The 72089-nt window shown below is 35.6% G+C and overlaps 1 protein-coding gene across 1 annotated transcript; it reads right to left on the bottom strand.

The window, feature by feature from the left end:
* Positions 1-24378: 24378 nt before the first annotated feature.
* On the bottom strand, positions 24379-63314 carry LOC143594521 (serine carboxypeptidase-like 18). The gene is made up of 8 exons (XM_077073813.1): positions 63164-63314; positions 49359-49432; positions 49155-49277; positions 44134-44236; positions 44007-44044; positions 43107-43208; positions 42956-43022; positions 24379-24512 (listed from the first exon to the last, which is right to left on the bottom strand). Exons 1-8 carry the CDS (start codon positions 63258-63260, stop codon positions 24379-24381), a joined length of 738 nt encoding a protein of 245 aa, XP_076929928.1. The 5' UTR covers positions 63261-63314.
* Positions 63315-72089: the final 8775 nt, after the last annotated feature.

The following is a 72089-nucleotide window of genomic DNA, read 5'->3' as shown; positions in this document are numbered from 1 at the left end:
GTTCTCGAGGAAGCTTCTACAGTGGTAGAGTGAGTATTCTCGACCTCTCTTTTCGGGGAAGGAGTAAGCTCAGCATCAGAAATAGATAAGGAGTAACCTTAACTTCTCCATCAGCATCACCATAACGATGATTGACTGAAACTTTGGTGGCAGGTACTTCAGTATCAGTCTTTCCATCATCATTCCCTAGATCATTCTCATGGGCAGCCTTCTCCACAACTCTTTTCACCTTAGCTTCAATAACTTGCTGAGCAACTTCCTTCGTGAGACCTTGCGGCTCGATGCTTTGAAAACCGACAAGGGCTAATCATAGCATCGAGCGATAGCATCAAGGTAGGGGAAGGTCATCAGTTCCATTGCATTAGCAGCAGCAATGAAGTCTTCACTTGTATGAAGCTTGTAGGCCGGAAACTCCACAAGAGAGTAACCGGCCCTACCAGCTTTAAATTCAATCGACAAACCAGGGTGTCGACCATGAGCAATTACTTTAGTATAAGCTTCACCAAGAATAAAATTAAACTCACTGTTGTGGAGAATGTAGGAAACAACATGAGGAAAGCATGTTCAAATAACAAACTCTTCTCGGAAAGAAACTCACCACCTTGGCGTTGAAGAGCTGAAATAGTAGCTTTAGAAGCAACCTTCTCATCGGTAAGTGCCAGCTTCTCATCCTCAAGCTTCCTGCAATCATCCATCAACTTCTTCCTACCAACCTCAACAATCCTTCTTTCTTTAGTAAGTGAATTCCTTTCATAACTGACCTTGTGTCGTTGCTCATATAGTTCTTTGTTGTATGCTTCCATCTTGTTTCGTTCATCTTAAACAGAAGCAAGAGCAATAGCAAGCTCATGAACCAAGATTTTCTCATGAGCAGTTAAAATCTAAACCTTCTTGCTAGCCTCACCTAAGGCACCCTCAAGCCTCGCCTTCTCATGATGCAGCTCTTTGATTTTCCCATGAGCTTAACTCCAATGTCCCACACCTTCAAGGACAGGAGCAGTTAAAAAAGCCAAACCTTGAATAATCTTCTTCAAAATCTCATCTTCACCCAAATCTTTAACAATTTCCTTCTTATAAAGAGGTATATAGTGAAGAAGAATGTCCTGACAAATATGAACCTTCTTCAAAGTGTCAAAAATATGAACTTTCCATGGAAGCACAAGATGGAAGTTGCCTCATCTGACGTCCCATCTCCAACATCATCACCTCGAGAAGCATCACCCTTTGCTTTATCTAACGCTCTATCTTTAACAATAGGCTTCTTGGAAGATTCGGTAGGATTAACAGCAATTTCAGCAGAAACATGCTTCCTACCCGCTAGCTTGAACATCTGGTTTCTCAACAAAATTTTCAACAACCTTCATGGGGTTAACCGTAACTTTTTTTAACAATACCTTAACGACACATTTAAAGGTGAAGGACTTGCACTTGTTGAAAGCCCCCCCCCCCCATAGGAGGAGCAAAGACATTAATAGATGCAATAAGTGCAACATCATCGTCATCAACATCCATAAGGTAAGTAGATGAAGTGCTCTGAACAGGAACAAAAGATGTCTTCAACCTCTTTCTCCTTGTAGAGGAAGTAGGAGCAACCTTCCTAACAGTACATTTTACCTTTGGTAGGAGGAGCAACGGGAGTTTAAGCAGAGACATAATCCCCGGATGACGAACATCCTCGGTTGGCTCAATGACATTAAGGCGACCAACAACAACCTGAACATACACAAAGAAAGCGGAGGATAAATCCTCAAGGTCCATGTATTCCAAAGCGCTCGTCTCTTCAAAAATAAAGAAGGTTTAAGGTCAAAGAAAGGTCAAAACAAGAAAATGCCATAAAAAAAAGAATATACCTTTCCCGTCACCATAAAAACTGCATTCAATGTGAGGGTTAGGCAACTTGGTACTACGGACAAAATAAACTAGAAACTCCTTAGGGAAGGTTCTAAGTTTAAAAGACATAACTTGAAGCTTCTTCATGAATACATAATCAAGGTCCTCGACCTTGGGCTCAGGAGGGTTCAAAGCAAGTTCATGTTTATTTCAAATAGGAGGAAAGGTTAAAACTGAGGCTGACACAAAGAGAAACCTATCCTACTAAGAGGAGGTAAGACCAAAAGTGCTCAAAATAAGGCCAGTCTCACAACGTGTCTTCTCAACGGTCAGCCAGTTCCCATTCTTAACAAGTTGAAAAAACCTTCGATATAAGGGTAGGGTAGGTTCATAACCGAGGGTACAACAAACGATCTCAAATGGCAAGATCATAGGAACACAAATGGGAGCCAACGGACCAAGACAGACGCTATGATACTCTAATGCATTGAGAAAGAACTTGGAACGAGGAAATCGAAGAGTGGAATGATCAAAATAACGGTTATAAAGAGCAACCTTACCGGTAGGACAAGTAGAAACAGGGGTCAAAGGTTTTGGTAACTCCGGCTCAAACTCAGGACCTATTGCAAACTCTAGGAAGAAGGGATCAAGCTCTGCCTTAGAAAGTTTGGGGAATTGAACAACCATATCTACTTTTTGAACCCATAATCGAAAATAGAAGAAGAGAAGATTGTACCTCTTTTAAAGGGGAAAAAGGGGGAAATCGCTGGAGAACTATGAAATATCCGTGTAACATCCCGAAATTTCAAATAATAATATTTTATATTGATCTGTTATGACGAGAAAGTTTACTTGAGTTATTAAGGGAATAATAAAATAATAAAGATGGAAAGGTAGTAGGCTAGTTAGATGGAATTAATCATGGATTAAAAAGGAAAGATGGGCCCTAGGTCCACGGGCTTAAGGGAGTATAAATACCCCCCTTAAACCCTAGTTCTTTCCATTTCCATCCATCTTATCCATAATATCCCCTACACACCATAAAACACACACATAAACCTACATTCTATGGTCGTGACCAAGAGAAGTGATTCAAGACCCAAAACCGATCCTAGATCGTGGTAAACCTTAACCATATAAACAAGATACGAGTTAGAGTTATATATTGGGACTAGCCGTGACCTAACAAGCGATTAAAGGTATGTACTTTATCTTAAAGATTACATTTTTATGGACGGTTTGCCCTAAGAATAAGCTCTAGAGTATATCGGGTCTGGACGAATCATAAAGTTGCAAACTTGACACTTAAAATGGACTTAACAAACTTATGGTTATATACGGCTCGTATAAATAAACCCTAGACCTAACCCAAGAATGTTTTAAACCCATAAAGGTCCAAGCTTTAAGGATAAACGGGATAGATTTTGATGAAAGGTTAATAACGGGTGTTAAACGGTTAAAAGGGTAGAAAAGGGTGTTAAAATCTTGTTATGGATCTTCAGTAAACTACCATAGCTGAGAAAGGATCGGAAAAGATAGTAAAATATGATCTGGAAACTTCATACCTGAGTTCTCGGCCACCAAGAGTTCCCATCAGACTTCTCGGTGACCATGTGTTCTCGGTCAAGGACATAGGTTCTCGGTCAAACACATGGGTTCACGGTTAAATATGGAATTTCGGTCAAACATAGGTTCTCGGTCATGAGCTGGGTTCTCTGCCAAGAGTTCTCGGTTGGCCAGTTTCTGTTGGCCGATTTCTGTTGGCTTGGGCCTGAACCTAGTTGGACGTAGGGGTTTCAATAGACAGTTGGGCCTGACTTGACGGGTCTGTAAACTTTAAGCCTATATCCTAAGTGAAAACAAGACTAGCCCATCTTCACGAACTAAACAAACAAGCCCAACTTAGAAAATACGTTGGTTAGCTAATATACCGACTTAATTAATTATACAGTTAATTAAAGAGTATATATATTTAAAATTTAGCTGAGCTCAGTTAAAGAAGGGAATAACGATTAACGGAGAGCCTAACAGGATTCAGGTGAGTTTCTAGCCCCATTTCCTTGTTATGTTTTCGGGGTTGTGTGCATACTCAATGTGAATGTTAATACACTTACCTTAAATGGTAAGTGTATGCCTTAATGATGAATGTGATATGTTTATGTTATATGATGAATGAATGCCTAACAGTACGTGAACGACCTTCGGGTATTGCACGTATTGTTAAGGGAGGTATATGTAGTAAGTAGGGAACGAGTATATGAGATAAAGTGTGCATGGAATATGTACGTATGATACGTATGTATGAGCAAAAATGATGTATGGTTGTATGGTAATGAAGAGGGAACTAGTCCCTAATAATAATCGAGGCAATAGGGAACCGCACCCTAATAATACTCGAAGACAAGAGGGAACCGGGCCCTAATAATACTCAAGGCAAAAGGGAACCGAACCCTAATAATATTCGAGGAAAGGGGGAACCAGGCCCTAGTAATACTCGAGGAAATTAGGGCGTAATGCTCTTTATAACGTAAGTTATGAAGGTAAGTAAGTGTATTATAAAAGTATGATAGTATGTATGAAAGTATGTAATATGAATGTGTTGTATGATTAACTAGAACTCACTCAGCGTAGCTGACTTTTAGTATGCACGCAGGTGAGTAGGATGAGGCAGCTAGCTTGAGCGAGGGCACGTGGCAAATGAATAAGAGGTGGGCATCTGACGACTCATGACATTTTTGATTTGAAAGACAATATGTTTGAGAAGACAAAGTTACGGATTAAAGCGTAATGTTTTATGAAAGTTTTAATATTCCGCAAATGTTTTAATTAACTCTGATAATTGGAACTGTGTTTATAAGTAAATCCAACGTCCAAAGTAGGTCACAGGTAACGGGGCCTTACAATCCGGAGGATTAATCGCGAAAATGATAAGGAGGTTGAAGAATGACGGTTCTCGAGGGTACAAAGGGTTTTTTGAATTTCAAATCCCCAAAAATCAGGGGCATGTGGAAAGATGAGATTGATTCTAGGGCAGACTGTTACATTAGGGTAATAATGAGCTATGCAGTAACCGTCAAATCAGTCATTGAAGGAGCAGAAAAAGGAATAAATTAAGCATAACAATCGAAAAGTCGGTACGAGAAGCTTGTAACTTCCAATCCAAAGATTCAAACACGGCAGCTTCGGACCACAAGCTTCTAGCTTCCAAACCATATGTCAAAGAAAATTTCCAGCTCTTCGGCTTCAAAAACAAGCTTAAAATAGCAAAATGGGTATACACATTGGTTTATAAAGAGGCACGTCGTTGAGCTCAAAAGCATTATACACCCCGGGGTACATCATGAAGAAAAAGAGTTAAGTCACATGCATTTATCATTGCAATCTGAATACTTCTGACTGGGGGCGGGGCTGATGACGTGGGTACCCTTACTCATCCATAAGCGAGGGAAGCTAAGAAGCAGCAAGCATAAGCAGCAGCTCAAAGCTTCTACACCAAGGCTTCAAAGTTGACTAGGAAAGCTGCTCGCTACAGTAAATCTCAGAAAAATCATCTCTAATGTGACATAAAGTTGATCTCTATTATAAAGCACAAATGTCGACATGGCAAAACAAAAGCATATAGCAAGTTACACAAAAATGGTAAGACTTTTCTGAACATGCTGAAAGAGGAGTTGACCCTCTCCCTTTAAGAAGCTTAAGCTTCCGCATCACCTATAAAAGGAGAACTTCACAAACGGTATTATTCATTCACTCATACCCTATTCTCTCTACTCTCTTCATACTTACTTCTTTTCACCTCTTACTCGTATCAAATTATTGATATTCACGCCGGAGGCTGATCGTAGGAGACCCCCTCATTCGGTGAGACTAACCGGTCATGTTATTTTATCTTAACGGGTTAGGAAGCTCTGTTAGTATCATACTCTTGGACTGTCATACATTCAAGGGCGAAGGATAGTTGGGGCAGGGGTGGCCCCGGCCCCCTCCGTTTTTTTGCGCAGTAGTGTAAATTATCCGCTTTCGTCCGGCATTATTTGTACGTAGTGTAAATTTACCTGTTTTCAACCGAAAATTTGATCCCGGCCCCCTTCATTTACGGTTTTTTCAATGCGTATTTTTGTCCAGCCCCCACGACATCTTCGTCCAAGCTTCGCCACTGCATACATTTATTGTCGCTATACCCGTTATAGCAACATGTTTTTATACCCATTATAGCAACATGTTTATAGTGCCAAATCGAATAAAGATGCCATTAAGAATGCATTCCGGAAGAAAAGTAAACAGTTAAGGTAAAATACTAAAATTCATAATGAGTAACGTCATGAATTTTTAATTTATATTCTAAGTGATAAGAGTGATCAAGTTATCGATTTATTAAACATAAGATTTAACTTTTGGTGTACAGTGAGGCATTGCTTCATGTTAAAGACATCCTATATTCCTAGGTTTTGAAAGTTGTTCTTTATTTGTTGCACACAAGGGTACAACAATATCTTGCTACTGTAACTCACTAACTTCCAGATAGGCTAAAAATGATTTAATTGGCAACTCAATATATAGAAACAAGCATAACCTCTCATCTTCTTGCTATGACTGCGACCCCAATTCCGGGGACTCTTGCCTTAGCTTTATATGGAGATACGTCTCGCGGTTGTCAATAGGTTAGTGTTCAGTTCCCTTTTTCATGATTCATGCGGATAGACCGGCACTTTCATTTAATGGGATAACTGAACTTTTCCCCTTCAACTGACCTGCGTGAAGGTTTGTCGTTTTTTGGGTTTATGCGGGTTTTGCCGCCTTCCCCACGCAACGTCTTTACGTAATTATGCGGTGAAAACCGGCATATCCGTGTTGAATAAATTAACCGTTCGATGCGCGGTTGTTAATAGGTTAGTGTTCAGTTTCCTCTATCATGATTCATGCGGATAGACCGGCACTTTCATTTAGTGGGATGACTGAACTTTTCCCCTTCAACTGACCTGCGTGAAGGTTTGTCGTTTTTTGGGTTTATGCGGGTTTTGCCGCCTTCCCCACGCAACGACTTTCACACTTATGTATGCGGTGAAAACCGGCATTAGTGTTCATAGTTAAAAGTATAAATGTAAAATCATCAGCGTCGATGTTTTAAGGAGAATCATTTCCATTAGAAGTGGCTCTTGGCCTTTTCTTTTACAAATTTGGAATTGATTTACATGCAAACTGTGTAATTGAGCTCCATTCCATGTTGTTGGGATGGGAGTGCCATCGAGCCGATACGCACCTGGTTCGGGATCTCGTTCTTTACGCAGCATGTAGTCTCCACATTGAAGCTGGAATTTTTATTCGTGTTTTCCCCAGCTGGGGTTCTACACGCATCAGCCTGCTCAGCGTTCATTGCGCCACGAGGTGCGTGAGCGTCCCATCTCTGACGAATGCTTCGACCATGTCCTTTACGTCTATGCATTCCTCGGTGTTGTGGCCTTTTGTCCTGTGAAAGTCACAGTATTTACTCCGATCAGCGTTGTGACGATGTCGGATTATTTGAGGCTTTGGCCATGGGAGCTCCTCAGTAGCGAATATCTCGGTGACGCTTTTGGTGAGCGGCGTCCATCTGGAGTTCTTGTTTGACTGTACGTTATCCCTTCCGCCTAACCGATGCTGCAAGCCGGATGAGGTGTCAAAGTTTACCCTTGACTGCCAAATGCCTAGCTTCCGCTTTTTATTTAATCGGGCGGTAAGGACGTTGTCTTCTCTTGTTTTCTGGGTGTAGAGGTTTGTGCTCTGTGGGAGATCTCTACCCAGTTGCTTCTCCGTTTCCGCAAAGCGTTTAGCTGCTGTCATGATGGCATCCCATGTGGATGGCATGCCATCTTTACCCGTTAAGGTGCGGATGAGCTCTGGGTCGTTCGCGCCCTGAATAAAAGCAGCGCGAACAAGATCTTCGCTAATGTTACCCAGACTTAGCTTCTTCGAGTTGAAGCGAGTGATGAAGTCTAGCAAAGATTCATCTTTTTCTCGAATGCACTTGAGGATTGTCCATTGCTCCTCGGTATACTTTCTTTGCTGGCTGAAGTGTTGGCTAAACTTCTGTTGGAAGTCAGCCCAGTCGTAGATGTGGTTGACCGGTAGACGATCGAATCACGCTCTAGCAGCCCCGACAAGCGTCATTTGGAACATGTAACACCACGTGGGTTCCGTCCAACTACTGAGGGTTGCCCCCGCTATGAATCTGTTCAAATGGTCATCTGGGTCGGATATACCATCATATGTGCCTATGCTGGACATTTGTTTGGCACTTTTTAGGGCAATTGCTTCCGCAATGTCCCTTGTAAATTTGGACGTTCCTGCATTTGCAACATTTGGTCTGAATGTTTTGGAGAAGTCACGTGGACTTCCACCTGTGTTTTTTGGTTTGAAGGCTTCTCCAAAATGCCTTCTCGGTTGGGAGTCCGTTTCCTTACGCTTCCCTTTTGCCCTATGGCGAGGGTTCGCGTCGGAGTCGGACTCCGAGTCATCCAAGTAATCTTCGAATTCGTCAGCCTGTTGGACGGAACGCAAGCGTTCGTCCAACTCAGCTTGGAATTCCCTCTGACGTGCCTCCGCCCATGCCTTAACTTCATCGAGTGTTTGGCGCGGGAGTCTTGTTTGTTTTTCTAACTGGGTATCGGTGAATCCCAGTGAGCGATTATTTACTGCACTTGCCCCAGCTTGGGTAACTGGGGTAGTGTTCGTAAAATTTACTTCACTTGCCCCGGCTTGGGTAGCCGGGGTAGTGTTTGTAAAAACTGTGTTGCCGGTATTCCCCCCAGTAGCTGGGGTTGTGGTTACCGGAGTTTCTTTAACCATCTTAGAAGTTTGAAAAAACTGGAGAAAAATGTTATAGCTTTATGCACGGATGGCGCCAATGAAGAAACACTAACCGGACCCCTGGCAGATTACTGGTAACCTGGGGGTTAGATAGAAGTTTCCCACGAGGGGTGAGACCCTGAGAAGATGGTTCTTCTGATAACCTGTAAAACAGACACCGTGAGCTTGTCACTGAGAAGGGGGGGTTCCTCCTTGTGACCACCCTCCGGCGTGAGAATCAGACTAGATTGCTCTTTAAATATAAGTGTATAATAAGAGATTGCTAGAGCAGATATCAGGTATATTATGATGATACAAGATAAGATGAGATGGTCATACCATTTGTGGTATTTATAGCCGAAGGTAGGTTTCCAAGGAGGTGTGGCCGGCTGCAACAGTTTTCCTGTTCCACCAACAGTGGCCTACGCACGTGCCCTGCTGGTAGTTGGTGGGTAGGCAGCGGCTGATAGTGACCAGGCCTACTGTGTACTATTACTTTTCCACCAACTGCCGGCTATGCATGTGGTATGGCAGTAGTTGGTGAGTAGGCAGCGGCTAATAGTGACATACAGTACAGGAGCATGCCGCTCGCCATACTGTTGTCAATAAGCTGTCGTATCTTTAGTCAGATCTTTTTCCCATACCTCGTCAGGTACAGTACAGAAGATCTTCCCGTATCGTACGGACTGGCTTATTTGGGCGGGAGTATTCCCCCTCCCGCCCTTGTGCGGGATCGTTCCCGGCTTTGCTCATTCCTTCAGGTGACACTGAATGATTTGAGAGCTAAGTGCCTTGTGAGTGTAGCCTTGCTGCGCGGGTGGCCTTCCCTGATGGCTTGTATCCGAAGCTGCGGGAACAGGCGGAGTCCTTCACCATCGGGAGGCATTTCCTGCGGGAACAGCTTGCGTACTGCGCGTAAGGACGTCACGTCTCTGAGCATGGTTGGTCCTGCGGATCCAGTTGGTTTCTGCGCAGACGTCCCTCTTTAAGGTGAGTCTTGCGGGTCCAACTGGGCTCTGCTGGGACCTACCTCTTCAGTTGCACATAAGGGTACAACAATATCTTGCTACTGTAACTCACTAACTTCCAGATAGGCTAAAAATGATTTAACTGGCAACTCAATATATAGAAACAAGCATAACCTCTCATCTTCTTGCTATGACTGCGACCCCAATTCCGGGGACTCTTGCCTTAGCTTTATATGGAGATACGTCTCCACACAACTATCTTATCCTGCTTATCTATTTGTTTTCATCATCATTGTTATTATTAGTTATCACTACTACTGCTACTTCTGTCATTATTTAATTTTGAATCTATTTTATATTCAGATAAATATTTGCCTTCTAAGAGAAAACCGTTTAATTCATTTGCAGTTGAAGAAAACGAGACGGGTATTGAGAAAACTTTATCAGTATGTAATATATTACTTGGTGGTTATTAACAGAAAAGATTAGTCTTTTATGCCAATAACAAAACATAATTGTTAGAGCATTCTTAACAAATCCCTCAAATTTATATGAGAGGAATTTGTAAATTATAAGATGGAGTTTTGAGTGGTTGTGAGTGTAAATCATATGGTGGAAATAGAAAATGTAGCGATTTTTTGTAAATTTGGGGAAACTTTGGTTGCCCATGTTTATTTTTTAATATTTGTTGAATTGATTGTGAGTAGAGGAGAAAGAAAACAGTAATTATAAAAGTACAAAAAAATATTATTTATTTGAACAGAAAAAAGGAAATGTAGTGTTTTTTAGTATAATTATAGAGATATAGATAGAGGACAGTTGAGATTGCTCTTATGCAGTGAAAACGATTTTCTTTATATCTTTGAGTTATACTATTGGCGGTGTTCTTTAGGTAAAACTATGATAAATGATAAATATGTGATATATTCATCAAAGTTCTTGATTTGAATTCTTCCGGGTGTGTTATATGGGTATAACGGAATACTTGTGGACTAGGTCAAACACGAGCTTGAATTTTATTCACTTTTGCTACATTATTTGTAGTAGTATTAATAAACTGGATCACTATGGAGCGTTTGGTATGCAGTAATCACTGGAGGATTGAAATGATTCAGTGTTTGAGAATGAAAAAAGTGGTGTTTGGTTCTTCAATTGAATGGAATCATCCATTACACATGGAATCTCATTTCATCAAAATTATTCATTCCCACACCCCCCCCCCATCTTTTTTTTATTTCATTCCTCCTTCAACCTACTCTCTCAATAACTACAACCACCACCACTACCATAGTCCCCACCACCACCTAAACGCCACCGCCAACGTCGTCGTCTCCACCACCTCCACCTCCGCCGCCGCCACCATCACCTTACCACCAATGCTACCACCGTCGCCGCCACCATTGTCACCGTAATCACCACAACCATTGTCATCGCAACCATTGTCACCGTCGCTGCGACCCTACGATCGCCATCACTACCAATGTTACTATCGCTTGACCACCGCCACCCTTACCACCACCACTACCACCGCCCTTGCCGCCTGACTGCCACTACCACCACTGTCGCCATTGCAGTTTTTTTTATGGTAAAAAAATTATTTTGAGATAAGAGTGTTTTTATTATTTCTATTTAAATCCTACAAGTTTTTTGGATACCAAACAAAATTAACTAATAATTCATTTCATTCTTATAGATTAATCAAACAAGACAAAAAAATGGCAATGATCAATTTTATTTCCTTATTCATTCCATTCATTCTCTCATTCTATTCCTCCTTCATTCTGTTATCTCCAACCAAACATATCCTAGATGTTTTATGTATAACCCCATTTTATTTAGCATAGCATAATATGAATTAACCTAACTTATATAATGGATTATTTTCTTAATTTATATGTTATCTACAAAATTGTAATTTTTTTACATATTTTTAGCCTTTTCTTTTTCATTTGAATTTATATTTTATGTATCATCCCATGTATTCTAAAGATTGTTAGTACATAAATGTAAATATTGTATCGTCTAATCCATGCATGGAATGTTGGGAAGGATCAATTTGTAAGGCCTCGTTACCGGTGTCTTACTTTAACGTTTGATTTACTCATAAACACAGTTCTAAATATCAGAGTTAATTAAAACTTTACGCGGAATATACAACTTTCAAACCATTATATAACATAACCATCCATTCTTGTCTTAACGAGCATTCAAAACATTTAAACATGAAACATTGTCTTTAAAATAACATAACATTTCTTGAGATGCCAGCTTCTTCAAGTTCATGTCATGTGCTTCCCCTCATGCAACCTGCCTCATTCTACTCACCTGCGTGCATACTAAAAATCAGCTATACTGAGTGAGTTCTAGTTAATCATACGACATACCACATGTTCACATACTTGCACACGTGCCCGAAGGGGTGTACATTATTCATACTTTACTTTACTTGCATAAGTATCCAAACTATATAAAGAGCCTTCCGCCCTATAACCTCACAGATATTATAAGGGTCTGGTCCCCAACATCACAGATATTATTAGGGTCTGGTCCCTACCATCACAGATATTATAAAGGGTCTGGTCCATATCCTCAAAGATATTATTAGGGTCTGGTCCCTATCCTTACGGATATTATTAAGGTTTGGTCCCTATCCTCACAGATATTATTAAGGTCTGGTTCCTTTGTATCGTGCTACTGTAACATACATGTCCTTTACGTACTTACCTTAATAACACGTGCAATATCCGAAGATCGTTCACGTACTATTAACATATCATACATACATCATTCATACATCATACATACTTCATGCATACATCATTCATACATTATATATATCATTCATATCTTTAGCTACCACCTGACGGTCCATGCAATATCCGAAGATCGTTCATGCACCGTCAAGCAATCATCATACATAATTCATACGAGGCATACACTTACCACTTAAGGTAAGTGTATTAACTATCACATCGAGTATGCACACATCCCCCCAAACATAACACGGAAGTGGGGCTAGAAACTCACCTGAACGCGGTTACGTTCACCGTTAATAGTTATTCCCTTCTTTAGTTGTGCACGACTAACTGTATAACAATTACAAGTATCAATTAACTATCACTACCCATATCACGTTTCTAGTCTAATTATATCCCGTAACGAACGGGGGTCCGAGGACAGTGCCCCTAGCAACGGGGTTCTAGGGGCGGCAGCCCCTAGCGGGGTCCAAGGGGCAGAGCCCCTGGCCGGGGTCGAGCTAACAGGTCAGCTTGGAAAAATTTTATTTTCATTAACAGTCTTAACACATTTTCCATTAGGATTTTAAATTATTTTCTAATTCGCTAACTCATTTCCTATGACGAATTAAGCATAATTCGTTAACCAATTCGTTATCTTTTGTGATCTGGTTCGTTAACTGATTTGTCATTCCAATTCGTCATCTGAACCTGACTTAATTCATTATCTGGTTCGCTATCCTAGTTCGTTAGCCTAATTCGTTATCTTGATGTAACGAACTGGATGAGCTAATTCGTTATCTTCTTCCTTAACGAATCACTGGGCGAATTGCTTCTAATTCGTTAACTTCCTGTTAAAGAATTACCTCTAATTCGTTAACTTCCCGTTAACGAATTAGGGTTAGGTTAGAGAATGTTAGAAACATTCTCTGACATTCCCTTTCTCGTACCCGCCGCCGTTGCCGGGAAACCGCGGGTTCGCCGGAAAAACGTATTTTTGCATCATTTTCACCGTTTTTCGTTCCGTTTGATCTAGATCTGAGCTAGGGTGACCCCTAAGCTCATCTTAGGTTCGGTTTATACCCGATTCCACCCGGATCTCGTGACTTTAACGATTTAAAGGTGTCGGCTCGTCGTTTCGCAACTAGGCCTAACGGGTTTGAGCTCATACAATATCATACTATCATTACCTTGGATCAGGATCGGTTTTCCTTGGTGATTTCAGCTAGAGAGAGAGAGAGAGCAAGATGAGAGAGAGCTAAGTTTGTGTTTTGGAAGGTGTATGGAATGTGTGTAAATGAGAATTACTTGGTAATTAATGCTTATATAATTAAGGATCATGGGCTTAAGCCCATGGTCTTTTCATCTTTTCTTCATAACCCAAGTCCATAACCCATATTCATTCAATCCAACACTAGTCAGACTCATAATAACTCATACTTTCATTTATTAACCGAAACTAGAAAAACGGGATGTTACACAATTCTAACATAATGTTTTGGTAATTTGACTTGGATGTAACATCAACTCTAGCTTAACACAAAATTATTTAAAAAATTTAATATGGTTAGGCTAAACGTACCGTCCTCTTCTACTTGTCATACCCCTTCCCTCGTGAACTTTCATTTTCTTTAAGAATTTTATTTGACACATTACTCCTCTGTAACATTATTGCATCTTATGGTGTCCATTGAAAATATTAAATTAAAAACTATAAAGTTTTTTTTTTGAGTAAAGTGTCATTTTTTGCATATGGACCCTCCACTTTGACAAGTTCTTGCCAATTACATCCAAATCACTAAACCCATTAAATTTAATCGTTAAGTCAAGGTGGGCATGTATTTTCGCTCTTTCTTTATTATAATACTTATTTCAGTGCATTGTGGTTTTTGTCTCTCTGGTTTGTCCAAATCTACAGTTTTAGTCCAGTAATTTCAAATTTGCAATTTTCTTTCATATGATTTCATTTCACTTGTAATTAAACCTGAATTCCCTAATCTCGTCTAGTCGTTAAACCCATCAATGTGCCCTTCACGTGAGAGACAATTGTGTTCCTTCTTTTTTCATTTTTCCCCAAATACAACCCAGCCCCTCACGAGACGGAGCTTGCGAATTAGGATTGAGGTTTATTTGGGGAGAAAAACAACAAAACTGGTCATCACGTGAGAGGCATGCAAATGGGTTAACGACCAGACTTAACGATGTTAATAAATTCGGGTTTTATTGCAAGTGAAATTAAACTACAATGATAAAAATTACAAACTTGAAATATTGGACTAAAACCGCAGATTTGGACAAACCACAAGAACGAAAACCGCAGTTCACTTAAATAAGTATTATAATAGAGAAATAGTGAAAAGACATGTCTACCCCAAACTTAATGATTAAATTTAACGGGTTTAGTGATTTGGATGCAATTGGCAAGAACTGAGAAACGTGGAGGGTTCATATGCAAAAAATAAATTTTTTGGATTAAATTCGTATTATCTGCCAAACCACAAGGACGAAAATGGCACTTTACTCAGTTTTTTTATTTATTTATTTTTTGTCTTCTCTTAACTTTCATTTCCTTTTAAGAATTTTATTTTACATATTACTTTCATGAAACATTTTTTTGTATTTTAGGTCTCTCTTTAAGATATTAAATCAAAAATTGTAAAGTTCTTTTTCTCTCATTTTTTTGTGTTTATTTTCCTTGATCATAATAATAATATTTATTATTATCATTATCGATGTATTATTATATTTATAAAACAACATATATATATATATATATATATATATATATATATAGAGAGAGAGAGAGAGAGAGAGAGAGAGAATTACAGTAATTGTCATTTATGTTTGTGCCAAATTTCATTCAAGTCATTTATCTTCAAAATTGAATGTTTTATTATCCTATACGTTTCCAAAACCTACGATGTCTATCATTTAACCCTAACCTAGTTAGTTTTTTTCGTTAAATCAAGTCATGTGCAATGCACATGAGGGTAAACTGGTACTTTTACCCATTTAATTAAAAATAATTTTAATAACTAAATTATATATGCACACACCCTTTCTTCTCTCTCTTCCTCACCCTAAAACACAGTCACCACCACCCACCACCATCCCCGCAGTACCATCACCACCGTTGTCGGTCCGCAAAATAAATGCAATAAAAAACATACGCACCAACGAAGTAAACGATCGTGCCGCCCGTTATGATGGTCGGAGCCACACATTCTCCGACGGCTTCACTCCGGTAAGAATATGCTGTTAATTTACAATTGTTTACCTAAATATCATTAAAAAAACTTAATTGGCTAGCTAAAAAATAGTTTACGCACTTAAGTTAATCAATCACAATTCACAAACCGAAAACCATTACCACAATATAACACAACCAAATCAAAATCCCCAAAATTAAAACCATAATTAAGGTGCTTGTTCATCTCGACACAAGTAGCACGCTTAATGACGTTCCAGACTTGAGAAATGCATCTGTGGTAGAACTTGTGGGGCATACCCTTGTGAACGGTGTCATTAACCTTGATGTCGACGTAATCACCGACGTGGTAGGTACGGAGGTAGGTGGAGAGATGAATAGTACCCTTCTTCCTGAACCCTCGAGCAAACATATCTCTGGTTCTTGACCATAATCCATGTCCCACCGACATGTTGAAAGAGGTTGGTGGAAGTAACCCTAGGCTGTGTAACAACTCGGGTTCTTTTAAAATCAATATTTTTATTAAATACCCGACTCGGTTCAATGTTCGGGTTATTTTTTTTATTAAAAATATTTCTTTATAGAATTAGTTTGATTACTTTATTAATATTTAATTATTTATAATTAATCTTTATTGTTCTTACACTTTTAACCCAAAGTATAGGTTTTAAATCCTTTTGTATCCAACTTCAAACTTCAAGGTCCAATATGTAAATATATTATAACCCATATGATAATCTGGATATCCTAATACCCAAACCCGATTCATATTAGTTTTCTTGAACCCGAATTAAATTTCCACTAACTTGGACCTCAATTCTCGTTTAATTGATGGATTTCATTTTGGAAATCGTTTACATTTATCAATTTCGGCCTAAACCGACATCCTATACAAGTAAATATATAAAACTATTATCTGTTTTCCATTTTTAATAAACCGTTCGAAACCCTAATCCCTAATTCTATATAAACGATGATGATATCCCAATTAAATTCGCACCTAGCATCCCTCAGCCGTCGCCATTCATAGCTCCATAATTAATTATAACCTAGTCTTGATCTTGATAGCTTTCTGAGGTGTTCTTTGGCCAGCGATAACCACGTTCCGTTCACCCTTCATAACATATTAAGGTAATAGTTTTATATGGTTTTGATCGGCGTTTTGAGGGGATTAAAAGCCTAACCTTAATCGGTCATACATGAACCCTATTTCCCTATTGCAAATTAGGGTTCATGATCAACTTTGTTCAATCTCTTTTAGTTTATAGCGTTTTAGTAATGGGTTATATCGCACGTCGCTGAGCTAGCCCATCTGGTTAAGTCTTTGAATCACAGGGGGCAGGTTGCAGGTTCGACCCCTTGTCACCCCGTATTTTTAGCATTTTTTTTGTTTATTTTCTTTTAAATCAATTAATGAACATGTTATTAATAATAATAATTTATTAAAACTATTTTATTGAAAACCGACAATATAACACTTGTTTTCTCACATCTTTTGTCCGTGTATATACGTATATGTAAACATATATGTGTATACATACATACATATATATAAAAGGGTTTAAATAAGAATATATAGCTTTATAAGAATAATAAGAACCAATAAGTATTTGACATGTGGCATTACACTAAATTTACAATCAAGGGTAGTAAGGTAATTTTGTAGTTTCTTTTAATTATATGTAAAAATACAAATAACTAGTGATTTCCTACAATCAAGGAAATACGTGACTTTTGTAATTGAGTATGCTCATCAATTCATAACTACATCGTCAAAGTAGGATTTTTTCAAATACTAATAATAATAATAACATGAATTCATAAATCACAGATTTATTTTGTTTGTTATAAATAAATGCTAGCTTCACAAAGGTTGTCATTTTTTTTTTGTTATTATTATTTTTAGTTTGCTAGTTCATAAACTTGTAGTGTTTGTCCATCTTATAGTTTCTTTTGTCTATATATATGGTTTTGGTTTATAAATGTTGTTGTTTTTTCATAAAATATATGTTTGATTGTTGGTTTAATAATATTATTATAGTTAATATTATCATAGTTTCATAATATGCACATTTATAATCTGTATAAATGCCGTTCAAAATAATAATTTGTATAAATGTTATATTTATTCAAATATAGATGGTTTTCTAATACTATCTTCACTCAAAGTAATAGATCGTGTGCAAAATAGACATAACGGTTATTCTTACCTATTGTGATTTGACTAACTAATGGCAGTTACTTGTTTTTAAAACACACTATGGACGATTTTGTCCCTCAAAACACTATAATGGAACACCAAATCTAAAACACTATATGGTTTTTTGGTTAGTTTTAATCTCAACCCTTGGATGCCTTGATCTAATGGTCCATAATTATTCCTAGTCTTTTTAGAAAACATTGTGTTTTTACAATAACCCATCCCTATATATATATATATATATATATATATATATATATATATATATATATAAAATAACATATAAACTAATATTTATGTTTTAATGTATATATTATAAGTAAACTTTATATATATAAATATTTATAAAACTAACAATGTTTTAAGATGAATTTTACTTTTATATATATGATAAGATATTATAATATACTTTCTATATGTAATTTAATAAACTATTAATTTTACATATAATATCTTTATTAAATTAATTATGATTAAAAGGGTATAATATTAACTTAATTATCGAGCTTTCATGAATCTATCTAGTTCATATACTTAGCATATCCGTACTTCTCTTTGTTCCTTTTAGGCTTTATTGTCAACGTGTGATTTCCCGCATTCTTATTATCTCAACCACCTTTGTTCGTCTATCGAGGTGAGTATCACACTCCCCTATTTTACTTGTTTTCTCACGTTTTGGGGACATATACATAAATATATTTCTTATATATACTTATACACAAAACTGCAACTTTGTCTTATGTGTTAACAACTTATACTTTACTTGTTTATGTGCTTATATGCTTTCGCATTCGGAGAGGTCCAACATAATCTCAGTCTAGTATGATCATACGCCAGTCATTATAGCTTTGTGTTTCTCAACATCTCAGTTATACTTGCTCATTTGGTTAATTTGTTATTCTCATATGGCTTGTTGCAAATACTTATTTTTTATATGAACATTTAAACTGGTGTGTTGCTCACTCAACCTTGTGTTAGCAAAACCAGTCTATTTTCAATGCATATGCAGGTTATCGGTTAATGTGAAGTAACTAAATTACATGATCACTTAAGGAGTTATGTTAGAAGAAAACTTAATGAGATATATTGCTATTGATTGATTTTGTATGGATGATTGTTTTATTTGAAATTAATTTAGTAGGTATTGAAACTTTTAATAATGCATGATAGTAACATTTGAAAAGTTGTGAGCAATCAGTTCACGCCCCGACATTTCCGCCAAAGGTTGGGGTATGACAGGCTGGTTAGAGGTGAATGAATTGCAGGGTCAGTGTGGCTGTGAGGCAATATATGCGATGGGTGGTGTTAGGGTTTTGAATTATGGCTTGGTGGGCTTGGTGGATTTAGATATGCACATGATTTGATTTAACGAGAAAAAACTAACTGTGTTAGGGCTAAAGGACATATATTGTTGGATTTGGAAACGTAAAGAATAAAACACATCAATTTTGAAGATAAAGGACAATTAGTGAAATTTGGTGCAAACATAAAGGACAACTTCTGTAATTCTGTCTATATTTTTAAAACAACATATATATATTGATCCTATTAAAATTTTACAAAACATATTATAAATACTTTCAATATTAGTACTAAAAAATAAATCAATAGTAATAGCTTAATAGTTTTTAATGTGATATGGGTAGTGAAGACTATTAAGTGAAAAACTATTGTTAGGATTAATATGTATATAAATAATATTAAGAGCTAATAGTAATTGATTTAATAAGTTTAGTGGGTGTATATTCAGGCAAAATGGTATAGATAAGGGTACATTTACAACACCCATTTTAATAGCATGACAAAATCATTTACAAATTTAAGTACGTAGCAGTATCTACTCATTTTAATGTCCATGTGTTTGCTAGAAAAAAAGTGTTTATAAGTTATTATTTTAATTGAAATGTATAAGGCTTATGGCATAAATAGACCACTTTGATATAACTAATTACTTGAAAACTTTTAACAAAAATAAATTAGTATGTATTATAAACTAATATAGGATTAAGAAAACAAGCATAAGTATTATATAAAGCATCACAAGAGTATTATATGTATTACATACTTGATGCGTGAGTAATCATTCCATTTATTTCATCAAATTTGTATAAGTTTGTGAGGAAAACCACTCTTGAGTTAATACCATGGACTCTTTAGGCTTGTCATATTGAATTGAATGTCCTGCGCCCTGTTAACCGCTATGTACATGAGACATGCTTTATATTCCTTATTTATATATTCATCACACACTCCTTATAAATATTCTTATAACGTTTTAAAATATGAAATAATAGGTGAATTCATTAGCGAAAATGCAATGCTGGTTGATTCTAACCTTAACCGTAGCAAATGTCAATGAATAATCATTTTGTGCATATCTCGTTTCATATCTGCAAAAGGAAAACAAAAGTTTATGTACACACATATATATATATATACGGACATGTTCAGGGATGAACTCAAAAAAAGTGGAGAACTCTTCAGTTTACATGTAAAAAAATATTAATAAAATTCATTTTTCATGTAAAAAACACATTTTTACATATAAACACATGTAGAAATCGTTTCATATATATATATATATATATATATATATATATAGTTAAAAAAGCGTAAAAAAATTTTGTTACAAAATCATTTTTTTTATTGTAATGTCTTCTACATGTATTTATAAGCAAAAAGTCCAATGAGAGTTTATGTTAAAACTAATTTTTTACATATGAAATCGAGCTTTATATTATTTTTTTACATTTAAAAAGAAGAGTTTCTCACTTTTTTTGAGTTCACTCTTAAACCTGCCCGTATATATATATATATATATATATATATATATATATATATATATATATATATATATATATATTGAATGTTGTACTATCGATCTCACCAGGGCCGGCCCTTGCAACTTCACAAGGCCCAAAATTTATTGGGGCCCAAAGTTAAAGAATCCAGGATATGCAGTAGATAAATTAGATACAAACAAATATTAACTAAAAGTATCTTGTAGCTCACGTGGTATGCTCTATTGTTTACAACTTTAAATAAATGATTGATGTTAAACTCAGGTTCAATACCGGTAACTACACTCTTTTTTCCAAATTTTTTTTTATTGTTTGGGTCAATTTCTTTGTCTGTATTAAGATTTTTTATCTTACTTATATATCTAATATATAGTTTTTTAAAGCAAAATCCCATAACTAAATTTATAAAATTTCAATTTCTTGTAATTCAAAGAACAAAAGGTGTTAGTCTTTTTTTTCCAATAGACTAATCCGAGCATTTTTTGGTTTCTCTTCAAAAATAATTTCAATATATAAGGGCCAATATTTTTTTCTTGCACGGGGTCCTTGAGGTGCCCCGCATCCTCAGAGACGACACTAGATCTCAACCTCCAACTTGACCATCAATGTAGAACGGTTGCCATGGCACATAAACTTTGATATAGAGGGACGCTATCCATTGCTCAACGCCAACATATGGAAATGTGAAATCATGATCACCACTGTATTTATCAACCAATAAAACTTTATATTCATGCATTCAGTTGTCTTGAAGAGTTTGGATAGGAAGTGTAAGCGATGTTATATTACCTTACTATCAAAGCTCTGCATGTTTTAGTAGAAAGCTTCTTATGATAGGAAAAACTACTAAAAATATCATAGGAATAACAAATTGTGTCATTTTTTCCTTGATGGTAATGCAAGGTAGTATTGAGCACCACCCATTTTCCAACCTTTCCCTAATAAATAAAAAAATTATGGAATGAGATTTAATGATATATCGTTCAAGTTATTTGCAAAAAATAGCGTTGGAACATACTTGACGAATCTTGAGAGCTTGTTGTACGATCTCGGTGTTCCCCCAATTATTTATGGCCTTGAGTATATCGCTCTAAATTGATCAATAAGGTTTACGATTCACAAATACAAAGTGAGATGTATGTTTCGTATATCCCTAGATTGCTTTATGGATCATGTATATTATCACTATCAAATTATAATATTTCGAGTGGATTAAATCCATAATCAGATAAGCCAAAAGCTTATTTGAAGAACGATCTCCTTTTTACATGTAGGAACCATTACAACATTTAAGTTGAAATGAATGATGAAAAAATAAATATTTTATAAGCTATTGATGCATCCTTTAGGCTTTAGTCTTATAAAATCAATACTAAATAGAACACTTCATTGAAATATTTGTGACAAATTGCAAAAGTTGTCGATTATCAAAGAAAACCATAGTAGATACTTTATTAGAAGTTACTTCATATCTCTAGATTACAACCGTCCATAGTTGCTACTAAGCAATGATTTCTCATCCCATGGACCTCATCAGTGCCCCCTCAACCCTATGGTCTAGGGGCTCTCTGGAACTTAGAGTTTATTAGGTGCTAAGATATATAGTTGTCTCAAAGTAAATACAATGTTTATTCTAACTAGTTTCAATGTTTATTCTAGTTTTATCATTGATCCTAAGTAAATACAATTATCTTAAAATGACATTAGTGAAATTAAACTATAAGAGAAAGAGAAAGAGATATTACTTCACAATCTTGTAATGGATCATTCTCATCACAGTATGGCTCCAAAATGTCTTCCAAATTAGTACGGCTTGTGCACTATAAGTTGAAATTTGTAGCATTATATTATTTTCACCATGCTTATATATATTTGATTATAGTTTGTATCAAATACAAATTAAATTAATGTGCTAATTTTATGAATAAAGTAGTATAGTTATATACAAGATAGTGTAATCAAGTTCAAAAACCCACTTTTAAACAAGAATTATTTTCTTTTTTATTACTTTTATATTTTATTAATCTTAGACAAAGGAAAATGACTATATATACTTAGCATATATATATATATATATATATATATATATATATATATATCCTAAGAGAATTTTTGAAATTAAGAACTTTGAAAATCATTTGGAACACAAAAAAAATCTTTAAGAAAAATATTATAAAAAATAGGAAACAAAAAATAAACGAAAATTTTAAAAAAGTAAAGAAAAAATAAAATTTTTATTTTTCATCTCGGTTTCATAAAAAAAAAACTAATTATACACATATGTATATTTTTATTTAATCTCCATTTACATATCATTTATTTTAGTTGTACATATTTGTATAAAGAATAACATGTATTAAACTAAAAAATATGTATTATACATATATGTATAATTTTTGCTTAACCGATATTTTTTTTATTTTTCTTATGAAACCGGAATGAAAGATAATTTTTTTTTGTTTTTTACTCTTTATTTTCGCATTTTTTTTGTTTTATAATTTTTTTATTTTTCTTAATAAGAATATTTTGTGTTGATCTAAAATGGTTTTCAACGTTCTTGATTTCAAAATGGTTGTCACACGATCTCAATCATATATATATATATATACACACAGAAAGGGTTCAAATAAAAAGAAGTTGTTTCCTTATAATGATAAGAACCAATATAATTTTGACATTTAGCATTAAAACCTATGGTGAAAGAACAATTATAGGAAGCTATGTCGGTTATAATGGTGAAAGAGTAATTGTAGGAAACTATGACGGTTTTTTGTAATTTTAAATCTCAACCATTGATTGATATGATCCAATGGCTATGATTTATTCTTATTCTTCCTAGACATGTTCTTTTGAGAACCAATCCAGTTGTGAGAATTTTGAAAACCACACGTCAAAACATGTAAAAACACGGTTTTCTTTACTTTTTTAATTTTTAGAACTTTTATATATATGGAAAATGATAAACGGATTTCAAATTCAACATGAGAACCTTTAAAACCCAGTTATGTGGCTAGGAGATAGCCATATTATCCGGTTGACCAAACTTAATAGTTTGCTTAAAAGGTATTTTTGTATTTTATCATTTTGTATCTCTCTCTACATTATATATCCCTCTCTCCCCTCTCTATATCATAAATATAGGGGATATTGGTTTTTAATACTCCTAACTTTCTCTCATTGGTATATAACACTCCCAACTTTCTATTTGTCACCCACCACTCCCAACTTTCACCCTATTTTCTTATACCACTCCACGTCTAAATGAACACTAACCTCGTTAATGTTTTGGACTAAAAATGTCATTCAAATTAATTGAGGGGGTAAAACAGAAATTTTATTTTTTACACACTGCCTCCATTTCCGGCGACCTCGTTTTTTCCGACGAATTTAAGTTTTCCGGCTATCTCGTCTTTCCAACCACCACCACCACTAACATCCACCAACCACCACTGCCACTTACAGTCATTAATCACCCCTCTTCTTTAGTGTTTGCAATCGAGTCGGTAAAAAACCATATAGGAAACATTACGAATCGATCCCACGATTCCGTTTCATCAACATCAACCCACCTACAACATCCCCCCCCCCTTTCCTTGAAAACCACCTACACCCCATCTCATATTAACAAATAAACAACATCAAATTACGAATCACTGTAACTCAAATCAGAATAGGGGAGTAACAATTTGCAGACAGGCCGGTTAATTACATATTACAGAGGTTAGAGTTTCAGGCGGGGTTGGGTAATAGACCGTTGTCGGTCGTTGCTTCCACAGTCACCGGAGGTGTTTTTGTATATTTCTAATATGTTTCAAGGTCCTCCCCTAGTGTTTGAACGGAACCTGTGACCTTCATTTTCGTCTAATGCATTGCCGGGGTATGACGGTGGTGGAACCCTAGTAGCCGCCGCCGCCTTCTTCGCATACATCCACCCTTGTTGTTGTACTTGTACAAATCACCACAGTCCTAACCTTGTGTTTTTACAGGATTTGGCGAGGAACAAGGATGCAATATCAGACTTTCGTCGGAAAATATTACGGACCGTCGACGGAAAAAATGGTAGACCATCTCTTTCACTCTCATCAGCTTTCTCTCTTTATTATTGAAATCTCTCTATCTTTCCCTCTGGTTATATGTTATCAGATTTAAGTTTTGAAGGTTCCTGAACGCGGATCGTACACGGGAAATCTCTAACAACGCAGGTGCGGAATCCCTGCGTATATAGGTACGAGTGTAGATATTGTAGAGATTGAATACACGAACAATGAACACGAGCTATAAGGTAAACACGTTATATTGAATAACCAAACACGTGACAGTAGGTCACTGTTACAGAGAACAAAACGAAACAAAACGTAAAACCAAAACCCTAACTCACGTTCTCTGCTGAAACGTTCTATTTAAACACGACAACTTCGCCACTGGCGAAGTTGTCAGTAACCTCGCTAGATCAGCAAGTTCGCCATAGCGAACTTGCTGATAACTTCGCTAGTTTACAAAACAAACCATAAACAAACCATTAACTATATTACAGACTCGATAACAAATACTAGACTATGAACTACTGACAAACATGTACCAACAGACTCCCCCTTGGCAGTAGCTTCATATCTTGATCTCTGAGTCTTGTAATCTTGCACTTTCACGCGTGCGCCCCTTCTCTCACACAAACCGACACAACTCCTTGATATTTCCTCGCTTGATCCTTCCAAGCAGGAATGTAGAAGATCTTCTTGTTGTTCAGCACTTCCAGATCAGCCTGCGATAGATTAACAAGATGCATCGGGTCATAAACCCGAAGTACTTCTTGTTCGTCCTCATCTTCCATAACCGCCTCAGCTGTCTCGCAATCCACATACCACCATTTCAGATCTTTCAGTACATTTTGAGGCATAGTTTTCATGGGTACCTCCTTGATACATCGGACTGGTTTGTACTTCATCACCATCCACGGTTTACCATCTGCTCTCATACCTCTTTCTGTATCCTTCACTAATTTTCCCTTTTGTGGCTTTAGCAACTCGAACTTCTTTTCTTTTACTCCTTCTTTCCACATTATCTTCTCAATCATTCTAGCCATATTGTCGTTGCTTCTGTTTATCAGGCCCAACCTGGCCAAGTCCTTTACTTCGCATTCAGGCAATGTGTTGAACGATCTCAACATTCTCTTGAAATATTGAACGCCATCATAACGCTTCACCACAAACAACTTGAGCTGTTCATCATAAATCCAACAAATAATCCCCTTTTTCGCCTCTGCATACCCTTTAATGTTGTAGCTCTTTCTGAACATGGTTGGAATAGCAGGCTTCTTGGTCTTGACAAACCAATGAGCATATTCTTCCTTCCATCTAGGCTGCTCTTCCCACACCATCTCATCTACCACATTCTTATCCCCAAAATCTGCTCTTTCAACAGCTGGAATCTCATGTTCCACTGCATCATCCACGATCTCTCCTTCTTCCAACACATTTACCACATCAATCTTTTCTCCAATCCTTTCTATCTCCTCCACGGGCAACACGTCATCATCATTCACACAGTCATCATCCTCCTCCTCATCTAAGTCCTTCAAAGCATCGATGACATCTTCAACATCAGCATCGTCATCAACATCCACAACATCATCACCCGCTGCATCAGTTGACTCCCCCTCAGTTGTGGAAGCCCCAAGAGCCTGAGAGGTTCTTGGCAGCTCACCACCTGCACCCGAAGGTGCATTGGGATCATCGTCATGATCTTGTCGTCTCTTTGTTCTCAACTCATCGCCCCTGCAAGTCGTCTCCCCCTGAGATGCCAAGAATTCCTTGAAGGCATCGATAACTCGTCCGTGTTCTACCAGGAGGGCGGCTTGGATTTGATTGGCTTCCACTAGGCGTTCAATGGTCTTCGATTGTTCAGTAACAATACGCTCCAGCGAAGCAATCCGTTCAGAGTCTGAAGCAGGCGATGGAGTTGGTGGAACCTCAGTAGCAGAAGTGACCGCAGGTGGTACCCTAGGTAACCCTGCAGTTGTTGTAATTGTTGATTCGACGAAGCGTGCAACTACCACCGGGGGATCAACCAGTTGGGGTGGTAGCGACACAACTACTGGTGCCGACGCCTCGACCGCAGTAACCTGTGCAGTAGTAGGCAATAGAGACATACCTGACAAGGCAGGCGGAGCAAATCGTACGTACCTTGAAGTCTCCCCCGCTCCAGTGGCCATACCTTGTCGTTCTCGACGTGAGCGTCTCAGCACAACTTGGACTGCCTCTTCCTCATCTTCATCATTTTCATCCTCATCCACAGCCCTCGGCCGCTTACCCGTTGTCCTCTCCCGAGTCACCAACAACCGTCTGGCCTCAGCAAATGTTTCATCCAGCTCGGTTTCAGCTACCGAAGTAGCCGCTGAGGTAGTACCCAAATACTGATTACCCGAGAGATCCATATCGAACAGACCGTGTCCACTGAAAGCAGCATCCAGATCAATGTTTTCAGCAGTAGACACAGCCTGCGATGAAGTAGCTGGCACAGCAGCAGAAGTGACAACAGGCGCAGCAGATACAGCATGAGGTGCTGCCGCCTGATGTTGTTGTGGATCCCTGAACTCATCCCCGCCTGCATGGACATACTCTGGGTTAATTAGATACCCGAAAAGAGGAGTATGCCTGGGACGACGCTCAGGGTTGCTCCGAGCGCTTGACGTCCTGCACTGAGCGAAGATACGCTTAGTGACACACTCAACGAATCGTATCGGGCGCCTTTGCGGTAGAGACGGAGCAATGTGATTGATAATCATCTGCAAGAAGCGCGGATACATAGTGAATCGCTCGCGCGCCGCAGCCCGTATTTGGCGATCAATCTCATAGAATATCATCTGACTAAATGAGTATCTGCGATTATAAGTCAGCGCAAGCATAGCCGATTGCATCGTCGCCCCCATTCCGTCTGTCCCCGCCTTCCTGCCGGACATGCAAACAATCAACACATGCATCAAGAACCGCCATTGGTCCAGCAGAAAGCCTTTCCTCCTTGTGAGTCCCCCAGTGGACCCGAATAGCCCATTCTCAAATATGCTCCATCACGGAAAGGAGCTGTGAATTCCGTAGGGTCATCTCTGGTTTCTGCGCCGAATTGCAGAGCCAACCGTATATCCTCAGAAGAGAATTGTATGTTTTGGCCATTTACGGTTGCTCTAATCACCGAAGGCTCAGCCCTGCAATCAAGGTAAGCTGTCTCCCAGAAGTCCTCAATGTTTGGTAGGGAGATGGGCAATGTTGTCGTTAAAGCATGAAATATCCTTGATCGCTGGAGAAATGTGATAATCTCCCTGAAATCATCTAAGCCTCGTGCATCCGGATCTAAGGTGATATATTGGTTGTGGGATGGAAAGAATTGTCGTCGTTGGTCATCACCGTCATTACCACCAGTTCCTCCAACAGCAGCCATATCTGCACAAAACAAATCAAGTTAGAACCGTTTAAAACCGAAATCACAAGCTCGCGGTTTACCAAGTGCGAAGTTGTGAGGTAACCAGTACAGCGATGTTAAGGATGAGGCGAAGTTGGAGACAACTTCGCTTCGTCCTTAAGTTCGTCTGAAAACTGATAAGGCATTGGAAATAGGCGAAGTTAAATTCTTGGCGAAGTTACGGTTAACATCGCCACTGGCGAACTTAAGCCGAGGCGAAGTTGGGGACAACTTCGCCATTGGCGAACTTCAGCCACTGGCGAAGTTGATGATAACTTCGCCAAAACCTAAACTTCGCCAGAACCAGAACCAGCGACTGTTGAGATTCAATCGATTTTGTCCGATGGTTTTCGGACAAAATCGATGATTTATAAGTGAAGAACAACATATTTCAAAGGATTTGAGACGTAAGGCTCGTCCATGAGCACGTAACAAAGGGTCGGAAAAACTTGGTTTGAAAAACCGACGATCCGAGGTCTCGAACCGGGTAAACTATTACGAACGAGAGAGGTAAGACGCAAGAGATAACACATACCACAAGAATAATAGTAACAAGAAACACAAGATCGAAAAGTCGATTGAGTATAAAGATCGCCGAAGGATTTGAGGTTATATGTTCGCCGGAAGATTTATGAAAGAGCTACAGTGTTTCAGAACATATATAGGGCGGAGTTGTGTCTGGCGAAGTTACGATTAACTTCGCCATGGCGAAGTTAAGCACAACTTCGCCAAATTCAACAACTTCGCCAAATTCAACAACTTCGCCAGTACCTTCAAAATCAGCCCTTTAAGTTGAAAAATCTGTCATTTAACCTTGAAAACTTCCAAAAAGAGTTATAACTAAAATGATTATGTCCAAGTAACCAATAATAATAATAAAATAATAAAAATAAAATAAAACTACGTAACAGAAAATACTTATATAATTTTAACGAAATAAGGGATCAAATTCAGTCTAGTCAGGGACCACTACGTTTTTGAAAAGATCCGAACAGGAATCATACTAGCTATGTGACTGTCACTTGGATCCGTGTTTGGCTGTATTATGACATAGAGAGACAGGTTGTAAGCATGTAATAACTTAAATGGTTATCATTGTTTCTGTGATACGGATTAAGGTTCGGTTAAGCTCAAAAATTTAAGATGGCAACAACTCAGAGGTAATGATGACTTCTATCTATTCTCAAAGCGTATTTGGCTATACCCACGTCACCCCGAATTGACTTCGACCCATAGTGTCTGATTAACTTGTAGATACTTGTTGTCTGCTTCCCGTTTTCTTCTTACTCCAAACTTGAGAAATCTTGAGAAGTCTCGGTTCTCGTCTTGATTGTCACTATTTCTCATAAGTACAAAAATGATACATGAATAAAATTTATTTATTTATTTTTTTTTTTTTTTTTTTTTTTTTTTTTTTTTTTTTTTTTTTTTTTTTTTGAATCAACATCAGTATTTACATCGGAGTACTAAACTACTGCAAGTCCCGAATCTGGATCACTGCAGTGTCTTGAGATGCTTTCTTTACGGGAATCAGAACACTCACGGGCTCGTGTATGACTGGGTAGTCGCCTTTCTGCCTATCATTCGAAAAGATATGTATGAAGCCATGCAAAACTCTTAAGGAGTTTCCACATAAATTCGAGTAAATTTAAGTTAGTATCACATACACTTTTACGCACCATTAAAATCACCATGACATACAATGACTGTTCTAAAGCCTTTTAAGCCTAATAACTTCACTAGCTAAGCACACACAATCAGTATATCTATCATTTTCCAAGGTTGGATCAATTTTCTGTTAAACATAGCAAAGAACTTCTTACGAAGTAATAGACTTGAAAAGTAATTTCATTTCCCAAAAAAAAATTTTGACTTCAATTGCCCCAATCATGTCAAAGTCATCAGGTAAACGGCTATCCTGAAGATCCTTGGATCAACTGGACCGACCACATACAAGTATGTGTCCTTCTTACTAAGAATGACCGACTAATTTTCAGCAACTGAAAGAAAACATGTCAAGACTGCCCCAGTTACTTTCAGTCTTCCGGTTAATGGCTATCCTCATCTCCTAAATCGAAAACAAGGACCAAAACATATCCGAGGAGATGTCCATCAAACTGAGATAACCGACTAATTTTAAGCAATAAAGACATTTTTTTTTTTTTTTTTTTTTTTTTTTTTTTTTTTTTTTTTTTTTTTTTTTTAAGGTAAACAAGGTTACTCGGGATTGACCATCCCGTTAAGCTCAATCAGGTTAAGAAATCTTGATTTATCAAAAGCTTTTGTGAACAAGTCAGCAAGATTTTCAAGAGTATCAACTTTTTCGATCTTAATGAGTCTCTTCTCAGCACAATCCCGTAGAAGTGATGACGAATGTCAATATGCTTTGTTTTTACTATGCTTCACAGGATTGTTAATGACTGAGATTGCGGCAGTGTTATCAATTAAAATGGGAGAGAGTAGAAAATTCAAACCGTAGTCGCGCAATTGTTGCTGAATCCATAAAACCTGGGAGCAGCAGTTGGATGCTGCCATGTATTCAGCTTCACATGTTGAAATTGCAACCGATGTTTGTTTCTTGCACTGCCATGAAACTAATCTTCCTCCAAGAAATTGGCAGCCTCCCGTTGTTGACTTCCGACTCTGATTACAACCACCATAGTCAGAATCCGAGTATGCTATCAGTTCAAAGTCTCCACCTTTCGGGTACCACAACCCTAGTTTCGGCTTGCCTTTGAGGTACCGCAAGATCCTCTTCACACCTTCATGTGAGATTCCTTTGGGTTTGCCTGGAAACGAGCGCAAAGACAAACAGCAAACATAATATCAGGTCTAGAAGCAGTTAATACATCAAAGAACCTATTATCGCCCGATATTGAGTAGGGTCCACATCCGCGTCACCGTCTGATTCAGTTCCCAGTTTGTGATTGACGCAGATTGGTGTGTCAAATGGAGAACTGTCCCCCATCTTGAATCTTTCCAGCACATCATGAACATATTTCGTTGATGAATGAACATACCATCCTTCCTTTGATCCACCTGCTAACCTAAAAAGAAAGTTAGTTCACCCATTGCACTCATCTCGAATCGTTTCTTCATGACGTCCTCAAAATCCTGACACATGGATACTCTTGTGGCTGCAAAAATTATGTCATCCACGTAGACTTGAACCAGCAGGAAGTCACATCATCTCTCTTTACAAAAAGCGTGCTGTCTATCAACCCCCTCTCGAAACCATTTTCCAGCAAGTAATCAGATAAAGTTGAATACCAGGCCCGAGGAGCCTGATGTAACCCATATAATGCCTTGCTCAACCTGTATACGTGATCAGGAAAGTCCGGGTCTGGAAAACCCGGAGGTTGCTCAACATACACAACCCTCATCAACTTTCCCGTTAAGAACGCACTCTTAACATCCAACTGAAAAACCTTCATCTTCTTAAAAGCAGCAAATGCCAAAAACAGTCGAATTGCTTCTAACCGGGCAACAGGAGCGAAAACTTCATTGTAATCAATACCCTCTTGTTGATTGAAACCTTTAACCACCAGCCTCGCCTTATTACGCACGACTATTCCCTTATCATCTCTCTTGCATTTGAACACCCATTTTGTGCCTATAGCATGCACATGCTTTGGTTTTTCAACCAAAGTCCACACTTCCATCTTCTTGAACTGAGCCAACTCTTCCTGCATGGCATCGACCCACGAGCTGTCCTTTAAAGCCATTTGAATAATTTTTTGGTTCAATTTGGCTTATAAAGCAGGAGTACAAACATTCATTCAGTATACCTGTGTCTCTTATGCTGGTATAGGACACAGGTGTTCTCGGTCAAACTACTTCTGGTTTGTACACCGGAGGACACATCACCTATAACATTCTCCAGTGGGTGATTCTTGTGAATTCTCGTGGTCGGTACAGCACCGACATGCAGATTGTCTTCTAAGTTTGAAGAGAGCTCATCTATGGTTGTTTCAGCTGAGAGTGAAACGGATTAATGAATTCGTCTTCAGTTGAGGCCGCAGGGGTATTGAAAGGGTTTGATGTGGAAGGTTGAGATGTTTCAGTCATCTGATGGTGCAGTAAATTCTCTTCGTCATCAAAAATCATCTTCGTCGCAGTAGTTTCTTCCACTTCAGAAATCTCCAGATCAGGCACGTTAAACGACTTAAAAAGTTTAACATAATCAAAGAGCTCCGCCGGTCCATTGCTTGGTTTTGGCGGTTGGTAACTAGTAATGTCAGTGTTACAGACCACCTCCACCTTGCAAGTGGAAGTATTGAAGATCCGTCTGTTGGGGGTCCCAACAACGTAACCAACGAGGATTCCCTCATCAGCTACTTCCCCAAATTTCGAGTTAGGCTTCAAAATCGAACAAGGAGACCCAAATGGCTCAAGACCGCACAAGTTGGGCTTCCTTCCTTGCATAAGCTCATAACACGTTTTTCCAAGCTTCTTAACCGTTAACACCCGATTCAGAACATAGCAGGCAGTAGCCACCGCTTCAGCCCAGAACATCACAGGAAGTTTTGAGTCAGCCAGCATAGTTCTGGCTCCTTCTATCAACGTTCGGTTCTTCCTTTCAGCTACTCCATTCTGTTGTGGAGTATACGGAGCGCTGAATTGATGCTCAATGCCCTTCTGAAGACAGAAGATTTCCATTTCAAAATTTTTGAACTCCGTCCCATTGTCACTTCTGATGTACTTAACTGATTTGCTCATGATATTCTCAACTTTTGTAATTAGATTCTTTACCATCTGAGCAGTCTCATCTTTAGTTTTCAGAAAGTATACCCACGAGTATCGCGAGTAATCATCAGTTATCACCAAGCAGTAGGAAGTACCGCCAAGACTTTGTACATTCACTGGACCGAAGAGATCCATATGAAGTAACTCTAGAGTACCACCTATTGAATTAATCTTCTTGGTGAGATGGCTTTTCTTATGTTGTTTTCCTTTCTTGCATGCAATACATTTATCTTCAAAGTTGAAATTTTTTAAAGGAACACCAATCACAAGCCCATTTCTGACAAGGTAGTTCATCTTCCGAAGATGAATATGTCCCATCCTCCTGTGCCACAGCTCCGATTCAGATTCGCTAGCTTTTGTCAGTAAACATGATTCTCCAGTTAACATTACAGTTGACCTCATATCCATCACATAAGTGTTTGTCTCACGTGGAGCTTTCATCACAATCCATTCTTCGGGTATTTGAAAACCAGGCTTTAACACAATCGCTTCATCTTTCGTGAAATGGACAGTATAATCTTTATCACAAATCTGCGACACGCTTAGCAGATTGTGCTTTAACTCCTCCACAAAATTCACATTCTCTAGTGTCATCCTCCCATTTGACACTGTTCCTCTTCCAGTTATTCGTCCTCCACTTTCACCAGCAAAACTAACTCTAGCTCCCTGAACAGGTTTTAAATCTTGCAACAAGTGTTTGTTGCCAGTCATGTGCCGGGAACAGCCGCTATCTACAATCCAAAGATTGTTGGCAGCCCTGTTCAACTGTTCCTGCACAATAAAACAATGAGTTAGAATCTTGGGACCCAAGACCAGTTGGTCTTGGATCGATACATCCCGTACCCTGGCTTTCTTAAGTTAGCGTCAGGATAATTTCTGTACGTCCTGTTAGGGAATCTCCCTGCAGATTGAGTGTAATGCCTTCCAAACCTTTGAGAATAGAAAGTGTTATTTCTTGTGGTTTGGTTGTAAAAATGAGGTTGGTTTTTATGAAAACTTGAATTCGTTACATTTTGGCAATTTTTAAAGTTTTCATTTTTAGCTGGAATAAAATGACGCTTATTCTCATTTTTATTTGGCTTCACATCTCTAAATCTCGGTTTCAAAGGACAATCTGCAACAAGATGTCCTAACCTGTTACATCTAAAGCAACATCTATTCTCCATTTTCTTGTCAAATGTTGGTTTGGATGTAGAGGTAGTATTACCAGCCGTTCGTCTCACATAAGGTGGGACGTACGGATTGAGTGGAGAACTCTTTTTAGAAACTTTATCATTATCTCCACTGGTGGGTAATTCTACCTTTTCTTTTGTCTGACCAGATTCGGACAACATATCCGAATCTGATGAGACTGGACTTGATACAGAAATATTCACACTAGAAACAGGCGAACTTGTTTCGCCACAGCTAACACTTGGTTTGACACTAGTAATTCTAATTGGGGTTGACTGAGCAATCTCAAAATCAACAGATTTCTGAACACTTGGATTATAAGTGTAATTATGGTTAAAGGGTGGTGGAACCTCGTGGTATCCGATTCCTGCCCTCTTTGCAGAGGTACTTGGATCACTCACAAGGTGATCAAGGATAGCCGAGGAGTTTCTGAACTGCTCAAGTTTGCGGTTCAGTTCCACCACCTTTACCTGGTGGTCAGCAATCTGTTTATCTCTATCAGCAATCAATTTTGTCTTTTCTTCCAAAACCTCATAACTAAGATCAATAATTTCTATTTTCTCAGCAAGTTTAGTTTTAAGACTTTTAATGTCTTTTTCACAAGCCTTTATCTTAACTTTATAACTGTTTTCTCTTGCTTTAATGAAATGGTGATCTTCTTTAACAGTTTTAAACTCAGCATCTAATTTGACATACTGATCAGTTATATTGGTTAGTTGCTCAGTCAAATTTTCACAATTAGCACAAATAATTTTGGGACATACCTTGGATCTACCATCCTGATCGTTCGCCATGAAAGCAGTTTCTTCTTCATTTGCTTTCTTCTCTCCATCAACCTTCTCAACTTCTACAGCTTCAGTCTCAGCCATGTGTGCTTGTTCACCCAAACCACTTGAGTGTTGGTTCCAGTTGTATTCTCCTGCCTCTCTAGTTAACATGGCATTGATCTCGCGGTTAATTCCAGAGTGTTGGTTAGGCCTAACTTGTCCCCGTTCAACTCTCTCATTCCTACATTCCCTAGCAAAGTGCCCGAACTGTTGACAATTGTAGCACCTTACTTTTGATTTGTCAAATCCAGGCCTACCACCAACAAACTTTCTTCCTGTTTTGTTCATAAAACGTTTTACCCGTCTCACGATCATTGCCATTTGCCATTGCAAATCCATTTCTTCCAAATCGTCAGCATCAATCTGGTCATAATCCTCATCAAGAACGGCAGGGTCCATAATCTTCCCTTGGATGTAGTTTTCATAGGAAGCAATAAATGATGCATAGACTGCAAACTGCTCTTCAGCAGATTTGACACTCATAGGCATCTTGGAATAATTATTGCTTGAGGAATTTTCAGAGAAACCACTCGTGGATGCTTGAGGCTTTGAAGTACTTGATCCTCCAGCAACAAAGCAAACATCACCGTTCATGTTTACTGACACATTTCCTGACTCTCCTTTGGAGTAGTAAGCAGCAGATTCAGACTTCGAACTTGAGCCTGAGTTAACTTTGGCACCATACATACCAGGGTCTTGAACCTGATCCGTTGGTGTCTCTTTTCGAACCATATTAAGCTCATACGTTCTGAGCTTGTTCACTGCAGTTTCTAAGTCACAGTTAGGAAAGTCTTTGTCTTCCCTCATTAACACGGTATACATTTCCCACTTCGGTGGGAGAGCATCGAGAAGCTTTTCAACGATCTCTTCTTCTCGGTAAGCAATCGAATAATTGTTCAGCTCTGTCATTAGATGATAGTATCGGGTGATAATATCATCGAGCGATTCGTTCTTCAAATGCTTGAAGACAGAGAACTGGGTCTTTAACAGCTTAATCTTCGAGGCACGAATACCCGCGTTCCCTTCGAATCTATTCTCAAGAGCATCCCAAAGCTCTCGTGCAGAAGTGTACTTCCTGAATGTATGGAGAATCTCTTGAGGAAGAGCCATAGTAATCGCAGCATGGGCCTTGCTCTCGGCCTCATACATTTTTTTCTCTTGTTCCTCCATCTGGCTGTACTTCTTTACCACATCCCGACCTTCGTGTTCCATTGACGGTGGAATATATCCATCCTGGATGCACACCCACATCTTTGCATCCTGGTATTTAATATACTGAATGAACCTATCCTTCCACGCCACAAAATCGGTTACTTTCAGCAATCTTGGGGCCTTAGTAGCAGATCCCGCTTCGACTTCCATTTTGACTAAGTCTGAGATGTTGATTGATGACATCCTTCTTGAAGACTATTTTTTTTTTTTTTTTTTTTTTTTTTTTTTTTTTTTTTTTTTTTTTTTTTAACTTCGCCGAGAAGTCAACTTCGCCCAAAGTCAACTTCGCCTGTTCGTAACTTCGCTAAGGCGAACTTATGAGGTAAGCGAAGTTGTGGTTAACTTCGCTAATCCTTATATCTTCGCCGAAACCCTAATCTCCAGTGACGGCAACTTCGCCTGAATTCAGCAACTTCGCCCGATGAACGGTAACTTCGCCCGATGAACACGAAGAACAGTTCAGATCTGAAACTCGGATTTTAACGAGAATTTTGAAGGTTTAAAGGCTTAAACACACTGGTAGGTAGCTTGAATGATTAAACACACCAAAAACTCGTCCCGGTAACACCCGAAATGAGACGAAATCTACACCCGCGTGAAATCCCGAACCTCACAATCGAGCCGATCGCTCTGATACCAATTGAAGGTTCCTGAACGCGGATCGTACACGGGAAATCTCTAACAACGCAGGTGCGGAATCCCTGCGTATATAGGTACGAGTGTAGATATTGTAGAGATTGAATACACGAACAATGAACACGAGCTATAAGGTAAACACGTTATATTGAATAACCAAACACGTGACAGTAGGTCACTGTTACAGAGAACAAAACGAAACAAAACGTAAAACCAAAACCCTAACTCACGTTCTCTGCTGAAACGTTCTATTTAAACACGACAACTTCGCCACTGGCGAAGTTGTCAGTAACCTCGCTAGATCAGCAAGTTCGCCATAGCGAACTTGCTGATAACTTCGCTAGTTTACAAAACAAACCATAAACAAACCATTAACTATATTACAGACTCGATAACAAATACTAGACAGTGTTCATTTAGACGGAGAGTGGTACAAGAAAATAGGGTGAAAGTTGGGAGTGGCGGGTGACAAATTGAAAGTTGGGAGTGTTATCTACCAATGAGAGAAAGTTGGGAGTATTAAAAAACAATATTCCTAAATCTAGATATGATATCTATGTCTCTCTCTTTATATCATCATTAACTAGCTTTTTAACCTATGTATTACACGGAATTTATCATATAATAAAAATAAAAAGATCTATTATCTAAAAGAAATTAATGAACAGAATTAAAGGTAAAAAGAAGATAAAATATATAAACAAACAATAAGAAGTCTAAAATCTCAAATTTACAAATTTTATTTTTTTATATACAACATTTGCAAAAATTATTTTGACCAATTACCCGTGGATAACTATGATAAATGAGATGAGAGATTAGAGAATTAAAAGAAATATTATAACCCATTTTTCAAATCTGTTTTGTCCCATGACCCATGGATATGTAGAATAAATAAGATTAGAAATTAGAGAAGTGAAAATAAAATTATAACCTAATTGCAAAAAAATTTTGACCCATGACCAATGAATAGTTAGGATGAAGAGATGATAGATTAGAGAATTAGAAAGGAAATTATAACCATTTGTCAATATGGTTTTGCTCCATAACCCATGAATAGGTAGGATGAATGAGAAGAGAGATTAGGCCTAGAATGAATGTGGGATTGTCACATCATCCTCATTATTTTCTTTTATAAGTATAGTTAGATAGTTTCAAACTAAAAACCCATAAATAGTTGTTGATGTGTTGGCGGATCTGTATGGATCTAGTGGCTATCTCTGGAAGTTCAAGACCTGCAAGGCTGCAAGTACTCTGGCGAAAGATAGATTGAGTGTTTGTCAACGACCGTTCAAGATTTGCAAAACCTTCGATCATCAAAGACCAACAAGCTACTCGACCATGGATTGTATGCGTCCATCGGAACGCTCAATGCCCACTAGAACCCTAAAGGCTGATCTCGTTGCGACACCCCATCGGAATTTAGTTATGAAAACCCGCTAACCTTTCTGGTACATATCAACGGCGTGGCTGTAGTTTGTTTGAGTTAGAACACTGGATCACTATTTCAATTTAAAAGCATGTTTGGGATTGAGTTTGAAAACAACTTATTTTCTTATTGGGTTTTTCGAAAAGTTATTTTGAAAAACAAGGATTTTGGGCTTTTTGAAAACTGTTCTTTGACTCTTTCAAAAAGCTAAAATAAAAAGGATTTTTGTAATGGTCAAACACCTTTTAACTTATTGGATTTTTGAAAACAATTATAAGCCAATAAGATGTTTTCAAACTCAATCCCGAACATGCTCTAAGAAGTCGGACGGTTTCTTGTAAATTCATATGCTGCTAAAATTCCCCTATTAGTCGGTTCTTTAATTTATTTTTAAAACATTTTTGTAAAAATAATCAGTAAGTGAACTTTTGTTTTGATTATTTTCTTTATGGTAAGAGCATTCTCATCCGTTCTACTATTTTCAAATCCAAAATTACATTGAAATGACTATATTTTATCCTCATTTTTAATTAAATAGTTTCATGATTATTTTTTCCTCTTCTTCACTTACAACTACTTTCAACAAATATTACAAAATTAAAGGGAGTGTATAGTAACTTTTCAAGCATATCGAAAAATCAATGCATTTCCTTTTTCCTCACTCATAATAGCCACTAACAAAATATGATGGGCAAGATGTGAATGCTCTTATATGGTAAAAAAGAAATTCAAAAACCGGACTAAGAATTTAGAATTTTTTTAGGTAGATAAAGCTTAAAAACTACCTACAAAACTTTGAGAAGATTGTTTTTAAATAATATAATTTAAAAATTCTCTAAATAGAAAAATGACCCACTAATGTTCAATGTTCTTAACATGGACCAAGAAATTTGAACTGGGGCGATGAGATTCGAAAAGATTTGAATCTCGTCTACTCCGTCTAAATTTAAAGTGAATCTCGTCTTTCTCGTCCAAATTTTAAGTGAATTCCGTCTTTCCCGTCCAAATGTTAAGAAATTTTTTTGTCCACTTCTCTAACATTCTTTTTCTCTCCTTGAACCATTCTCTTCTTTTTTTCTTCTTCCTCATCTTCATTTTCTTCGTATTCATCATCATCATCGCCATCTTAATCTTCACCTCATTCGAACTAGAATACCTCCGACCACGAGTAGGCGCATTAGGAGCATTACCCAACTCCACCGATTTACCGGTTGTCACCGGTGGCTCAACATATTTTGCAACAAAACATCCAATGATAACCCCACCATGTTTTCACCCAAAATTTGCCCAGGTTCGATGGAGATGATGAAGATGAAAATAAAATAGAAGAGAGAGAAAATGTGTTAAAGAAGATGACAAAAAACTTTTTTCTCAAAATTTGGATCGGAAAGACGAAATTCACTTAAATTTGAACGAGATTCACTTTAAATTTGCACGGAGCAGATGAGATTCAAATCATTTTGATTCCCGTCTTCCCTATCCAAATTTTGTTAGTCCATTATGATATTACGAGAATATTGAAGATTAGTGGGTCATTTTACATTTTTTCTGTATTCAAGTGTCCACTCAAGGAATTTATCCTAATTTAATTCTTTAAGATTGATTGATTATCTTGTTTTCAAATTGTTATTGAGATATGGATATGGGAGTTCAAAACGTATCCGAATCCGTATCCGAATCCGTATCCGAACTATCCAAAATTTCTGATATCTGAATCCTGGATATCCGAAAATTCGGATTTGGATATAATTTTTGGATTATTTGGATAATTCGGATATCCGAAATATCAAATTTAATATTTCTAAATTTTAATATATAAACTAATATTAGATCTCAACATTGAACCCTAGTTTCCTCCTAAACATAAACAACCGCTCCTCTACTCCATACTCGCATCTGTTTCATCTCTATTCCATACCTCCTCCGGTCAGTGGCCTCCGACCACCTCCGTCCTTCGGTAACCACCTCCTCACTCCTCACTCGTTAGTCATCGCTGGCCACCACTCCAGCCCAGCCATCGTCGCTCGTCACTCGAGCCCTCTGTTCTCTGTCTACCAGCGGTTCGCCACCACCACTCCAGTACAACCCTCGTCACTTGGCATGGATCTATGGAATGATGATTTGGAAGATGGCTTTTAAATCTCAATATGTTTGTTCAAGAACCTTGTTTATTTTGAAAGAATGAGTTGTGTTATTTTTGAACAATGGATTGTGTTGCTTGTTTGTTTATTTGTATTTTGAACAATTTGTCTTTTAGATTGTTGGATTGGAAAATTTGGATTCATGAGATGTAGTAAGTTTAATTTTAAAATACTTTTTTGTTTTTTCAGATTTTTCGATATCCGATTCACTATCTGATCGGATATCCGAAATTTTGGATAGTGATATCCGCTATCCGAAAGGACCAGGTATCTGAAGTTCGGATATCGAAATTTCGGATATCCGGTTTTGAATACCCCTAGATATGAGTATATGATGATAATCGTTTGTGTGTGGGGTGGGGGTGGGGGTGGGGGTGGGGGGTTGTTTGTGAAGGGTTTAAACTAAAGTTGCTGAATTTCATAAGTCTTAATTATTTTCTTGTTTTTTTTAGACTGGTGGTGTAAGTTTTTATGTAAACTTACTTTAATAATCTTACTTACGTCTTGTATTTTTTATATGCAAGATTCAGGTGCATTTTGAACCATGCGAGTTACATGTATTTTACAACAATTGTATAGTCACGTGTATTTTTTACAATAGTTATATAGTTATGTGTATTTATAATATTTATGTATGTTACAGTTTCTTACAAACATGTCTCAACATAAGTCTCGGTTTATATTTAACAACTAAAAATATGTAAAACTAGTAGAGAGAATGTTGGTATGTGTAAAAAGAATTCACTTAGTTACATACGTAAAATACGTAAAAATAATGTAGGTAGATGTAAGTGTTGGTATATGTAAAATTGAAAAATATGTAAATAAATGTAAAACATGTAAAATGAATTCACTAGTTACATATGAAATATCCACTTATTGCTAGATGTAAAAATATGTAAGTTGTGTAAAATACGTCTGTTTATATAAAGGTGGAGAGGGAGACGACGCACGCATTCCAGTGGCCGTCTTTTGCGGGTTTTTGTCTTCTTTCATCAGATTACATTACTATTATATCTTTTTTAGAATAAAGTAACAAAAGAGTAGTGGGACCAATTTCAACAACGGATTTCAACCATTCAATCTTAAGTATGACTAGAAAGTGAGTTTCACGAATTTTATGTTAATATTGGATTTCAAATTAACCCTTTCCTATGTGTGTGTATATACATATATATATATTATATATATATATGATGTAATTTCATAATTAACATGTTAATTTTATTTATATTTTATTCAAACTATATATATATATATATATGTATGTATATGTATATATAAACAGAATCAAGAGAGAACTAAAAGAATAATAAAGAAATACTTTTAATCTTTTTAAATATTTATAAATTTTCTTTTTTCTTTCATTCTTTTTACATGCTGTTACTCTTCACCCAAAAATAATCATAAAAATAAAAGCCTATGTAGTTCATACATTGTTGCATTGCATATACGCAATACAACACTATTGCATATATGCATCACATCATTTTTTTTAATTTATTATTTGTTTTTATTTTTTTAGAAACAATATTAACATATAAGAAAGATTAAAAAAAAAAGTTTATAAACTATTCTTTGATAAAAAAAGGTTAAAATATTTTTTTATTAGTTCTGTAAGTCTCTCTTTAAGAGAATTTATCTCTTAAATCTATATATATATATATATATGATTAGGATCAGGAGAGAACCTTTTTGAAATTGAGAACTATGAGAACCATTTTAGATAAAAAAAACTCAAAAATAAAAAAAATCATAAAATAAAAAAACACAAAAATAAAAAAAGTAAAAAAACCAAAATTCTTATTTTATTATTTCGGTTTCATAAAAAAAACTCGGTTTAGCTAAATTATATACACATATGTATAATATATACATATATGTACATTTACATGTTTTTTTATACATATGTGTATAATTTAAGATAAATGATACTGTACATATGTGTATATTACGTAACTAAATATTATATAAAATTATACATATGTGTATAATACGACGTTTTTTTTGTTTTTTTTAATTTTTTTTATTTTTTTTAATGAAACCAGAATGAAATATAAGAATTTTGGTTTTTTTTTTTACTTTTTTTAAATTTTTATTATTTTTTGTTATATGATTTTTTAAATATTTTTTTAAAGGTGTTTTTAGTGGTTTAAAATGATTCTCAAATTTCTTAATTTGCAAAGGGTTCTCTTAGTATATATATATATATATATATATATATAGGATCAGGATCATGAGAGAACTTTTTTAAAATTGAGAACCCTGAGAACCATTTTAGACCACAAAAAACCCAATTATAAAAAAAATCATACAATAAAAAAAACACAAAAATGAAAAAAGTAAAAAAAACTAAAATTCTTATTTTAACATCCCGGTTTCATAAAAAAAACCCCTCGGTTTTGCCAAATTATATACACATATGTATAATATATACATATATGTACATTTACATGATTTTTTTATACACATGTGTATAAATTAAGATAAATGACACTGTACATATGTGTATATTACGTAGCTAAAGACTAAATAAAATTATACATATGTATATAATACGACGTTTTTTTTTGTTTTTTTAATGAAACCGGAATGAAATATAAGAATTATGGTTTTTTTACTTTTTAAAAATTTTTGTTATTTTTTGTTTTATGATTTTTTTTAAATATTTTATTCAAATGTGTTTTTAGTGGTCCAAAATGGTTCTCAATTTGTAAAGGATTCTCTTAGGATCCTTACCCTATATATATATATATATATATATATAAAGACTCTTTGAGCATGCTGTGTTGGAGGAATTAACGTTCACATAATTGCCATGGCAATTGTGTGTAGCTGACTGCAAGTTAAATTGTTATACACCAGACTTAGACTAGTAATCAAAATTTAGATTTTTTTAATATTACAAAAGTATGAAGACTACCTGGTAAATATTGTCTGATATGAATGCCAAACGATGAGCATATTCAAGTCTTGAATTGAAATCCATGAACTTATCGGTGAGAGGACTAGTAAGAATGTAGCCCTACACATTTTGGAGTAAGATAAAAAATAATAGTTATACCCTCACATTAGAGGCGACCTAATTATTTTGGAGGCCTAAAACGAAGAAAAATTTGAGGCCTTTACTGAATGTTAGAGAGACGAAATGAAAAAAATTACAATTTCTAATTTTCAAATTACCAAGCTTTTCGTGTTTTGGTATGAAATTACAAATTTTCGGTTTTATTTTAATAAAAAAGTTTGATTCATGTATAATATAATCAAAAGGAAGTTATATATATATATTAATTTAAAAGTATCCAACTTTCTCGTGTGAACTAATAAACAACTGTTCAAAATTAATAGAAATAAGAAACACCTAGAATAACCAAAAAAAAAAAAAGGCAACTTAAAAGAATCGAACGTGAGTAATGAAAAAGTTTTTTTTGAAGTAAAATACATGCATTTAACCACCAAACCAACATCCACTATTGTTATATAGATCAACTGTATGCTTTTAATATGCAGTTCTGTATATATACAAGTATCTAAACGTTATATAGGTCAACTGTATGCTTTTAATATGCAGTTCTGTATATATACAAGTATCTAAACGTTTTAAATGGAGGTCTTATTTTTTTGAGGGCCTCAAGCCCTAGCTTTAGCCGATAATGTTGTAGGGTCGGCCCTGCCTCACATTATCAGAAATAAAAGTTATGCCTATGTCGTGATATATATTTTCAAAAATTAAAACATTTAAGGACTTTCGTCATCTCAAATTATCCAAATTTATACAAGTTATCTATAATTTGAAAATGTATCAGAGGGTTCAATGATGTACTTGGATGTTGACTGTTGGTTGATCTTCACGCTCATTTCCTGCAAATCAATCTTATAATGATCAAAATAGTTCAAATTCATCCACCACATTAAATAAACTTAGAAATGAAAAAGAAATTATCAATTACCTTCATATAATTCGAGAGTGATTATTGGAACGACAATGCCAATGTATGAAATTCCTGATATATATAATGGATTCCTTAAAAATGTGGGATGGTCCTTCAGAAACTGTATGCTAGATTATTATGTAAATGACGTTAGGTATCAAGTGGTGCAGCCAAACCGACACATGTTTACGCAAACGAATTAGCATGCAGAAATAAGAAGAAAAAACAAAAGCAATAACACAACAGTATTGTGTGGTTTGGATTAAGTGTGAATCCTACATTTATGAGTTGCAACTATGTATTATATTTAGCTCGGTACAAAATTACAATTACATAAAGTGGGTATAAATAAATTACTATACCAAGAAACTTGCATAACACGAAACAAAACAGACCAAAATAAACCCATATGGCCGACCTCTTTTTGCTTTCCTTATTAAAATCAATTAATAAGCAAAGGTCTTCAAACCCAACAATGTCGCAAGAAATAGCTAGAGATGCATGTATCAAAACACATGTCTGAATTTCAAACACGATGCTATCTAACGCTAGTTGTTACAAACATTTATGTCGGCATGCCACGTCAAATTTCAAACCTCCATAAAACACCTCAATTTATCCCACAATACCAAACCTTTACAAACCTCATTAAATATATATTAAAATTGTATGTAAACTATATATAATGCTCAAATAAGGAACCTCTTAAATTCGAAGTAATGAAAGTTGTATTACATATCTTTCAACACATAATGCGTTTTAGAATGGTAAAGAGGGCATTATTTCTTCTAGTCACTAGCCCCACGTAATATTTTGATTCTTTAAATGAATAAGATTGGATTTTGTTAATCCCACCTTTTTTAATTACCCGATAATAGTCTCACATCAGAAAGTTGCTACCACCAGTCTCACCATTCTATGGATGACCAAAACGGGTACTGGTAATTGGTACCAAATTGGTACCGTTAGTACCGAATCGGTACCAAGTTTTGAGTTTTCGGAATTCGTACAGTACCTGAATTTTTCCTTCAATATCGGTAACGAACCGAACATTTGGGTACCTGACCAAAGCGGTTTTGTTTAGATTAACTGAAATTCCTATAGGAATTTCGGTGGGCTTTTAGGTTTAGGCTTTATATGGGCTTGACCGACTTTTGCTTGTGAGCTAAGACATAAATACAACCAACCTACATATATGTAGGTAACATCATAAGAAAGGGAGTGAAATTAAGGATTAATGGAGTTACACCTTCACTTCTCGCACTTCTCGCTGTAAAAACACTTCTGAAATGATCCAATACCTCTATATATATATATATATATATATATATTTCCTTCAATATCGGTAACGAACCGAACATTTGGGTACCTGACCAAAGCGGTTTTGTTTAGATTAACTGAAATTCCTATAGGAATTTCGGTGGGCTTTTGGGTTTAGGCTTTATATGGGCTTGACCGACTTTTGCTTGTGAGCTAAGACATAAATACAACCAACCTACATACATGTAGGTAACATCATAAGAAAGGGAGTGAAATTAAGGATTAATGGAGTTACACCTTCACTTCTCGCACTTCTCGTTGTAAAAACACTTCTGAAATGATCCAATACCTCTATATATATATATATATAATTGCTTTATCATTATTAGGGTTAGACATCTTATTGCCTTTCATTGAAATCGGTTTTCATGAGTTTAAGGGCTTAAGTACCCGATGTAAGAATACTTGTGCTTTGAAATCATACAATCGTGTTCTTTATTCATTTATATTCTTCTTGAATCACCAGGTTTTTTGGATTCCGCACAAACGTTGTGTTTACTTGATATCATATTGTGTTTTGGACTTACAATTGGTATAAGAGCCTTTAACCTATTCGAGGCTCGGGTTAATATCAAGGATTCAAAAAATCATACTCTTTAAGATAGTATAATGTGTTGCTGTTGTTCTTCGAAAAACTGGAAGAACATCTTCGTCGTGTTCATCGGGGTGATTTTGGAAAAGATAGAGAAATATTCATTCAAATTTTAAAAGATCCCAAAATCCCGTAAACTTAGGGATTTTTGAGTTATTTCCAAGCAACAAGGGTTCTCGAAAATTTTGGGTTCTCGACCAGTAAGGGTTCTCGGCAACTTTGGGTTCTCGGCCAATAGGGGTTCTCAACAATTTTGGATTCTAGACTAACAAGAGTTCTCGATTACTTGTTTGGGTTCTTGGTGTTTTAGTTCTTGGTATTGGTTCTAGGAGACAACAGATTTTGGTTCACTGTCTTGATTTGAGTTCTCGGTGTTGACTTGGGTTATCCGTTTGACTATTATTTGCTGAATTTTGACTTAAGAGTTTCATAACGTAGAGTAAAAACACAAATTCTTCCATTACCAACCTACATCAGGAATTGGAATCTGTTATGGGAACCATAAGAATGCTGATGGATTTGATGAGTGGAAATTCAAATTTGAAATTATTTAAAGATGAAGGATGCTAAGGCTTGGAGAAGCATTCTTAGGGGTCACACAATCATTACCTATTAAAGGGACGGTGAAGAAAGAAAGTTGCACCAAAACCCATTGAAATGTACATTGATGCTGATTTTGACATGGTTGAAGAGAATTAGAGGGCTTTATCCACACTTACACTAGCACTTTCTCTTGACATTGCTCAGAGCTTTATAAAGACTAAATATGCAAAAGCACTATGGGAAGTCTTAATTGACGTGTATGAGGGAATTGAGGAAATGAGGCAAAGTAGACAAGATCTACTTCATCAAAAGTTTAATATGTTTCATCATGTTTTGGGTGAGTCATTGGAAGCTCAACTTTAAATATTTGTCACACTTGTTACTCGGATGCTTGCTGCAAAAATCGAGTTGACCCTCATTAAAGTGAATAAGAAGCTGTTGAATTCCCTTCCTCAAAGCTGGGATATGCATGTGGCGGTTATTAAAAAGACTAAGGATCTAGGTAGGATGACTTTGTCTAAAGTGGTGGCTGTCATTAAATCTTGTGATATGGATGACAAGCAACATGCTATTAATCATGCCAGTTCTTACAACATAACAAGATATAGCTCTTCCACTAATAATGCTTTTGCTGCTCAAGATGTTTTTGCTATGTTTAGATCCTCATTGAATCAAGCAGCTCCACCACCCATCTATCATACAAGTCAAAGCTCCAACTGAACCCTGACCAAGTCAACTCCCTAGTCGGTCGTCTAGAGTCCGCCTAACAATTTTTGCAACCTTGTTTTTAACACAAAACTTGAAAAACCCCATTCCTTTCTTTATTGTATTTAACCAAAACAACTATCTACAACTCCCTCAAAATCCTTTTCTTTATTTCACAAAACAAATCAAACCTTGAGTACCAACACAATTGTAGACCAATGATGAAGAAGTAGCATCATGGCTTGGATGAATGTGTCAAAGATAAACCACACGCTCAAAAATGACAAAAGTTTTGGACAACAATTATGGTGGAATCCAAGAAAAATGTTGGTGAAGCCAATCGCAAAGTGCACCATATCTTTTCAAAGTGGAAGGAATTGAAATCTAGTGTTATGAAATTCAACCAACCCTATAGTGGGGCGCTGGACACGCAAATGGGGGCGCAAGCAAAATCCGAGAATTCTCCAGTCCAACGAATTTAGGGGGTGTTTGGATTCCTTATTTTACCTTCTTATGACTTATATAAAGTCATAAGTTATATGTTACAAAGCTGTAACTTATGACTTTTACACTCATAAAACCAATCTTTTCCAAACATCTTATAACTTATAACCTATAAGTAAAAATAAGGAATCCCAAACACCACCTTAGTAACATTGCAACGTGAGAAGTTCCAAACAATCATCATAGCTTTCTGGTTCCTGTTCAACATCCTGATTCCAACACCAGCTTTTCGGATGTTGAGGTTAACTTTTATTTTTTCGAAATAGTATTTTAATATATGTTTTATAGTATTTTTATCAATTTTAAAATGGTGCGACTTTATTTTATTAAAGGACTATTAATTTTTTAAAAATAGTGTTAAGTTTAATATATTTATGAATTTATATTTTTTTAAATGCATGAAAGATAATTTAGGGTGAAAAATGATCATTTCGACACTTGAAAGATGCAACGGGATGGAATGGTGGAAATCTGACTTGGCGTCTATTTGAAAAGGAGAGTGAGTAGGGCTGTAAATGAACCGAACGAACACGAACAAGGTCTTGTTCATGTTCATTCGTTAAGAAAATAATGTGTTCACGAACACTTACCGAACGGGGATTTTATGTTCGTGTACGTTCATTAAGGAAATGAATGTGTTCACGAACGGTTCACGAACACAAGCGAACACAAATAAAATCAACAGAGCCTAGCGATTGAGACCGACGTATTCATCAATGTGAATAATGAAAGCCTGTAAATTAATCGAACAAACACAAACAAGGGCATACGTGTTCGTTCATTTAACTTTAAACGAATACGAACACTTAATCGAACAAATATTTATGTTCCATTATTTATTTAAAAAAAGAACATTTGTGTTCATTTATATTCATTTGTTTATAATCTAATCTAAGGAAACACAACTGAATAAAGATAAACGAATATAAATGAATATAGATGAACAAATGTAAGTAAACACAACAAACATAAACGAACATAAATGAAAACACTTCAATTAACACAAACTAAAAATATATAAAACTTTTAATTAAATGACTCATCCAGATAATAAATAATTATTTTATATTATACACAAACGGACATAAACGAACGTTCATGAACATAAATGAACGAACGGAACAAATGTTCATGTTCGTTCGTTTAATTAAACGAACACAAATTTTTTGTTCGTGTTCGTTCGTTTAATAAATAAACGAACGTAAGCAAACCTCCCGTCGAACGGTTCACGAACAGTTCACCGAACGTTCGGTTCGTTTACAGGCCTAAGAGTGAGTGATGAGTGAAAGATGATTTAGGGTAGGACCACCACCACCACCGTGTAACTAAAAGCACAAAGTGAAATGTTGCTTAAACGCTAACTTTTTAATTCTACCTTTTTAATAAAGTCAACAGCATGGGTGACTAGAATACTATCACTGCTAATCCATCCTTCGTTCGTTTCTGAGTAGGAAAAACCAGTGCCGACAGGTATATCCACCGCTATGATATTAGCCATCTATAAAATAACAACAAACCAAAAGTAAATATAAATGGTTTGCTGTGATAGATGTATCAATCAAAATCTGTTTATGTGAACCTGTGTCCATGCGTTTGGATTCAATGTTAATTTTAGATTATCTAGGCCATCATCCAAATTAAGAATAACTGGACCTACAAACATGGAAGCAATTTAATTGTTAGGCGCGCAATATTTTATTGTCGAAATATTATAAGTATCGGTTTACCCAAATATCTACCTACTAACTTTAGAACCCGTGTATTACACGAGATTTGTTAAATGACAAAATTAATAAAATCCATTATTTGAAACAAAAACACAAAATTAAAGGTAAAAAGAAATGAAATATATAGTACAAATATTAAAAAGTCAAGAATCTCAAATTTGCATTCATAAAAAGTCTAGAAATGGATTTAATACTGTTATGAGTTCAATACTTCTATTAGTTTGAAGAAGCAGTAAAAACATATTCAAACATATTGACAACACTAATAAAACCAAAATATTAGAAGTACATAAAATAATTTAATACATGTCATATATAAGTAACTACCAAGAAATGTTGTTTTTGTATACGATCTTATTTATTTTGTTGAAATTGATTATGTTATAGATGTTTATGAAATTAAAAAAAACGGAAATTGACGGTTTTTAAAAAACAAAATTTCTCGGATTTAGAATGATAATGTTGAGAAAATTAAATTAAAGAATCAAAATTATATAATCACTTTAATTTAAAAATTAAATTAAATAACATAACTAAAACTTTATATATATATATATATATATATATATATATTATATATGTGTGTGTGAAGTGAGAAGCTTTGCATAATTCAAATTGAGTTCACGAGCCCTTATTGTAAAACAATGTTGACTTTAATAAAAAGGAAGTTATACATTACGCATAATTAATTATATGTTATTTATTTAAATTGTTGTAATGGTTATTAATGTGCATAATATTTTATAATATATTGAAAATATTGTAATTCATGGGTTAAACCATTTTCATCCATCACCCATGGATAGCATGGATCAAGGAGAAGAGAGATTAAAAGATTATGAAAGAATTTTATACTATGATTGAATGTGGTTAGGACAACTAAACATCATTATTTTTGTTTATTATCAGTGTAAGATAAGATAAGATAGAATGTAATTTTTTAAGCGTAACATACAAATTGTGTCCCTTATAAATATATTAGATTGCATGTTGTGTCTAAACACATAAATAATTATAGTATATGTACTTATTTTGAACTTTTGTACGTTTAACAGTAACTCCGTTTATTTCTATCCTTAAAGTTAGACATTGTAACAACTCGGGTTATTCTAAATTAATATTTATTAATCATAACCCGACCCACTTTTATGTTCAGAAATTTTACCAAGAAAATATCGCGCTTATCGAGTTAATATTATTTTATTAATATTTGGTATTATAATTATTTAGTATACTAAAAACAACCTTGAAAGGTATTCATTTTTAACCCAAACGTAAACTATATGCCTACTTTTTTTCCACCACAATAGTCTAGGGACTATTTAGCAAATTCCGAATATTATAATCTATTGACCCAATAACCCAATAACCCGTATCCACGATCCATAAACCCAACCCGAGACCTGTTACGTGTCTTGTGCCTTAATCCTCGATGTAATCTTGAAATTAATTTGTGGAATGTGATCCCCTTACCTTTTTTCGGGTCACCGACGATTTTAATTATGTTAAAACGATCAAATGTGATACGTAATGCTTAATGTACAAAACCGTCTATATGCGTTAATCAATCTATAGCATAATGATGATCATAACTCAATTAAACATGACCACACCATCTTTATACCAGCGCCGTCCAAACCCCTAATGTAAATTTGATTATGTAGACCTGCAAGTGCCGTTTCTAATCGTGTTTTCCGTTGGCTCTGTTCATCCAAAGTTAACACCTGTTTAATCATCATGCAAGGTATAATTTATATAGTTCCGTTCGTTTTGATTCCCACATCATATAACCCCATGGTTAATTGATCTTATATGATATGGATTAATCGATTGGATAATCTAGGGTTCATGTCAAAAATCTGTTTCGCATCTATTGTTTCAAGTTTATAATCATCTAAACCCCTAGCCCGGTTGGCTAGGGTTGTGCGTTTAACTAATTGAGTCGGCCACTGGCGCGGGTTCGAGCCCCGACCATCCCCTGTTTTTGGAAACAATTTTTCTTTTGAGTTTAGTTTATTATCTTTAATCGTTAATATTGTCATAAATAATATAAATATTGTAAGTGTATTATTTTGTTAGAACCAACACACTAGCTAGTATTTTTCCGAACCTTGTTAGAACTTATGTGTGTGTGTGTGTATATATATGTAGATATATATAATAAGTATAAATTTGATAAAGGTTTTTATAAACGTTAAAGATTTAAAAAGGTTTTGTTTATTTAAATTGCATAAAAAATATATATTAAACCTTATTATTTTACATAATTATTAAATATTATAGTTATATATATTATTTATTATCGACTAATTATTATTTATACTATTTAATTTAAATAAAATCTTTATTAGTAATGAAAATATATATATATATATATATATATATAAATACATTAAACGTATTTTTAGTTTAAAAATAAACAATGTTTAAAACAATTTTTTTCTATAATCTATCCAAATTTTATAAATATTTATTTAAGTATTTTATTAAAATATACTTTTTATTAAAGTAATAATAAATCTTGGTAACATTTGACTTTCGTAAGAACATACCCGATCATTAAATCCCGAACCTCTATCTAGTTGTAGCTTCGTTATCAATCCATATTTATTTCCTCAATTATTGTAATTAGGATTTCTCTTTGTTAATTTTCGAAGAGCGTGACTCTTGTTTGCTACAATTCTTACCTCATTCGTTTATCTCTTGCTTAATTGCTAAGATGAGTATCTCACTCCCCTCTTTTCAACTCATTTTTACTGCTTTGGGGACATATGTGTTTCTAATTATTTTATTATTATTTAATACTCAATTGCAACTGTTAATCATGTGTGTATACCAATTTATGCCGAACGTGCTATATGCTTACTTGCTTATTTGGTTGTACCATCATAGTAACCATCGTCCAGTTCAATCGAGCTTACCGACAACTTGTTTACTTGCTTATTTAGTTGTATCATCGTAGTAGCCATCGTCAAGTTCATCTGGCATCGTGCTTATCGACACCTTATGTAGCCATCTTCCGGTGCTTTTGGCATCGTGCTTATCGACAACTTGTTTACTTGTTTATACGGTTAAATTTCTTATCTCACTTGATACAGTTTGCATCTTTTCTATACTTATTATATATTCACTTTCTGGTGTTTTACTCACTCAACCTAGCGTTGACAAAATTATTGACGCATATGCAGGTTATCGTGCGATATGATTATCAAGTTTGTTTGAAGACACTTAAGATTGCATGCTAGAAAGAAGAAATAAGAACTTAAATTTTATTTTGTCTTTACTTATTTTATTGATGGACTATGTATTGTGGTATTTGAAAATTGTTGGATTATTTAATTTGGAATAATAGATATTATAACTTTAATTATTGCATGATAGTACCTTGAGAGTTGTGAGCAATCAGCTCACGCCTCGGCATTTTCACCTTAGGTTGGGGTATGACAGACATGCACCCCTGACGTGAGAAACATTTATGCCTTTTTATATCTCTTTTGATCATTACTAAAGTTTATTAGATAATATAGACTAAATAGTTGATTTTAATATGGTTCCTGTGGTGGAACTCAAAACGCAAGTTGTAACCCCAAGGTGTCATTTTCGTAAATATGGGCCCTGTGGTGGTCCTTCTTTTTTTTTTTTTTTTTTTGCAATTGAAACATTCTGTTAGTCCCAAATTTGGATATCGTGTGAAATGATCATTATACCGTTCCAATTTACAACTTTCTCATCTTTTAACATGCAATTTGAACCCCTCTCTTATTTCACCTCATATACCATCATCACAAACACTGCACACCACCACAACCACCATAAATAATTATATCACCTTGGAGCACTTTGATTAATGGGAAACACAAACAATTGTTTATTGAAATTACGTGGTGGCTAGAACCTATTAGATCTTGCATCGAATCGGTTAGAACATGAGTTTGTGTGGGATAACGAATTAGCTCGTTGGAATGGTTTGTCCTACATCATCATCGGAAGCCTTGCCTGAAAATCGACTCACCTATAGCTTGTTGGAATGGACAACTTTTCCCTTGACACTGAGAAGATGTTGGTTTTATGATCTTGGGAATTACTTTAGCAGCATGATTCGTTGATGTAGTCTTGATCGGTAGCGGCTGTTTCACTGGAGAAATGGCCGGACGAGGGTTTTCTGACGTCGAATTTGGCGATGAACAAACTGAAAATCCTAATCTTGGTGAAGTTCTTTTCGAATTCGTGCTCAAAATTTTCCAATGAATCCGTTTAATATTCAAACCACGAACCGAATACTCTTCATCTGTGCTGGCAGTTGATCCATGTAGAATATAGAAATCATGAATATCTTCTTCTTCATCGGAAACATCACCGACACTGGAAGTTTACTCAACGACGGAAGTGGCTGCAAATCAGGACTTGGTCGATACTGATTGGATGTATTATGGGTTGTCGAAATTCAATGGCTCCGGTGGTGGCGGTGGTGTTGAACTCGCCAGAAAAATGGTTAGTGGAGGATTTGTCGATGGGTTGTGGGTGTGACAGATGGCAATAACGGTGGAGTGAGTATGAAGGTTATTAAGAAAGATTTCATGGTCGGTTGGTGATTAATGGTTATAATTTATGATATTGGAGTCGACAAAAAACTGTAACTGTTCAGGGAAGCTTCTTTCTGTATTAGACTATCCAAGATCTAGAGGTGCGTTTTTTGGGTTTTGTGTTTTTGTTGAATATTCGTTTAATAAATAATAAATCGTTATTATTATTGTTATTATTATTGTTATTATTATTATATTAGGTTTATGAGTTAAAGACAACTTTTCCCTGATTTTAACTGAACTAACGGACTCTTATGGTTGGTTCCTATTGCAAAAAAACCACCAGCAGGCCATATCTACGAAATTGGCACCATGGGTTGCAACCTTTGTTTTGGGTTCCGTCACAGAGACCATAATTGCAATTAACTCTCAATTTTAATAGTGCTAACCCAACCAAGCCACCCCATATACAACAGTTCTTCCCCGCTGACCATTCTTTATCACCATCATACTCCTTGTAACACCTCAGTTATGTTGCATATTAACAGATGGGTTTAGTTGGTTAGTGGATAGCAAAAGTTAAATACTCAAACTGTGAGTGGCTAAATGTAATTTGGTGAAAAGTTAAACATGAAAACCTACTTATTATGAGCCACCATCTTCATTTCATTCCACAATCTCCAACAAAAACGTATAGAGAAAGACACACTCTTAACATTCATTCCTGTTTCTGAGTTACATAGCAGCAGAGATAAGGTGATTCGCAAAAATCTGGAAATTCGATCGACCTCAAATTTTTGTAGCACCTTCATACATCACACTGGAAGATTTTAACCTTTGGAATCTTAAATCGAACGTAAAGAAATAGGCTTTTTACAGTCAAAACCGTAACAGTGATATAAGCAAATTTCTGGAAAAATGTTTTAGCTTTGCAGCGGTGGCAGATGTGGTTTCCGGAGGTGGAAAGCGGTGGGGTACGTAGACATTGACAAGACGGTTCCATATCCGTTGAATTTACCTCAATCGGAGCTCTTTTGATATAATTTTTGTGTACTCGAGTGGTTTTGAACACAAACGTCAAAAGGTACGATTTTGTTATAAAGGTTTACATTTCATGTATGGATTTGAATGTAACTTCGAATGATGATATATAATAACATGATTAATGATAAAGTATCAAGCAACGAGCTAATTAGCCTAGTTCGTGTTAAGAGAGAAAAGTTTGGTTCATGAAAAGAATGGGTAAATTTAATTGGTTTGACAAAAGAATCGTAACAATGATAGATCGGGTATGTTAACAGAGTTAAGTAACAAACTTAATTATCAATTTGAAGTTAGGAAAATTATTATAAGAACAGGCGAACCAAACTAGTATTCGCAAGACCAATAATAGCAAGTATGGTATCCTTGAGAAGGTGGTGCGAATGCGATTACCTAATGATGCAGATGGATTGTTTTTCTGGATTTGGATGAATAGTGTATCCGGATGCAGATGGTTAGTACTGCAAATGCATATTGAAAGTGTATGCGGATGCGTATGAATGGTGTATGCGGATGCAAATGCGATGGATTGTGTATGCAGTGCGATTGTGGATGCAGATGCAGATGGATAGTACTGAGGGTGTATATGGAAAGTTCAGGTGGATGCAGATGTAGATAGATTGTGTACCCAGATGCAAATGGATATTGTGTGTGGATGCGAACACAAGGATGTTGGTTCAGTTTGTTTCGTTAACTCCGAGTAACCTACTAGCTTAGTTAAAGTTATGTTGATTCTTTTAATGGCAATTAAAGGTTAAATAGATTAGAAGTTTAAGTTCAAGGAAGGATCTCCAATCTAAAGCAAAGTTCATTGAAGTTACAAGGTGAGTTCTAGACCCCTATACCTTTAACAGTACCGGAGCTGGCGTGCATACCGTGTCACATATGTAAGTACGTGTATGTTATATTTAAATATATTTTCCTTCGGGCTAAATATACAAACTGTATAGTTGATGTGTGGTTAAATCACATGTTTATAGTGTTTAATATCGTGTGTTTTATTTGTTTATATGTATCGAATGTGATTACTTTGAGTGGTTTTGTGTTTATAGGGTATCGAAGGTTAAAGGAACTCATTTTGAGCATTTAGGATGGAGTGAAAATTAAATTAATGATGTATGATATTATAGAGAATTGAAATACGAAGATGTGGCCGCAAATCAGGAGGAAACTGGAGTTGGAATGATGATTTTATGAAGAAAACAGGGTTTTGGTACTGTAGCCATAATAAGCTACGGTGGCTCTACCTTAGCTTACGTTGGAGTCTGGATGTGTGTGTGGTCGTAAAGCAGAGAATAGGAATCGTAGTCTATGGCAGATCGTAAGCTACGGTGGCCATGCCATAGCTTACAGTCTGGCCTGACTAGAAAAGGCGGTTTTGATTGATTTTCATCCATATTTAAGTTGGGTAAAACCCTAGAACGATGATCCTTCATACCCTATCCACCAAGGGCAATTTTGAGGCCATTCTCCACCATCCGTACGAACACATACCTATCACCACAATCATCCATGGTTTCATCCTTCCAACCTAGAATCGAGATATCCATGATCAAGATGCAAGGCTAGATTGTTCGTGACCATCTCTGGGAGTAGGGTTGTGTTTGTGGTTAGACTCTTTGGTATTTTGAACCTTAATATTGGATATGGATTTGGTTAATCACTCGGTTAGTTGAATATTTACATTTTTTTGTGTGCTTAAACAGTTTTTTCATAATTGAATGCTTAAGATTGTATTAGTTAACTTGTTTGAGGTCATCAACATTTAGGATTGAGCTCTTATCGTCATTGACCCATTTATCAGTAACCATAACATTGATGTCATTCATCAAAACCTAAAACTGGTAATCAATTAGATTATTATTCAGTTGTGCAAATTATTCGGATTAAGTTATGATAATCTTCATAGCCAAATAGTTAGTCTTTTGCTTATTGATTCAAATAAAGATATTTCCAAATCGGTTTAATTGCTTGTCCAACTTGCTTCACAACCTGAAACCTGGAGATTGGTGATTTCCTCATAATTGATTACAAATCAAAGTAATAGTGTTTTCACTTAACAAATCTTTCAAACTGCTTGACATTGTTTGTCAACTTAGTTTAATATTTTATAAATTATGAGTTTGATTAGCACTTTCCACTGATTCCTTGTGGATTCGACGCCTTACTTACCCTTGCTAATAAAGGTATTTTATAAATGTTTTTGATTGACCTTTCGGCAATGATCAAAATGGCGCTGTTGCCGGGGAATCAACGCACAAAGTGCTAGTTTAGTGTTTATTTTTTACTTTTAGTTTTTATTTTATTTTTCTCAGTTTTACGCTTGGTATTCTTGTTTCGTATGTGTGCATGTAACTCCCGATGACAAAGAGATGGGTTTACGACCCATATGAGGGATATGATATTGTGGATGATGTTGACTCATACATTTTATATTCATATTAGGAACCATTTGCACCAAATTTGCATAGCTACTACGAGTTAGATAATCAAAGAAACTTTAACCAGCAACGTCGCAACACGCAGTACCATAATCGCCTCCACCTAATGAGTCAACCGTTGGCAAGTAAGAATTTTTTATCAAAGAAATTATCAATATGAGAATGGAATTCATGGTTACCAATTTGAAGAATGATGCAGAGTATGATTGGGATGGACCCGAGACACCAAAATTTGTAAGTTAACAAGAGGATGAGGAGGATAACTATTATTCTGATACGAAGAAGTCCTAGAATATTATAATCAAGGTGGGTACAATCATAGTGATTCAGGGAGTTTCAACAAAAGTTATTAAATTAATTACCAACAAAGTCAAAGTGACTTTGAAGATTTGGAGGTGTTAAAATTGCTGAAGGACCTCAGTCGAAGGATGGAAGTTCACGAAAAGGCTAATACTGCTCAAGAAAAAATGATGATCCAACTAATTGATTATTTAACCCAAATTAAATGAGATCATGAAATGGTGGGTGATGATGAAGCGTAGAAGATACTTTTGATCTTTCAGAGAATGAAGTTGAGGATGTGGTTGTGGAGAATAATATCACACCATCTTCATTAGTTACTGAAGAGCCAACGAATGCATCGGTTGTAGTTGTTGATGCTGAAGTTGAAGGAGATGATCCAGACTTGTTAGAGCATAGAATTGAATACCAAGACCCGACTGAAGAGATATCAAGAGAAGAAGCAGAGCCTGTATTAGTTTATAGTCATCCAGATAAGCCAATATTACATACTCTTCATATTGATAAAGTTAGGGATAGTAGATCGAACTCGTAGAAGAGGAAGGTGGAGGTGAAGGATAGTGGATAGAATAGTAAGAAGTGGGCCCATATTGGTTTTACTGATTTTACTGGCGTCTCAACCACAAGAAAGAAGTTATGGACACGACACCTCAACTACCGGCATACACGGGAAACTTGGTGGGAAAATGCTTAGTTCGATCCATATCAATGTTTAACGCTTCAAACAGGGGAATGACGGAGAAGACTCGACTTGCTAAGTATCTGGCGTATGTGGGAAATTAAAGAGGAAATGCGCATTCACACCGGCCCGTATTGGTTCATTGAACATGCTGAACATGATAGAGGAAGCAGAGCCAAGGCATGCTAATTACCGAGCTTACTTGGGAAATTTTGTAGGTAAATGTTCCATCAGATCACCATAATCGTAAAATGAGGTAACGGTCCAGCTGAAGACCTTAAAAAAAACTTAGCGCTGGCCGGAAGGGAACTCGGTCTTTTGTTTTGTTTTAGTTATTTTTGGTTTTCTTTTTGCGTGTTACTTTTCTTGCTGTTTTGTAGTCATAGTAAACCCTAAGTGTGGGGAAGCTCATGGTGGTCTAGAAAAGATTCGATGGAGCATATATTTTCATATCATAATTCAAGGAGTGCGGTTCAAAGTTCCAAAAGTACTAATCAGCAGGACCCGTTTGACAAAGGGATTCGAATCAGGTGCATGTGCCTCTTTCCTTTGAATTGGTGGTTAAAATAGTTTAAATTACCGTAGATCACATTCTATTGTTAAATGACACTTTACATTGGGGACAATGTAAAGTTTTAGTGTGGGGATACAGGAAAGTATTGGGAAAGAGTTTTTGAGAAAAGTGAAAAATGTCCCAAATATAAATTTTTTTGCAAAACAATGAAAAATGATTGTAAAATCGGGAGTTTTTTTTTTTCAAAACTAATATATATATATATATATATATATATATATATATATATATATATATATATGAGATAATAAAAAATGAAAACACACTTAACTTGGGATGTGTCGATATACTGAGCTTTTAAGAATGAAAGGATGGTTTGGTTGTTGACTTAATTGAACTTATAATTGCTTGTTTTAGTGGGAAACATCTTAGGGTTTTGTTTTATTAGCTAAACATGTGTAAGGACTGGGATGAAAGTTCAGGCCATACTCAAGCCTTTTGTTAGTTTTATCACCAAATATATTATTTTCTAAAAATATGAATAGACTATTGAACGATGCTTGGATAGGCTAACGTTAGAGTATGCTAGATGGCTTGTGATATAAACTTAAAGGAAAAAAATTCTAGTTGAAGTGGTTAACGCTTCATAGCGTATGGTTTTTGACCTTAAATCGTGTATTGATAGAATGCTTCGGGGTTATGAGATTTTGGGTCTTTATGCGGTTTGTCATCTGGGTATTTGTATTACCTAGGTGGTTTACAAATATTAAATTGAGCTAAAAAGCTAAACCCGTAGTTACTACTTCCAACATAAAGAAAAAGCTACACAGCCAATGCAAATCACTTATTCAAAATAGTGATAAAAAGTCATAAATGATCACTAGGTCCTTCCCCGTACACTTAAACAATTGAGTTGATCACTCCCGCTGTTAGTCATACGTTGGTTTCTCTTGTGCGTTCCATACCAATAAGAAAGAACCTACCTGAGATTTAACGTATGTAAACCCTACAGATGAAATCGTGCATATTCACCTAGGATGATGTGCTCCCGGGTGTTGATTAATAATGGGGGTATGTTGTGTAGTAGGGACCACTTGCTTGATAGTACTTAATTGTACCTTAACTGTATCTAATGGCCATTCTGGTAGACTTTGATGCTTGAGTTTAGGTGGACAACAATATCCTTGATTGTCTTAGCTATTACATATAGGCTTATTGTACACTTTGTTGTGCAAAATTTTGATCAGCTGATAAGGTTTAAGTTAAGTTTGGGTGGTCTAGCTCGGAATAAACATAATAAAGCGTGGTAAGGCGGCTTCAGGGCTTTGTAGTGTGGGTACCACTTAATCATATGAACTAATGAACTGTCATGCCTTATTCGTCTCGGTAAGTATTAGAAGATGGGTTTAATTGGACAAAAATATCGACATTCGCGGTTTTTGTGTTATCCGTACTTAATTGGACAAAAACACCGGCCATCGCAGTCTGGCCTAACGAGAAAGGCTTTTTTGAGTGATTTTCTTCCTTATTTAAGTCGGGTAAAACCCTAGAATGATGATCCTTCATACCTAAGCCACCAAAGGTGATTTTGAAGCCATTCTTCAGCATCCTAACACCTACCTATCACTACAGTCATCCATGGTTTCATCCTTCCAACCAAGAGTCGAGACATCCATGATCAAGATGCAAGGCTAGATCGATCATGACCATCTCTTAGAGTAGGGTTGTGTTTGTGGTTAGACGTTTTGGTATTTTGAACCTTTTTATCGGATTTGTATTTGGTTAATCATTCGGTTAGTTGAATCTTTACATTTGCTTGTGTGCTTAAACAGTTTTTCGTAATTGAATCCTTTAATTTGTATCAGTTTATTGGTTTGAGGTCATCATAATTTACGATTGAGTTCTATTGGTCATTGACCCATTTACCATTAACCGTAACATTGATTTCATTCATAAAAACCTAAAATTGGTAATCATTTGGATTAATATTCAGCTGTGCCAATTGTTCAGATTAAGTTCAGATAATTAGCAGAGCCAAATATTTAGTCTTTTGCTTATTGATATAAATAAAGATATTTCCAAATTGTTTTAATTACTTTTCCAACTTGCTTCACAACCTGAAACCTAGAGGTTGATTATTTCCTCCTAGTTGTTTACAAATCAACGTAATAGTGTTTTCACTTAATTAATCTTTCAAACCGCTTGACATCGTCTATCCACTTATTTTAATATTTTATAAATTATGAGTTTGATTAGCACTTTCCAATGTTTCCCTGTGGATTCGACACATTACTTACCCTTGCTAGTAAAGGTATTTTTATAAATGTTTTTCATTAACCTTTCGACAACGATCAATCGTATCATATCAAATTAGAGTTTCCTTCGGGATTGGTGATATGTCATGGTTAACAGTATAATGTAAATATAGTTACATATATTATCTTACAAATTGACTGTATATGATGATGTGTGGCGCAGAATGTCCATTACAGACATGCAGGCCTGGCTCCGAGAAAGCAAAAAGACTTTTGGGTCGAAGGCAAAAATTTTTTTGGACCTTAATTAAAATGGAGTATTTTGTTGGTTTAACAATTAAATTTTTATATGGGTTTACTTGGTTATAATTTGGGTTGTGTAAAAAAAATTTGTATAAAAATAGGATTAAAAATGTCTCAAATGAGAATTGAACCCTTAACCTTTTGGTTGAGTGTAATACCCCTTTGCCACTAGAACAAGCTAGTGGTCATGTAATTGAGATTAAACATTAAATATACATATTGTTTTTAATAAAAATAAATATAACCTTTTTTATAAAAAAAAAATTCAGGCATAACGGGGTGTCGGGCCAATGGCCGTCGACCACCTCGCCACCCCTATGGGCCAGCCCTCCAGACATGTATAGTATGTCCTGACAAGGATGCGTGGTACAATTGATTATGATATTTGTGTGTAGACAAGTTTACCACATAGGTACAATTATACATTATGTGCTAGGTAAGTTAACGATAGTTTAACAGTTAGTTAAGTATTAGAGGTAGCCTTACTCAGTTTGACCCCTTGTATGGGTACACTGTTAGACACCGTTGTATGGGTAAGAAGGTAGACTCCATTGTATAGTTAAACAGTTAGACCCCATTGTATGGGTACACAAGGCCCGTGTATGGGCCCAGGTGGCACCGCCTTTGTGATGCATATAAGTAATTGCAATTACACGAGGATAATTCATTTAGGTTAGAAAATTTTCAGTATGGCTTTATGAAAACTATAGTTATGCTTTGATAGGTTTATGCTTCGGCACATCACCTAGTCTGTTAGTTCAGGGTTCTGTCACCTTTCCCTCATGGTACTTGTACGCTATCGGTCATTGAGGATTACTGCGTCTCAGAGGGTGGTCGCCTTTCTTGCGTAAGTAAAAGCGATCAGAATTCATCCTGAAGACCACTAGTTATTTTGTATAGAAAGTTTTAACTAGTTGTATTAAAATATTTCGCTACGTAATTATGAGTAGATGAATTTCATCGACGTTTAAGAGCTATGTGCATATGTAAACGCAACTTTTGTGACATTCCTGGTTGAGGGTGTTATAGTCCTCATTACGAACAAAATATTTCATCACCAGCCACTATAGCATTAAATATGCTTGCGTTGTTTAAGGTTGAATGAAAGAAAAGAGAAAGAAGAGAGAGGGGGCAATTGAGAGAAAAGGTGCATCCGCTGGCGAGTGGTGGTTTACCATAGAACTTATTAGTGGTGGTGGTGTTGATCTTGAAGAAGATGAAATGGGAGTAGGGTAGAAGATGTTAAAAACTTATACATGCTGCTTAAAAACTTGTACATTAACTAAAAAAGTTATAAATACCACCGATTTAAGGAAAAACATCGGATAGGACTTAACAAAATAGATGAAATGACAAATTCTAAAAACCATAGGATAGTCAAACATTTAAAAATATTCTTTTAAATGAAGGTGGCGAACGTAACTAAAGCAGTTGAATAAAAAATGGAAGTTTACTTAAATGTAAAATAATAATTTTAAGTGAACTAATAACATATAATTAGTAATTAATAGTTTAACTATCTTTTTTACCAATTATAACCTTTTGCTATAAATTTTAGTCAAAGTATAATAAACAACAATAATTACAACAGTGAAACATACCTATTTCACACAAGAAGGTAAATAGCGCGGAAGCCCCCGGACCTCCACGTATATGAAATATAAGAGGGTCTTCTTTTGGATTTCTCGTTGATTCCATAAAATAATAGAACAATTGCACGTCTTCCTTCTCCCCAACTCCAACATAACTTCCATACAAAAAATTTAAGGTAATTAACGACGATAACATATGTATGTATCTCTCTCTCTCTATATATACTCTCTCTCTCTCTCTCTATATATATTATATATATATATAACTAAAACAGAGTAAGTGTTATTTCGTCACTGAGGTTTGGGCATAACTTTAGCACAGTTTTTTTTCTCTTTTTTGCAGCCCTTAAGGTTTATAGAGTATTACAATTTCGTCCATTTTACTAAATGCGTTAAATTTTTTAACATAAAGTTAGGGTATTTATGTATTTTTTGTCTACTTGGATAAAAGTGGCAATTGAGTTCAAACCTAAGACACAAATTGATAATATGAATACTTTATATTTAATCATTTAAATATAGTTTTGTTAGTAATAATAATTAATAAAATGTTTATTTTACTCAAGTTTTTAGAAAAAATATATCAATCAATCATACGCAGTGAAGTCACATCAATAGTAAAGCTATAAGTAGGGTATGGAGAGGGTGAAATGTAGGCACACCGTACCTCTATCCCAAGGAATAGAGAGGTGGCTTACAGAGAGACACTCAGCTCTAAAAACATATGTATGAGGAAATATAAGAGGAAATCAAAGTTTAACAATAATATAATCAATAATAGCACGTAATATATATATATATATATATATATATATATATATATATATATATATATATATATATGAAAAAGAAAATACCATAATGGTGTGTGACCAAAATAGGTAAATAGAAGCCCCTAAGGTCATCATTTCTTTCTAAAAATCCTTAACTTTTTTACGTCTCCAAGAATTTCTATCCTCAACCATGACCTTGGAGAGGTTTAGGTCTATCAAATTATGCCTAATTTTCTCATCCCATGTCAATTTAGGTCGTCCTCTACCCCTCCTCCCCTCTATAGTAATGTTTTCTATGGATCTATCAGGATTTGTCGTCTGTCTTCTCTTCACATGTCCAAATCATCTCAATCTCCACTCTCTTATCTTGTCTGATATGTTAGCTACCCCTAGCCTCTCCCATAACATCCAGCGTAGCATTCTCATCTTTTCTACCTCCGTCTTCCGCACTTGTACCATCTTGATGGCCCAGCAATCTGTTCCATATAGCATTGTAGGTCTAATTGTGACCCTATAAAATTTTCCCTTTAGTTTAGTTGAGAATCTCTTGTCGCATAATATACATGTGGCTGCTTTCTATCTACACCATCCTACCTGAACTCGATGGGCCACATCATTGTGTAATTCACCATCGCTCTAAACAAATGATCCTAAATACTTGAACTTCGTTATCTGCGGAACCACTTGCTCTTCAATGGTGATCTGGGCGTCCTCATTGTAATTTACCCCACCAAAATCACAATGGAGGTACTCCGTCTTAGAGCGACTAATTCTTAAACCTTTTATCTATGAGGTTGTTCGCCACTCCTCGAGCCTCATGTTTAGATATTCTTTTATCTCAGCAACTAACACAATATCGTCTGCGAACATCATGCACAACGGTAGCGTCCCCTAAATCGACTTTGACAACTCATCCAAGAGTACTTCAAAAAGAAACAGACTCAACGCTGACCCCTAGTGAAGGCCTACCTCCACTGGGAAGAAATCAGTATCCCTCACGGGCGCACAAACACTTGTTGCACTCTTGGTATACATATCCTTGGGACTCCTCTACCCTCCAGACACTCCCAAAGTACTTGCCGTGGCGCACTGTCGTAGGCCTTTTCTAGGTCAATAAACAACATATGCAGATCAAGCTTATTCTCTCTATACTTTTCCATCAATCTTCTTATAAGGTGTATTGCCTCTGTGGTGGAACGCCCCGGCATGAAGCCAAATTGGTTCACCGTATCCTGAGTTTCCCGTCTAAGTCTAACCTCAATCACTCTTTCCCATAGCCTTATAATATGTCTTAGTAGTTTGATTCCTCGGTAGTTACCACAACATTGGGCCTCCTCTGTTCTTATAGATAGGAACTACAATGCTACTCCTCCATTAGTCTGGAATCTTGCCAAATTTGAGGATAATATTGAACAAAGTAGTTAACCAGTCTCCAAGACACTTCCACACCTTTATGGGTATGTTGTCTGGGGCAACCACCTTAGCCCTCCCCATCCTCTTAAGTGCATTCTTCACCTCTTCCCGTGTGATCCGTCAGAAGTAACAGTTATTCAGTTGTTGTCGATGGAAGTTTGTGTAGTCATATTCTTCTTAGTAAGCTCTCCCATTGTTAAAAATATTGTGGAAGTAGGTTTTCCATCCTAGCTTGATGTCCTGCTCCTTGACTAGTACATGCTCATCTGTATCCTTTATGAACTTCACAGGCCCTAAATCTTACCTTCTACGTTTCTTGTCCTCTTCTTGCCTTTTAGAAAAAATATAAAATTACTTATTTAGCTATCTTTTAACTACTCCCCCCCCTTTTTTTACTAACTTTTGGTTTTGATGATTTGTTTAAGTTTTTAATTTAATCTTTCATTTTTTCCATTTTTTTATCAGTAAATGTTATTCACACACACACACAAATCCATTCAATTCGTGCAAAACTGAAATAGAAGTTCATGAGGAATCTAATAATCGATTTAGAGAACAACAAACAGAAGAGGAGGGAATGAATGATAGGACACATATGAGAACAGTTGATGGAGATAAAAGTAGGGTTTTAGAATGTTTTTATTCTACCCATTTATGATAACCATACCCATACCAAACCCATAACCTGACCCGTAGCCCACGATTTTTTCAATTTTTGGATCAATGAGTATTCTCAAATGGAGGCATGTGATGGCTGGAGAGAAAAAGGTGGGTGCGACGTGGAGCTTGGAGCGCTTTCAGTTATATATAGTTATGATATATATATATATATATATATATATATATATATATATATATATATATATATATATAGCAAAGTTAAAATAAGAAGTAGATTTTTCCTAAGAAGTGTAGAAAATGAGTTTTCACCATTAAATATAATAAAACACACCGTACAATTAACACACCACAATTAAAATAAAACACACTTTCTATATCCACCATCAGATCAACATATCTAACGCACCATATTACTTCTTACACTTCTTAGACAAACTCCACTTCTTATTTAAACCTCACCATATATATATATATATATATATATAATTAGGATCATGTGAGAACCATTTTGAAATTTAGAACCTTGAGAACCATTTTGGACCACAAAATAAAATCATTTAAAAAAAATAAAAAAATTGTAAAAAAATGAGAAAATAAAAAAACTAAAAAAATAACGGTTTAGCAATATTATACACATATGTATAATACTTATTTTTTTGTTTTATACATATTATTCTTTATACACATATTTACAATTAAGATAAATGATGATGTACATATGTGTATATTATGTAAATCAAGATTAAATATAAATATACATATGTGTATAATTAAGTTTTTATTTTTATTTATTTATATATTTTTTATTTGTTTCATGAAACCGGAATAAAAAATAAATTTTTTTGGTTTTTTTCACTTTTTAAAAAATTCATTTTTTTCGTTTTATACTTTTATATATATATATATATATATATATATATATATATATATATTTTTAAGAGGGATTTTTATGGCTCAAAATGATTTTCAAAGTTCTCAATTTCAAAAAGTTCTCTTAGAATCCTCACCTTACACACACACACACACCCTAGCAAATCGAGTCGAGCACTGTAGCAATCGATAAGAGTACTGTAGCAAATCGAGTCGAGTACTGTAGCAAAAAAAAACACGCAAATGTTTTTTTTTGTTTCTCTTAAAATAATTAATAAAAAAAATAAAAATGTCTGACGATCTTAATCTGTTGAAGAAGTGCCTGATGCTTGAGAATAAAGCTGGAACAAGTGTTACAGGTGGAAGAAGTCAAGTAGGACCTGTCCCTCCCGAGGTATACACATTTATGCTCTTAAATGTGTATCGATAAAGTAGAAAGTTATAACAGAACTCACAATGCCGTCTTGATTAGTGAAAACATTGGCAATACATATATGATTGGTGAGTATAAAAAAGCTGAAAAGATATTTACTATTAGAATTAAAACTCATCATGACGCCATGGAGAAAATGAATCTAGAGTTATTTAAATCTAATCTGCTAGTTGACACTCATCAAAAAAGAATAACTGATTTGAATGCTAAAATTGAAGAAGTAGAATTAGATCTTGCTCAAGAAAAATAACTGTAGAAAAGTTTGAGATGACATCTGATAAGCTAAATGGTATTATTGGATCACAAATGGGAGTGAAACAAAAAATAGGGTTAGATATGAGTGTGCTACTATCCCTCCACATTTTAATGATAACTATACATGCTTACCCCAATTTAATTTCAACACGCAACCTGAGGACGAAATGGTCTATGAGATTGGTCATGCACCAAAGCAAAAGATATTCGTCCATGAAGTTCCTAAAGTGGTTGGTCCAATCTCTGAACCAGTTAGTTCAATTGGTAGTTCATCTTGTTTTGCGGGTGGTTTAGCGAATAAGGAATCAGTGGTAGATAGCATGACTTGTGAAAAGAGTAGTGTTTTAAATTCACTTTTTGAGTGTGATATGAATTCAAAACAATCACTTGTCAACTATGTTTGTAATGATAACTACTCTGTTTCCATGAAAAATGCATTAAACTCATTTTTGGATATTAATGTTGATTGTGACAATGTTTATGTCGGCATTGTTCAAGATATCTTGGATGAAAATAATGATGTTACTTCAGAAGTTGACTGTGAAACAGTGTCTAATGACTCTTTTATAGAAACATGCGAAAATATGAATGAGTCTGTAATGTGAACATACCAAGTTGTTCATTAACAAGTTGTAAGCCTGAGATGTTTCAGTATCAACCAAAGTGTTTGAAATGTTTATCAAACAATTAGTTCTAGAAAGTACATTCCACCTCATAATCGCCAAACATTTTCTCAAACAATTAATCATTTTAATCATCCTGTATATTGAAATTTTGTTGATGAAAATTATTAGGGGTATGGGTGTTACGGATATATTGAAACATATTATGCAAATGCTTTTGATGATAGAGGTTTCAATTCGGACATGAAATATGATAGTGAGTATCACTTCTCAAATCCATTTTCTTTTCCATAATTCAGTCAGTCATACAATGCTGATAACTATTACAATTATCCCAAGAGAAAGTGTTGTTTCATTTGTGGCAAATCTTCTCACGTTTCAAGACATTTCAAGCACTAGTTAAAGCAACAAATTGATATGCAAAGGCATTAGTTAGTCCCCAAAAGGAGATTTTAGTAGCCCAAATTCAAGGGCTAATCAAGCTGATAGTGAAGCCAGTGAAGTGGATGTGAGACCCAAAGTTAATAAAGTAAAACGCAAGAGGAAACCTTTTTGTAACACTAAGAAAGATAATATAAAAAAGGATCCGCAGGATCCTGTAAGGTCTGAGGATTCACCGTAAACAGTTTTAAAATCAAGAAAAGGAAAGTCCAAAATTTCCAGGACTATTCCTTATTAAGTGAGGCTTCACCAAGAAATACATTGTTTTCAAGAAATAAAATCAAGTTCGGTCAGTTGACGGTTGACCTTCATGGGACAAAAATTTCTCAGGAACCCATGTCTAGTTAAACGCTTAGTGCATGCATAGTCAATCAAGGAGGACTATCAATAGTATTCGGTACATTGAAATGTTTCATATGGTACTTTATGCTTCAACAACGCCAACCTTTTTCAAATGGCTCAATCACAACTTATCAAGCGTTTCTCAAACTCACCTCGTCCAACTACTTCTCTCAAGTGTTGGATCTAGCATCAGCTGCTGGGTTTCGATTTGAATCTCTTCAAATTTGTTATACAATGTGATAATGCATGCTTAAGATGTCTGACAACATCTTTGTTATACAATGTGAAAATGCATTCGTTTAAGGTGTTTATGCCTGGTTCGAATTTATGGTCGAATCGCTCGACATGATCAATTTTGATTCAAACAACCTATTATATCTTTTTGCGTGTACATTTGTAAATACTTTTATATATGTCATAAATTTAGTGGCGGAAATTAGTTACTACAACTCAAAAAAAAAAGATTTTAAACTTTGCTTTTAAGAAAATCAAAAAACATTTCAAAAAGAAGGTTCTCATGTTTAGAGGGAGAAAATGTGTTACTATAACTCACCAAAACGATTTTAACTTTGTTGAAAAATGTTCCGAAAAGAATGTTATCCCATTTAGAGAGAGCTCCTTTTTAGAGGGAGCGTGCAAAATAATTTTTTTTGAGAAACTGATCTGACATTTGAAAAATGATAAGAAATTGTCTCTGATAATCCTAACACATGAATATAGTAGATCAAAAGCCAACAATATCATTTTTTTAAGTTCAGATAGGCTTGACAAATGAGTAAGTGTTAAAGTAATATAAACTTAAATTACCCGCTTATGCTATTGGTTTTACCTTTTTGAAGTGGTTGCATGACTCTAATTAAAGTCATATAAATGAAGACAAAAATGTAATTAGTCAGTGATACACAAGCTCATTAGTATTTGTTCACCATAAAGCTATTCTTGCATTGGAATATAGAATGAAAACCTAAAAGAAAAGGCTGAGAAACTGCAAAAGTGTCTTAAAGATTTCATCTTTAACACAAAATGTTGAAAATTAACTAACAAAAAGGGTATATTAGAACCACTTGTGGTGCGGAAACTAGTAAGTCATAAACACCTTAAACGAATGCATGTAAGTCCGAACTACGTGGCATGTAAGTCCATGGTTCAACCTTTAATGCTTATAAAAGTTTGAAAGATAAATATATGTAAAAAATTAATATTTTGATCAATCATTAGGGGCCGAAGTTAATTCGGGTGATCCGATGAACAAAAAATTAAGCCTGAGGTGTGATGGAGTCAGTATGTTTTCGGAATAAAAGGGACCACATACGTGTTGTGCTTAATTCTTACCTTAACATATCACGTTGACATCAAAAGACTTGTTAAGTTTAAACAGGACAAAATATATCTACAATCGACTTCGGGTTCTTGTCATAATATATATTTATGGCCTATGTTTATTATTCGCATTTTTCATCATAGGAAAATACAAAACTATATGTATATTTTTTTGTTATATTTAAATATATGAAAAAGCCAAAAAGATTTTAAGTTTTTATAGTGTTCGTACATATTTTATTAAACCTTTGTTATATTCAAAATCGTGTGTTTTATTATCAAGGTCGTTTATGCAAAGTTCATTGGAAACCTGGGACTTAAACAAATCATTTACTAAATTGAAGGACTAAATTAATATTTTATAAAAAGTCAAGATAAAATGAAAAAAAAATTATTCGTTCGTACAATTCTTCTTTAACCCACAAGACGGCCTGTGAATGAATCTTATTCGTTCTAAGTTTTGTGCAGTTGTACATGGAAATGTAGATCAAGATCAAGTCTGCTGGGCTGTAAAGACTAAAGTTGTAGATGCGGAAGTGCTTAAAAGAAAACGTGAATGTGAAAAGTTGGTGGTTGAACCTAAAAATGAATTGATTGGGTCTGAAGATCAGTCGAAAGAAAAGGGAAAGAAACCAGTCGGCTCAAGAAAGTCAACAAAAGAAAATTACATGTCAAGCCTCCCGCATTTGATGTTTCTATAATTTGTTGTTACCAATTTTTCCCAAAAAATAAGATTGAAATTCAAGTCTACAAGAATGGAAAATAAAGAATTTTCCAAAATCCAATCTCGTTCAAGCTTTTGGATCAAGACAAGTACTAAATTTCAAGAAATAAAGACAAAGCAAAGTTGTTGAAGGTGCCTCGATATACTCCATCCTAGAGGGAGATTGCAGGGCTAATATTCTAAGGATTGTGTATGTCTTTATGTTTGCTTATAGTCAGTGGGTTACGTACTCAGTACATTTATTTTGTACGGTAAAGCCCATTGGGCAAGCCACTTGGGCCCATTAAATGAAAACCTTGGAGAAATGGGGAACTATAAAAGGGTCACTTTTACTCATTTCTCCATATAACTTCTATAAAAACTTCATTTTTTTTCTCTTTTGTGTTTGCAAAACTAAAATCCGAGATTCGAGTTCGGTTAGTAATTTCTGCTAACTAACAACACTGATTGATCTGAGTAAAGTTGTGAGATCCATTATATAGGACCTACGTAAACTTCATTCTTGATTCGTCAAGCCATCAATACAGGAATTTAGAATCATGACGATGAAGTTAATTTCATTGAAGAGTATATTTTTCGTGACACAGAGAATTGTCAATGGTCTGACGTTTGGTATGTTAACACAGGGTCTCAACAACACATGTTAGGTAATTTATCTCAGTTCATTAAATTAAACGTTCATTTGGAGTAGAAACTCGAGTTTTGAATGCAAACCATGCATTATAAGAGGAATCGGGCAAAGTATCTTAAATTTGGAATGAAACACATTCAAGATTGAAATTATTTTTTTATTCGCCTTATATATGCCACAAGGATTCGTGATTAAACCGGAAGGAGACAAATGCTCTCTAAGCAAGATGTTTGATTTTCACACACCAACTTAGGGCTTAGCCGTGTGACCAATAGTTGGTACCTGCTTTGTATATATATAAGAGTTTAAGGTTATAAAACGGAAGTTACAATTTAAAATATTAATATATTCCAAAAAGACAAAAATTTAAACACTCGTTAGTTTGTTACAAATTGTTTGAACATGAAAAACCATAATTTACATTATTTAATAATAAAACTGCGACTTAGCCATCAGATCGTCTAACGACTATCATCATCTCCAAACATC

The sequence above is a fragment of the Bidens hawaiensis genome, unplaced genomic scaffold (assembly GCF_021521415.1).
Source record: "Bidens hawaiensis isolate Kalapana, Puna unplaced genomic scaffold, B.hawaiensis_p1.1 tig00043768_1, whole genome shotgun sequence".
Lineage (NCBI taxonomy): Eukaryota > Viridiplantae > Streptophyta > Magnoliopsida > Asterales > Asteraceae > Bidens > Bidens hawaiensis.
The sequence above is the reverse complement of the archived record's forward strand: the minus strand, read 5'-3'. Positions and strand labels throughout refer to the sequence as shown.

Bases quoted from the DNA above. Each gene is read 5' to 3' on its own strand.
- LOC143594521 (XM_077073813.1), bottom strand. From the start codon at position 63,260: ATGGAATCAACGAGAAATCCAAAAGAAGACCCTCTTATATTTCATATA. The intron at 44,237-49,154 runs GTAGAATTAAAA...TCTAGCATACAG, and splicing joins CTGTTGACTTTATTAAAAAG to TTTCTGAAGGACCATCCCAC. The intron at 43,209-44,006 runs GTACATCATTGA...CAAAATGTGTAG, and splicing joins AACCAACAGTCAACATCCAA to GGCTACATTCTTACTAGTCC.